We start from the raw sequence: 72,089 nt of genomic DNA on the forward strand, positions 1-72,089 counted from the left end.
GGTCATAGGCATACTAACTACAAATGGGTGCAGTTCTGCCAGTAGGTAGGAGCCTGCTGAGGTGTCATTTCCCTCTGGTCTCCTTGCATTCTCTCGGCATCAGGGACAGGGAGTCCTCAGCCCACCCCTTTAGCTCCTTGCTAGCTTCCTTTATGCCAACTCTCCAGAGGGAAATGCTAGTCTCAATTTTCTGTGCTTAATTTTATGCAGAGCTCAAGGTCTCACCCATACCTAGGTGCCCATGGACCCAGCAGTAGTTTGGCTGAAGAGATATAAGCAGATTGGAGTTGGGAGTGCAGAGGTGAGTTGAGGTTGCCATTTTTCTAATACATTTTCCAAGACTGTCATTGATTTTCAGAGTGACAGAGTCTCCCTCAGTTTGACATATATGGGGCTTAATTAACTTTGCCACACAATAGGATTGCATTTTGAGAAAATGCTTGATAATCTCCACTCTTCTATATGCTTTGGCACATATCTGCAAAAAACATATAATTGTAAGCAGTCTATTAGGAATCACGAGCATTACTCAAATGAGGAAGAGCAAATTATTTGTTTTTATGCTCAAACTGCTTGGCATTAGCTTTTAGAAAACATTCTCCAAGTACTTTATGCCTTCATAGTCTTTATACCAGTCAGAAGCTAAGGGGCAGTGACAAAATGTTCTACTTTGACTTGGCAATTTTTTCTCTTCTATGTTTTGTAGGAGTCCCTAGTTCTTCTACCACAAGCTTATCCATTCAGGGACTATGGCAGTTTAAAAAAAATTTAGGTATAGTTGACTTACTATATTGTAATAGTTTCAGGTATACAACATAGTCATTAAGTATTTTTATAGATTATATTCCATACAAATTTATTATAAAATATTGACTATATAGTGCTGTGCTGTATATTACATTCTTGTAACTTACTTATTTTATACCTGTTGTTCTTAAAATCATGCATCATGGAATTTTAAAGATACAGACGTCATGTTGCATTGATTCTAACTCACCATCGCTGTCCTTTTTTTCCCTCTTTTTTATCCCCCGACTCTCTAAACACACCAAATCATTGACTTCCATTATCAGCACATTTCAAACCTTAAAACATCTGAAAAAGTTCAGACCTGCCTGATCTCTGAACATACATTGATTCCCCCCACTGCTACTGTGCTTCACATTATAAATTTGTTCTCTAAGGTGTGGTCTCAACTGTGGAGACAGACTGGCATTCACTACCTTGTATTCATTGTTGAAAATGAGAGCAATTGTGAAAACTGAATGTTTTGGGTAATAAATATCCCTTTAACTCTGTGTCAGATAGTTTCTGTCCATGGCTCTCTATCCCTTCTCTTTTTTCTTTCCTTGTTCTCTGTCCCAGGAGGCTGACCTAAGTAGACTCCCTTGCTTGACTGGGTTGGGCCAGTGGGAGCCTTGATGAGAGAGTAAGTTTGCTGAATTCAACCCCCTGGATTCCACTTTGTGAGGACTTTGAGCAGACTGACTGTGACCACCACTGTAGGTCTCTGCTCCTTTCAACATGGCTTCCCTTACATGGTATTTGCCTTCTGGGTTCCACTATCCTCTCCTTCCTTTCTTTTCTCTGGCCTAGGTGTAGTAATGGCTAGATGTCAACCTTGTTATTCCCTTGTACCTGACCTATATCTTTGCAAATAGCTCCATTGTAATTAAGCACTCTTTATACTGCCCTATCTTGAGTGTGTCATCTGTTTCCTGTTGGGGTCCTGACTGATCCTCCCTATTCCCCATGGTGACAATGAGTCTCATCTCTTTAGAGCTTGATAGATCAAGGCAAAATTATGAAACAGAATGGTAGTTTGTCTTTATAGTAGATGCTTGATGTGTTACCCAGATCTCCTCTTTCAAGACATATACACTTTCCTCCAGCTGCCAAGAGTGTTGGTGGCTGAGTTCCCTTCTGGTGATCATTCTCTGCTAGAGAGAGCTGCCTCCATCAAGATCATACCCCTTTCCTAGGGTCCGCCTAGATCCGGTAATTAGTCAAATACAATGAGTGGTAAAAAGACATGACTCTTTTATCCCAATTTAGAATGTCTTTTTCTGGCCATTCCAGCTCCAGAGCTCTGTATAGACTGGTAGAAGCCTTTGTCGTAACTGTATCACTGTCCAGCTTCTCCTTCTGAGCAATCTGCTTCCCTCTCTCCTCAACAGGTGTTCATCCTGAGCATTCGGACCAGTTAGCTTCTTGCACACAAAACTCTGAGTAAGAGTCTGATTTCCAGGAAGTCCAATTTGTGACAGTGTTTTATCCGCCTTCTTTCTCCCCACAATTGTCCTTTTAATGTCTTCATTTTCCCTCATTTCTTACATATACAAACAGACCTGGGGGTCCTTAGAACTTTGAAAGCAGTTCTAACACAAATGAAGGAGTGATACAAGCATGAGCAATAATTAATGTTGTTGATTCTAGTTATGAAATACATGGAGGGTTGAGTGAGGTGGGTCTCTTAGGATCTCTCAGATCAAGAGATATAATTCTATTCCTATGATTGGTGTGGGGAGAAGAAAGGGGAATAGGGATGACAAAGATAAAGGAAAACAGAAAGAGATGGCAGTTAAATGAGCCATGTGGAGATATTTTTGAAGGACAGACTATCCCAAGGTGGATTCAAGATAGTAAACTAAATAAAGTTGATTGCATACTGTCCCATAACCTAAGCCCTGTTAGATCCAAATCTGTAGACCTGCTCTCTGCTGTGAATGAGACGTAGGAGCAGCAAGGGTAAATTCCATTTTCAAATTGAAAATGCGGTCTCTTTCTTTCTTCCATAAACAGCTTATGGAAACTTCTTTGAGGAAATCATGTGTTTTTGCCTTTTTAAAGTATTGAACAGAAAAACAAAAAGAGTAGAATTTAAAAATTTAAAAGCACCCAGAAGAGATCAAAAGAGGAGCCTCCAATCCAACTCTACGTTGGTTTGGTTGGATTTTCACGTTTATGAGCAAACCACCAATTTGTCACCAAAAGCGATTGGTAGCATTGGACTTTTTTAGACAGCTGGCTATTCTTGGAAGGCAGACAGAGTCCTTAGTCACTGCCTTCTTGACAAAGCTTTGAAATCCTTGCCCAGTGATAAAACCCTCCTAGAGAACGTTCTGATGAGTTTGCCTCCCACACAGGAGAATACATTTTGACCTAAAAGAGACTTAAACTGCAGTGTGGGCTTGATTAAGAAAAGCATCTAGTTTATTTTCAGTCAGATTTAATAAAAAACAGTGTGCTCTGGCTCTGATTAAAACTTGCAAAGCACAAATTGTTGTTGAAAGCTACAAGTGCATGGTGAGGACTTCCTGCAGGTGCTGGGAAGGAACATTGAATATATTTCTCCTCTTCAGTTGCCCTTTTCAGCTGTATCTGAATGCTATATCCTACACACTCTAAATACTACAAAACTTACTCAACTTGCTTGACAGTTACTTAGAAGGGCTTGAGATTTTTTTCCTTAACTGATTTTTTAATAGAAGGAATGCAGTCATCTCAAGTGTAGCTAATGGGTTGGTGGGGCTTTATCTTTAAACTTTTCATGGCCTCAGTACTTGGCATTCATTTTATTTATGTATTTTCAGTCATGTATTTTTACTATATTGCTTCCTATTTCAAAACTTTAAACCTTTGCTGAAATATTTTTGTAATGACAACATGTATTTATACTCAGAATTAAGTAATTATTTATTTAATGGTTTTCTCCCATACAAGATTGTAGGCTCCAATGACTGATTTGATCTCGGCTCCTAAAATAGTTAACAGCACATAATATATTATAAATTTTTTTTGAATGAAGGAATGAATTTACATCATACTTTTTAGTTTATAAAATGTTTGCACATACATTTTCTTATTTTGATTTCCATAACCTACTCTTTTAGATAGTTTGGATAGATATTATTGCCATCTGAATTTTACAAATGAAGCCACTGAAACTTAGAGAGGTCAGTGGTGTCCTAATGACTACAAAGCTACTAAGTAGGAAAGTAATAGTTCTCAAAGTATGTATGGTTCCTGGACCAGCAGCACCAGTGTCTCCTGGGAACTTGTTAGCAATATGAATTCTCAGGCTCCACCTTAGACATACTGAATCAGAATTGCTCCAGGTGATTTTGACACATGCTAAAGTTGGAGAAGCACTGCTGTAATGGAAGAACTTCCGCTGTATCCTCTTAATCCAAATTCTGTATTATTTCTGCTTTACTATTTTGGCTGCCTAATACTGCTTAAATGTAAAGAGGAAGCTCTTTGCTGCTTTTATAACGCCAACTTGAATCTCTTAGGGAAGCGTCCTGGTATTGGTTTAACTTCCATAGCAAATAGTTATTTAGTGAGGAACTAGTTGATTTGTAAATGTCTGTCTGCCTGCCTGCCTGCCTGCCTGCCTTCCTTCCTCTTCCCTCCCTCCTCTCTCTCTCTTTATATTGCCCTGTCTAGTATTGGTATTGAGATGACACCAGCTTCATAAAAAATGTGGGGAGTGGGGAGGGTATAGCTCAAGTGGTAGAGAGTATGCTTAGCATGCTTGAGGTACTGGGTTCAATCCCCAGTACCTCCTCTAAAAATAAAATAAAAAAATCCTAATTACCTCCCCCTGCCAAGGTAAAATAAGATGAAATAAAATGATATGATAGTAAATAAATAAATTTTTAAAAATTGGGGGAAGTGATTCCCTCTCTTTTGTAAGCAATTGTATAGAATTGGTGTTAATTCTTCTCTAAATGTTCGGTAGAATTCTCCAAACTGGGCCTGGAAATTTCATTTTTGGGAGATTTTAAATTAACAAATTAAATTTCCTTATTAGTTTGAGAGCTATTCATATTATCTATATCATATGTGGTGAGTTTGATAGTTTGCATTTTTTAAGGAATTGGTCAATTTTGTCAAATTTATACGTATAGAATTGTTCATGGTGTTCCTTTATTATTCTTTGGTTTTTTACGAGGTCCCTAGAGATAAACTCTGCTTCATTCCTGAGCTTGGTAATTTGTGTCCTCTCTTTCTTTTTCAGTCTTGCTAGAAGTTTGTCAATTTTTTTGATCTTTTCAATGAACTAGCTCTTTATTTCACCATTTTTCTCTGTTGTTTTTCTATTTTCAACTTAATTTCTACTTCAGTTTTTATTACTTCCTTTCTTCTGCTTGCTTTGGAATGATTTTTCCTCTTCTTTTACCAGCTTTTTGAGATGGGAACTAAGATTATTGATTTGAGATGTTCCCTCTTCTTAAACATGTGCATTTAGTGCTCTAAATTTCCACAGCACTGCTTTAGCTCTGTCCCATACATTTTGATATGCTCTACTTTCCTATCTCATTTGGATAATTGCATATATTTTAAATTTGCCTTGAGACTTTTGCTTTGACCCTTGGATAATTTGTAAGTGTGTTGTTTAGTTTTGAGTTGTTTGGTTATTTTCCTACTTTTCTGTCATTGATTTCTAGGTTGATTCTGTTGTGGTCAGAGGACACACTGTATGATTTCAATTCTTTTACATTTCTTGAGGTTTGTTTTATGACCCAGGATGTGGTCTATTTTGGTTTCATGGGTACTTGAAAAGGATTTATATTTTGATGTTGTTGGATAGTCTATTAATGTCAGATCCTGTTGGTTGATGGTATATTAATCCGCTAGGGCTGCTGTAACAAAATACTACAAACTAGGGGTGTTAAACAATGGAAATTTATTTTCTCTCAGTTCTGGAGCCTGGAAATCCGAGATCAAGGTGTTGGCAGGTTTGGTTTCTCCTGACACCTCTCTCCTTGGCTTGCAAATGGCTGTGTCCCGACAAAGTCTTTTCTACATGAGCACGTTTCCCTGGTGTCTCTTTCTCTGTATGTCCAAATTTCCTTTTTTTATAAGGATGCTAATTAGATTGGATTTGAGCCCACCCTTTTCCATTATGATTTATTCCAGGATATTGAAAATAGTTCCCTGTGCAATGCAGTAGGGCCTTGTTATTTATCTATTGTCTATATAGTAGTTTGTATCTCCTCGTTCCAAACTCCTAATTTACCCCTCCCCCACCCCCTTTCCCCTTTGGTAACCATAAGTTTTCCATGATGAGTCTAGATCTTAATTAAACCTTTAGTTTTAACTGGCTTTATCTGTCACTGTGCTGGTGTGACTGGTAAGGGGTGTTGCGTATTTACTTCTAGATGGAGGCAGAAGTTTCCACTTGGCCTTTGCTGACATTTGAGGTAGGGAAGTTCCTTGTTACTGGTGGGCTGAGTGGGAATCCCAACTCCCCGTGTGATATCCACTGACATCATGGAGAGGGTGCCTTGTCACTAGCTGGTGGGCATGTAAATTCTCACTACATGCTTGGCTTTTTTGTGTCCTGACCTTCAGCAGGAGTCAGAGCTTCATGAGGGCGAAAATCTAGGCTGCCCACTCAGCCTTTGCTGGCATGGGTAGGGGTAGGGCCACAGCTTTTTGTGTGGTATTCTGCTGAAGTAGAATTATGGGTGGATAGTTCTTTCAACAGTTTAAAAATTTGTGCCATTTTCTTCTGTGCTGTGTGGCAGAGAATGTAAATTTTTGTTTGTTTATTTAAACCTCACTATAGCAAAATTATTTAAATTTGTCAAAAATCTACTTATTATCTGAATAAACTCATTGCTTAAACACATTTTTAACTGTCTGGAAGTTTTGGTCTTTTTAGACTTTCTTTTTCTTAATCTTTTGGCTAGAAGGTGAGGGCTTTTGGTGGAGGTTTGTTTTGCTTTGTTTTGTTTTATCTGCACCCATTTATACTTCTGGGTTGCTGGCTTTTCAGCTCCAAGTCTGGGATATAGGAGCAAAAAGAAAGTTCAGGTAACTATCACTGTGTCATTCCTCACGTCCCTAGATTTCTAGACAGTCTGCCTCTTTTGTTCTACCTTTCTTCTTATGTTTATCTTACATGTAATATCCAGGGTTTTCAGCTGTATTTCACAGAAGGACTAGAGAAATTACATCTCCTCCAACTCCCTGGGAATGAGAATCTAGTTTCCTGATATATTTCTTTTCCCAAAATGATAAAGTAGTATTTTTTCAGCCATAATTTATTTTTTAAAGAAAATATACTTGGATGGAAATGTATTCCACACAATTTTTTCCAGCACCTGGACTGTGATGTTTATGCAGCCTAATACATCAGTATTTAAAAAGATGTTTCATTGATTTTCCCAATCTGCCTTGGTTCTCAGACTTCCTTTCTATGCCTACAAGTGAGCCATGTCATTTCAGCCATTTAGCCAGGAGTGCCTATTGGCAGCAGGCCTCCAATATCAAATAATTCTGGTTGGGAAGTGGCTAGGAAAATATTAAGATTTGTTCACGGGAAGTGCAGAAAACTTTTAATCAACTAACAGATGATTAAAAAAACCCACAAAACAGAGCACCTGGGATTTCAGTTGAACCTTGACTAATTCGTAACATTTGATTAGGAGTGGAGGAAAGGGATAGAGTTTTAGATTTTAGAGCACCGCTTAAGTAAGTTTAAGTGAGTATTAGATGAGGGTCCTATCTGGAGTGAAAGGAACATTCTGGAGTGTCCTGGGCAGTACTCAATGAATGAATTAGAAGGTCAAGAGGCATTATAGTAGTTCACCTAATCTAGCTCTCTGGCTTCCATAAGGACCACTTCAGTGTGGAATCCTGAAGCACTGGAATCCTAATCTGCTCAGCTGATAGGAGCAAGAAGCATCACCAGAGGGAAGGACTGGTTTCCTGAATCACCAAGGATTCTGTGAGCTCTTATGTTTCGAATTATTCCGTAAACAGCTCTTCACTTTCTTCTCCAATGATGTTCAGTGGTGAGCAAGAAGTATTTAATGCCCGGAAGCCTTTGTGAACCAATCTGAAGAATTTGGTTTATATATCTCTTTTTATTTCAATCTAAAATTTCCATGTGTAGAGGAGAATTCTCTCTTTACTCATAGCAGGGAAGCAAGATCTCAGGTTGTGCATTTTGGTATGCTAACTTTATCCTTGGATCCCCTTTTCATGCTGCCATGATTATCCCTTCACCTTGGTTTTATTGTTATTATTTTTATCTGATTGCATTATATTAATTTCTATTGAGGTGGGAAGCCTCATGAAAAAGACTAGCAGGACCCCCAGGCAGGGCCACTACTCTCTTGCCAGCACCATCTGGTTCCCTGGCCCAGCAGCTCTATCTCACTTTTTGCCTCTGAAACGGCTTACTTCTAGGAAAGTGGAACTTACCCCTAAAAGTCTATTGGTTCCCTGAGCTAACTCCTGATTGGTCCATTTGTAGTACTTCATTTGCATGGAGCTCACTCCTGATAGGTTATTTCTCTCCCTCCTGATTGGTCCATTTCTACAAAGCTTGTTCCTAATTAGTCAACTTTTGTTATACCTTATTTACACATGATGTTACAAAATGCAAACTGGCAGCCTATAAAAGCCTGTGTAAATCCTCACACGGGGTCCAGAGCTTGGAGTGTTAACTCCTTTGGGCCGGCTGACATAATAAGCTGAGTTCTCCAACCCTCTGAGTGCTGCTTGGTCTCTCGCCGGGATCCAGGTTGCTGTCACAACTGAGCTATAACACAGAGCTGTAGCACTGAGCTATAATGCTGAGGTGTAACACGCTTTTCTGCAACACTATAAGCTGTTTAAATAATTCTTGAATATGGCGGGATCTAAGTAAACAAAAATCTACTTGCCCTGCCACACAGCACGTTTTTGAACCTCCCTCTTCTACCTTATCTTCTGACTTTTCCTCCTTCTCATGAAACCAATTCAAACTGACACAGAATGAAAATGAAAATCCCCCTTCATCTTTCCTAAATCCTCAATCTCACTTCCCAGGACTAACCATTAAGAGTATTTTATGTATGCTGGGCAATTGATGTTAACTCGGACACTGCTTGATTAGACAGAATTTTTTTCTAAAATCTTATGAATCATAAATAAGTAATGAAACTTATTAACCCCTGAGACCATGTATACCAAATATATGAGCAGAGTTAGGCAAGTTTTAGTTAAATTCATAGATAAAAGATCTGTCTAATAAATTCAAACAGAATGTATGAATGTTTAGGGACCATACCATTCAAAGATAATAAATGAGGATCACCCCCCATGGTGTCCATAACCATCCTTGTATCTAATGTTTAATGATGTGCTGGTAAACGTTTAACATGGCAAAAAAAAGGATGTGTGGTTATATTTGTGTGTGTGTGTTAGATACATATATATATATATATATCTTACACACACACACAGACACTTTGGTATAAATATTACTGATATACAGATGTGAAGTACGCAATTTACAAGTAGTAATATCATATATAATACTTCTTTTGTAAATGCCTTATCATAAATACTTCTGTTGATTTTTTGCTGAATTCTTGTGTCAATAGACAACCTATGGTTGCAGTTCAACCATGACCTAAAAAATGGAGTTGCAATCTAACCTGCCCCTTTCCCAGTAAAATTTATTGTCATCACATCTATTATATGATCTATGATTAAAGCATTTCTCATTCTTGTACAAATCATATTTATTAAGGAGAAATATCTTTCAGCTTCAGGGCTATGTATGTCAGAATTTATCAGTGACATGAGTGACTTCTTTGCTAATCAGACACTTTTAAAATGCTGGAAGAATATTTCCTCACTACTTTGTGTGGCTTAGAATGTATGGCTACAGAAATGAAACACTCTTTAAAGAAATGTTTCATCTGCAACATTAATATTTTTGTTCATCTCTTTCTTAAGCTTAGATAAAATCCATAAAACAATAAATTAAACCAAGTTTTTAGCTTTTGCTGATTTCTTTGATTCTTTTTACTCTAAATAGGAACACAATTTAGAGCTGGGGCAAAAACAGACCTACTAAGAGAATCCATAAATTCTATTTATTTCTCTTTCATTCAAAAGAACCCTGGGATGATGTTTAACTAACTAAAGTCTCAGAGATGTTACTGTTAATGATTTATTGAGAAATATGTTAGTCCTTATTTTGGCCCCCTTTTCAATCAACACATAGTTATTACGTATCTATCATTTGTAAGACACTATTAAACCCTGGGGTGGCTACAAAGGAATAGAAATTCTTGTTTCCTTCCAGCTTGGCCCATATTCTCTTTCCTTCAGTGAACCTCTTGATATCTCCAGCCCCCAGTGATATCACCTTCCTTTGAACTCTTGTTGGGTTTCACACGCTCTTCTAAGATCTAGTTTTAGCAAAATCATGGCTCAGAGAGGCTTGGACTCTGCTGTTCTTCTGAGACAGTACTTGGCAGGTTAATTGTAAATTAATCAGAGCCAGATGGATTTAATCAGACTTGCAGAAAGATTTTAGAAGGATCTGGACTCACCAAAATGTTCACCAGCCTGGAAGCATTCCGATAAAGATAACAAAGCTTTATGACACTCGAGAGGATTCTACATATTTATAAACTAGGACCCAAAGCTTTCTGATATAATTGAATAAAAATATTGACCTTCCCAGTGGAATAGAGCATTCTTACACCTACGTGTGGGGTCATATCTCTTCCGTGTTGAATAATCCCGTTCTTGCAATGGGATCCGAACTCAGTTTTCACAGGCTGCATACGTTCATCCATCTTGTATGGGCTTGGCTCGCACAGAGTTGCAGAGGAGAAGTTTGCTTTGGGGGCCCCTTCTCCCTGCCTTTATGGTCTCTGTCTTCCCTGGGTGCTAATGCCTTCCTGTGCATTCCCCGGTAGCCATTCTTGGTGCACATATCCCCAGGGCTTTACCCTCTGTTTTCTACAGAGGATATAGAGTGGTTTGTCCTTATGTCATAGCTCATATTAGTTTTTAACAGCTGAGAATGTTTTAATGTTACCCTTGCCTGGGACACATAACCTGCAAGAGTGAAACAGATAAGCAGCATTTCAGAAACTTGATGGGGAGATACTGTGGGATATAATTCTAGGCTTATTCCTCATGGCCTATGTCTTCTGGACGATGAATACATTTTAAGATGTTTTCTTTTCACGGATTCAGAGTGTCAAAGACTAGTGAATGGCTTTTGAAGTAAATTTGGTGATCCGAGATTCCAAGTGTTGGATTAATACCTACTTAACTTTGGGGACAATCTGTCTCACTTGTTAGAATTTTGTTCTTGTTCATTGCTTGAGTTGCTAGTCATGGCCCCAGCAGGTCAAGGCATCACCATAGGTTTTGTGTGGTTTTACAACTGCTTTAATATTCATCAATTGCACTTATACATTAATTTTTATTTAATCACACTGATTAAATCTGGTTTAATGAAAGACTGTCTAGACTTGACTTCCTATCCCTTCTAAGCATGAGCACCTAATTATATAGCTAAGAACAGCACATGTTTTTTCTCGTACACCCCATTCTCTTCTGTGATTTCCTTTCTTTCTTTGCTAGGTCTATCCCTTCCTCCTCTTTCAAGGGTGCTCTAACTGCAGGCTGTGGGTGGTGTAGCTGGCATGTTGTATCAGGAATCCCAGCAGGACTGGACCATATTAGGGAGTGAGTAGTCAGAGCTCAGAGAAGCTTCCTTTCAGCAGCATGGCTGGGGTGGAGCACACTGGAGTCACACCCCGAGCTCTCCTGCAGGGCAGCCTTGCTGACCCTTCTCCCCACCCTCCCTGTCTGCTTTTATCCCAGGCGAAACACTCACCAAGTTATCTCCCTGTGGTTTCTTGTAATCTGTTCACTTCATCATGTTAGTCATCCTTCTCTTAGTCTGTTCTTGGATGCTGTTCATCGATTACCTCAGCTAGTCCCACAGACCACATTTCATGGATACATACATATACCCTCTATTTACTATACTATGTATAGATGTTTATCACTTATTCTAAAATAGGTACTTAGCTACGTGTTTTGCATGCATTTTCTCACTTACTCTTGCCATAACTCTACCATCTGTTTTATGGGTAAGGAAATTGAGGCTGAGGGAGAAGTAACTTAACTGGTATAATGTCCCAGTACTTCAAAAATGTTTGTGTTCCTGAACACTGTCATCTGTTACCTGCTCTCTCATAACAAAGGTGTCTAAATCTCTTTATTTGGAGTTCTACAGTCACCTCATACCTTACATAGCCTGCAAGAGCCTTTTTTCTTTCTTTTTGAGTTTGTTTGATATTTAATTCTTATTTTTTATTGAAGTGTAGTTGATTTACAATGTTAGTTTCATGTGTACATCAAAGCAATTCAGTTGTACATATACATACGTTTCTTTCTTTCTAATGGCACATAATATATAGGTTGTGTATACAACTGAAGTAAAAAATTCAGCTTACCATCTAAGCTTTTTATTTAAGCAGCAGCAGACATCTGGATATTTGGAAATGTTAAATGTTTAGTATAGTGTAGATCTTGCTTCTTGATAGACATATTCAAACCATTTGGATGGGCTTAATACCTAAAAGTATTAAAACAAATTGTTTGATGCGCCATTGAACCGTGTACACTATTTTTTAATGTCTAGATTCCACAAATTAGATTGTTTTTCTTCACAGATACAGACCTTTCCTCTCTGAAGAGGAGTATTTCTTAGTAAGTTTTGGGAATGAACACCCTGTGATACCCTCTCTGAGGCTCATCACGCCCACTAGCATATTTAAGGGTTTGAGAAATCCCATAGTTAAGAAACATGTTTACTTTTATTTAATCCAGTATTTCTCAATTTATTTGATCATGGAATCCTTTTTTTTTAAATACATAATCACTATTTCAAACAGAACTTGTTGGGAAATACTATTCCAGGGTATGCTAAAAATTTTGATGATTGCTGCGAAGCATTTCGCTTCCTAAGTTTGCAGCTTTCTCCATGTACAAAAGTCATGCCATTTTATTTTACAAGCTTCTGGGACATTAACAGAAATAAACTATGCATTGCTATATATTCCTACATCTCTATTTTGTTAAAAGATTATTTATTTACTATTATTATTGCTTATTATTTGTTGCCTGCCAGATAGCTCATTGATATGGTCTAATCAACCTCTAGTCATGGCTAGGGATTTCCACATCTGTGTGATTACTGTATTTTCTTTAAAAACTTTGTACTCCAACTATTTTCTCTTATCTTAATCCAATTCCACAAATGTGGAAAGAGTTTTTTCATAAACTTAGAGATGAAGTGTTGACCAAGAAAGGAGAATATGACCCAGCTATAAGACCATCCTGACAAAAGATGTCTTTTTTTTTTTCTTCCCTCTAGGGCTTTTCTGAATTTGAGGTTTTCCATTAATCAAGAAATTTTCAGTATTTATTAATACATTTGAAACACAATTTATATTTGTTGCCGGAGAATATGAACAATGAGACATTATCTCATTGGAGCTTATAGTCTTAGTAGAGAGAAATCATGAATACTCACTAAACAATTGGAATAAAAATCAACCTATAAACATTAGGGCTTGGAATTCATAGCAAAGCAAAATCACTAAGTTTAATAAGCAAAAACAGTCACATATTTCAAACCTATTGGTGAGATGATCTTGTTACTGATCTCTCAATTACTCGCTTGTCTACTGTAATCAATTTGAATACACAAGGAATTCTCTGGTGTTATGATATGTGAATCTGTTAAGGCAAAATAAGGGCATTTTGTTCAGTTATAAACATTGGTTTGGTCAATTTTTGGTCCATTTTTCATAGTTAATATATAAAGTGAATTCTCATTTTTTAAGATTTCCCCATATATTAATAGATTTGGATATTTTTTGATTCTTGGGTCAATAAATATAGCAATAATTTCCCCTCTGAATTTAACTTCTGTTAGACTGTATACACCTATAAATGTGGCTTCAAAAATTAATTTAAAATAAAAAATTTTAAACTTGTCTTCACACACAAACTAGTTGTCTCATGGAGGGTTGGAATGAGGCTGAACATAGATTCTCATAAAGTTGGGAAGCTTGACAAAGATGGTGGTATAAGTTGATAAGAGTCTGGGCCAACAGATAACCTGAGGTCCTCACATGGTTGGCAAAGATCCATCAGTTTCCTTTGGACCCAAAATATAAAGAAGGCATGCTAGCTGTGAACATGATCCTAGAAGTTCCCTGGCAAATTGAGAACACTCCATGGATGAAGTCTATGGATAAGAATGCTCACGGGGCGTAAGGGCTTCCCCCAAGGGATAATTCAGGCCAGGAAGCTGCATCCAGTAGGTTGGCTATAGACATCTAAAATGCTATGAGACTGAGTCTGCATCAGATGCTTACCCTTCTTATAGAGCCAAATGTCCATATATCAGAGATGATGAGAACAAAACCATGCCAAGAATGGGAACACACTACCCCTCTCCCTGTCTTTCCCACCAGACCCTTACTGGTACCTGACTGCCTGAATTCTCCATGCTTTCAGTAGAGGGTGATGTGAGTGAGAGTATAAAAGCAGTTGAAAAACTCCTTTAAGAAAATTATTAATTGAGTTTAAATTGAATTTTGAGTTAGGTCATATTGGATTAGGTTAGATGTTCTTTTGCTGAGCCGAAATGGAGGATCTAGATTTGAGATCAGTAACAGAAAATAGAGCTTTATTTTTGTAATGCTGCAGAAAAGAAACTTTATATCAACTACATATACAATGAGCTCATATATTCCCTTCCAAGTGTCACCAAAGTGAAATTGGAGAGACTGGCCTGCCCTATTCACACAGATTCCTGTGTTAGGAGATATGCTGCTCTTTGTGACTTTTTCCCCCCAAAGATGAACCTTGATATTCATTTGTATTAAAAGAGGGGCACAGAGATGCAGAAGTGGAGGGAAGAAAGAGAAGAAGTCCTATAGCTTTATTTATTTCAGGGTACACACCTTCTAGGCATGTTCATAAGCAAATTTCCAGGGTTACCACATACATCATTTATTTATTCATGGAGTTTTCCCCCCGTAATATTAACTTTTGCAGCCTTAAACTTAAGGATGATTTTCCTATAAGAGCACAAAGTGTTAGAAATGAATTCTGGTTTCCACAGATACCCTAATAAATCCCAAGGGAAAGCTATCATTTTAAATCCCTTTGAGCATTTTAAAGGGTAATGTCAACAGTGAAAGAATAAAGAAGAAAAAATATCCACATGCAATATAAGTATGACGTGGCTCACTGAGTTTTCTCATCTCTTTGACCTTTTCTGTGGTAGAGTTGGCACTATTTCTATTAAGAAAACAATACATGGCATTTTAATACTACAAATTAGAGAGTTAAATGGATTTGGGAAGATTTCTTCTGGGAAGTTAGATCAAAGTGTTCTTTAAAAACACTTCTCTGAATTTCTTTGAGTGCAATGTATTGGGCAAATGTTATTAAAATATGAAACGCATTTAAGGGCAAAATAGAGGAGGGAGATATAAGGATCCAAGAAAAATATTTCTTGATTATGTGATAAGCCTATTATGTAACATCTTTCTTCCATTCTTCCAAGACTGAACAACTGGGAGGTGGTTGATGTGCACATGTGGTAGTGGACAGGATCCAACTACACCTGGAAAGCAGAAGTTTGGCTCTGTAGTATGTGGTTATGGGTACTGAGTTTTGGGGTGTGTGTGTTTTGCTCATCCTCAGGTTTAGGAAGAGGTAATGCATACTCAAGCTGGAGGAATGTCAGCTGGAGAACCCAAGCTGTTTTTACCTTAGTGTTTAGAACTTTCTGGGCATTTCTTAGAATATGAAGTAGGCTAACCCAGCCCTTTATTTGCAGAAGGGATTGTGAGAGAGTGATTACAGAAATAGTCCCTATTTTCAATCCCTCCCTTCAGCTATACACTCTGCAATGTGAGTTTGCAGCTCACCAAAGCACAGAATCTAGTTCCCCACTCCTGGCATCTGGGCTCTCCTATGTCTCGCCTTGGGCAGCAGAATGTAAGGGAAATGAAGTTCTGCCAGTTCTAAATCTAGGCATCAAGAGACTGAGTGCTTCTGCTCTCTCTCTCTTGGATATTTGTCACTGCTATGTGAACCAGTCTAGGCTAGCCTACTGGATGAGGAGCAATACATGGCTCAGTTATCCTTGTCACCACCCTTGACAATCAACCACCAGACATGTGAGACAGTCCTAGACCAGCCAACCTCCAGCCAGTTAACCCAAGCTGCATGATTAAGCACAGCTAAAGATTAGCCCAAATCAGCAGAATCATCTAGTTGAATGATAGACTCATCAACAATAATTAATTTTTATTATTTTAAGGTACTAAATTTAAGAATGGTTTGATACAGAGACCAATATGTCTCTGGGGAAATTATTAGAGAATTGCAAATCAAAACTGTAATAAGGTATCACCTCAAACCAGTCAGAATGGCCTTCATCAAAAAGTCTACAAATAATTCATGCTGGAGAGGTTGTGGAGAAAGGGAACCCTTCTCTACTGTTGGTGGAAATGTAAATTGGTGCAGCCACTATGGAAAAGAATGTGGAAATTCCTTAAAAAACTAAAAACAGAGTTGCCATATGATCCAGCAATCCCACTCCTGGGCATGTATCTGGAGAAAATTCTAATTTGAAAAGAGACATGCACCCCAATATTCATAGCAGCACTATTTGCGATAGCCAAGGCATGGAAGCAACCTAAATGACAGATGAGTGGGTAAAGAAGACATGGTATATACATACAGTGGAATACTACTCAGCCAGAAAAATAAAATAATGACATTTGCAGCAACATGCATGGACCTAGAGCTTATCATATCACGTGAGGTAAGTCAGACAGAGAAAGACAAACATCATAATATCACTAGTACATGGAATCTAAAAAATGATACAAATATACTTATTTATAAAACAGAAGTAGACTCACGGACATAGAAAACAAACTTATGGTTACCACAGGAGAAAGGATGGGGAGGGATAAATTAGGAGTTTGGGATTAACAGATACACACTACTATATATAAAACAGAAAAACAACAAGGTCTTACTGGATAGCACAGGGAACTTACTCAGCATCTTGTAATAACCTATAATGGAAAAGAATCTGAAAAAGAATATATATACACACATATATCTATAACTGAATCTCTTTGCTGTACACCTGAAACTAGCACAACATTGTAAATCAACTATACTTGAATTTAAAAATAACATAAAAAATAAAAATAAATAAAAAGAGAGATGTAAGTTCTTGGGACACCTTAGATTTACTGAATTAGAAACTTTGCAGGTAGGGCCCAACAATCTCTCTTTTAACAAGCCCTCCAAATGATTCTGGTGTTCATGAAAATTTAAAAAACACTCAGATAGATTAAAAAGGAGCAGGATAAGAATAAAATTTATAATGTCTATCTTCTGGAAATTCTGCAAGTGATACTCACTGATTTGTAATTTTGGAAACACTCACTTAAACCACCCAAATAAGTATGATTATTTACAAAGTATGGAAATTTCAGATAGTAGTTTGAAAAGCAAAGAGTTTTTACTCAACTTGATGCTGCCTATTTTGTAGAGCTGGTCCCCACACTTACAATAACCATTTAAAAAGGATCTCAGTTCCCAAAGTAATTCTTAAAAAGCCGAACTGTGTTGAGATGGTTATACTTCTGATGCCACAATGCCTGTTACTAGCACGTCACCCTGGTGCCATCACCAACGTCGCCACAGCCAGCTGCTTCCTATGTGCAGGCACTGCGCTTGACACTTCACATGAATTATCCCAATGAATGCTCGCAACAACCCTATGAAGCAGGAATGATCATTTTCGTTTCAAAATGAGGAAGCAGAGAGACAGAAGGATTCAGTAATTTGTCAAAAGTCACAAAGCTAGAATTTCTGCTGGGCATTAAGTTGATGTTTCTCTTTCTAAACCCAATGGGAAATAGAGATGAACTGGTAAATATTTAACAACTGGATTTCTGAAAACTACAGAAACAAACAAATCCCTGATTTGTAGTATTCACTAATTTCCATGTTGTGAATTTTTACACCATGGCTGATTTCAAACTACCACTGTGAGGTCACTGAATGTGGGGTTTGGAAAAGAGGTGCACCATCGGCAGCGATGACCTCCGTGAGCTGGCTGCAACACACCACCGAGGGGAACCGTGAATGAATGTTGCTTTCTGTGACAAGATGAGCGTATTGATATTTTAAATTTTATTTTCAAGGTAGTGAGTTTCAGAGAAGGACCACTTCATCATTCTCAAGTATAATGAAAATAGGCATTGGAATCACTTTGTTTTAGGCTTAAATTTCAGCCCTGAATTTACAGAGAAAATAAAAAAATCAGCTCCTTTCACAAACCTTTGGGAGATACTCATTTTATGGAGTCAGAGCTGGGTGGAACCTCAGGAAAACAGTTCATTTCTCCCCTGACGTTCGCAAGGGCTGCTTGTCTGGGGCAGATATTTGATCTTCTTGAAGATGTCTAAGCATGGAGGCTTTAGCACATTTCTCAGTATTCTAAACAAGTGCTTCATCTTTCCCGAGAAGGCCCTTTCCTCGGTTGATATGAAAGCTTTCCAACTGTAATTTAAACCTATTTCCTTTGTTTTATCTCTATAGACATGAAAAGAAATTGATTGGCATTCACCTCTTAGAAACCCTTCTGCTTTGACAAAAGATGTTAAAAGATTCCTTCAGTATCTAATTCCAGCTTCTTTAAAAATAACCTTTCATCATCACATAAAGAGGAAAAATTTCAGTTAGGCAGACCACAATTATTGTCCCCTAAAATGCAATCTTAAGACCTCTCAAATTTCCAGGCAAGAGCATCCTGACCAGCTCTTGACAACTTCCCTTCTTGACGTCATTCAATGTTAGATTTTTTAAAAATGGTGTTAAGAACATTTAACAAGACATCAACCCTCCTAACAAAATTTTAAGTATATAATACAGTATTGTCAACTATAGACCAAGATATAGAGCAGATCTCTAGAACTTATTCATTTTGAATAATTGAAGCTTTATGTTAGAGTTTTCAAGAGCAAGGTACATGCATTTCCAGTGATATAAATGGCTCCTCATTTACCTTTCACTGGGTATAGGCTGTAAGGGATGGATCCATCTGGAGTATCTTGGCATTGTGTAATGCTTTTAGTGAAATAGAAAAGGTATTACTGCCTTTAAGTCACATGGTTAAATTGTGTCTTCTACAGTGAAGAGGGAGATGATTCTTCTTACACAACAAATTTGATTGTATATGGAAAAGCATAAGATACATCATCAGGTACTGAGTTGTTCTTCATCATTGCTCTTCTCTCTCCTCAAGTAAGAGTCAATCTTTGACTTTAACTGCATGATGAGCAGACAGGAGTCATGACATAAGCTGCTCCATCTTACACAATTCCAAGAACTGGCCTCAAAGAAATGGGAACAAACCGACCCTGGAACTAAAGATTAACTGTGCTTAAAACAATCAAGATGACACTGATCAGACCACTGCATGACCAATTTCAAGACGATTGTCAGAGCTGACTGTGTGTGCTGTTCTGCACGTCACCCTAGTCTCCTGTGCACTCCTGTCACTCCCCTTTAAAAGCTCTCACCCCCTGATTGGCAATGGTGAGTTGTTTCTTTGGGACATGAGTCCACATTCTTCCCAGGATTCCAGGCTTCCTCAATAAAGCTATCTTTGCTTTTACTCAACTCTTATCTCTCAGTAGTGTTAGATTTTTGAGCGACCAGCAGCTGAGCCTGAGTTCAATAACACTCTGAAACTTTGAAATGTAATTCATATTTAAAGAGACAAGGTCAGCTCACAAAGGTTGATTTCATATCATAATTGCTTTCTCAGACAGCAAAAATGTGGTCTTCTGTAATTCTGGAAAGACAAAACCATTTCTGTACTGCCTAAAATGTAAATGCTGGCTAGATGATACATGTGAATACATGTTAAGCCACTTCAGTGATTTACATTACAATGGGAATAAATTTGTAAACCTTAAATATCTTTTCCTAAGAACTAGCTTTGATGGAGAGAAAAGGCATGATGATATCTGGGGAAAAGGGAAAGTAAGCAGGCAGGATGCACAGAACTCTGTTTTTGGATTATCCTAAAGGCAAAGGCAGATATGGTCAATGGCTCACCATTTGGGGAACAAGACAAAGACACAATAGTTGTTTGCTGACAACATGAAAAAGAAAAAAAAAATTACTTGTCACAACTTTACTTGTAACTGTACTTACCACAGCATAAAAATATTCATAAACAAACTGTGATAACTGTGTCAAAATGTCTTTTTATTCCTTCTAGACCCACAACTAGAACTACATTTCCCAGACCTCTTGCAGTTAGGAGTGACCACATAGAATTTTGGCCAATAGAATTTGGGTAGAAATGATGTGTACCATATCTAGGTCTTATCCATTAAAAACCTTCTTCCACAGAATCTTCTCTCTCTTCCATCATTGGCTAGTTGGCTGTTGAAGCCCAGAGAAACTTGTGAAGGCACTGAGGTTTAGAAGTTTACCTGTCATAGAAGCTGCTGTTACCTTATCTAATATAGAAATTGGTACCAAAAGTGATGTGATATTCTTAAAGTCAAAATAATGTGACACAGACTTAGCATTTGGTTTCCTGGCAATGGGCAGTAGGGAAAATGATACTGGAATCTGAAAAGATAAAGACCCATTCTATTCAGTGGCAAAACATTTGGTAAAGCCATTACCCTATGAAAATTTGGAAAGCAGACAAAATGAAGACAAAGTGTATAGCTCTGGGTTGGAAAATAGAATGTCACTAGGGTATGTTGATTGTTATTGGATTCATATAGCTGACTTTTCAAAGAAAGAGATGAGCTTAAGCAAGAATTGGCTGGTTTACAAGAAGAAGTACAGAGAACAGAAAGTGTGGGGCCCTGAAACATTGTAAAAGCCAACTGTTTCCAGACTCTGCCCACCATAGGAAGATTGAAATAACTGGAGTGAGAAAGGCCTGTTAAAAACTCAGCTCTGTGGCAAAGATCTAGATAAGGTGGAGACTTTCCACCCAGATCTGATGACCTCAATGGAATTGCCATTTAGTTGAGAGAAATAGGCATAGTGGTGACAGGGAGGGTGGCCACAGTTCAAAGAGACAAACTTGAGAATTACATCTAGCAAAACAACAACAACGAAAAAAAATGGGTGTGTTTATTGGCACATGACGTTGACTGGAAGCAAACAGATATGAAACCTACCAAGTTTCGAGGGAATACTACTGCCAAAGAAACCAACAGACCGGACCAAAAAGCCTTGTTGATTTAAGTCTTAGAACTCTTGGGTCACCAAGGAGAATGGGCAGGAAGTGAACTGTGAAAACTCTACTGTTCCTAAAGAGACCGTCCTCTCCCACTTTTTGTGATTCTTTGGAGGATAATATTTAGGGAAGTCTTTTTCTGAGAGGAGAGCCAGGGGCAACAAGAACAATGGACCAGGGAGTGCTCTCCAGGGAGATCTGCAGTTACAGATGACTGGGTTCTGGCAAACAGAAAGTGGGTGGGTCTGATGTGCACCCATTTCCAGATGTGGCTCATGGAAACCACCCATGTGTAATTCTCTTTTTCTTTCTTAATCTGCTGATTGGTGGCATGGTCCAAGATAACCTTGGAAGCCAAGGAAATTGCAGAATTTTTTCTGTTTCAGCAGTTTATTAATACCTTAACTGATACACAAGCTGAACACATCAAATTAGCCGCATCCAAACACCTCTCCTTTAAATACCAGCATCTAGACTGATCCTTGGAGCCAACTTCTTTGCCAGTTAGCCTCTTACTGACTGTAAGGTGTTATAAAGTGAAAATCAATTGCAAAAGTTAGTGTAAAATCATGAAAAATATGGAAAACTTAAAAGTAGGGGAAATGATATTGAACAGCTGCTTGAATCACCTGCAAAGTCATTGATAAAAGAGGATCTGATTGAGTTCAAACAATTAACAAGTAAGGGAGAGAAAGTCAAAAAGGCACATGGCAACATGTGTACTTCCAAAGAAAATGTTTTGACTATCAAATGATTAGGCGCTGTCCTTAGGTGACTTAACGAAGCTCTTGAATATTCTTACAGAAAGAACCGATCCCCATTATAACTGCACAGTGAAAGTCAAATGCAGAGCTAAGTTGTCCTATCACGTTGTCATACCACATGGAAGGAATGATTATGTTCTAAAAGTCAATGCTTGCTTGGTTCTTTGTTTTAAGTACTAGCACATAAGTGAATTTATAGCCTAATATATGTTAGGTTGATGAACTTATATCCTTAATTTTTAATTAAATTTTCCAAAATCAAGTCCTGTTTTGGCCACTGTTTACTGTCAAGTTTTGGTGCTGTTTTTAATGGAGGAGTACAAGTGTATCTTCAGATAGTGCTCCATTAGAACTAGAGAGAGTTAAAAAATGGAGAAAATAAGCCAAAGGTGCTTGGCAAGGAGTGAGGGTCAAGGGAAGAAGCTAATGAGAAAGGCGGGTGACAAGAGTATGACATATGGCTTACCGGGTACATTGTGCTTCAGTGGATTATTTTTATTGAGTGCTTTCAATTCCTTAGATGAAGTAGCCATTTAACATAAATATGAGCCCTATAAAAACCTCTTTGTAGGTTTGCTTCATTCATGTTGAGTGGTCCAACAGTTTCTGTGAAATATCATTTTTCATACTACTTTACAGGTTTGATTTGATATTTATTTGCTTACTTCCCAAGACATATTTTCTGAACATAGCTTTCAAACATTTTGCTTTAATAGGATAATGAAACACATCATTTGGCCTTTGTTAGAATTCTAAAATATAGCAGGCATTTGCAATAAGACTATCTTATCAAAGATTCCCACTAAACACAATAGACTACCTTTCCACTAGAGAGCTTCTTACCTTCTCTCTTTCCTTAGTTTGTCAAAAATGTTCAATTATTTTTAATAATAAGCTTTCATTTGAGGGTAAGCCAATGAGAAAGATCCACTAAACTGTCTACGTAAAGCTCAGATGTAGGGAATTAGAAATCTTTCCTTAATGGGGCAATCAATGGCTGCAAATGAAGACTTATAGATTCTTGTGTAATTGAGTATATGAAATCAGGGTCACAGGTAGAGGCTTCTTTTTTTAAGATTTTTGTTTCATATCTTCTGTTTGAGAAAGCAACTATGTACAGAAGTGAACAGTTTCCTGTTTTTTTTATTCTTTATTATTTGTTATTCATAATTACATATTAGTGAATATCCTGGATGTTACCTTAAAGGAGGTAGGTACGGTTAACACACGTTGATAATTTCTCACTTAATAAAACTTCTTATCTACTGAAGACAGAAAGAAGAAAACTGCCTATGAAGCAAGTTCTAAATAGATAAATATTATTTAGGGTTTTGCAAGCAGAAATTACTCCAGATACCTTAAGCAAAAAGGGAGACTTGTAAGAAGAGTAATGAGATATCTCAAGAAGCCGATGAAAACTGAATAGCTGGAATTAAGAAGGAAAGGAACCTGGCCACCCCTGGTCTTAGCAGAAGGGTGTGTGAACATTCTTTTTGAAGAGCTGCTTTTAACACTGAGCTCCAGGGACTGAAAGTCTGTGTTTCCTTGCATTACCTTTCATAGTCCTGGGAGAGATAAACTCATTTCTAAGGAAAAATCCAGTTTAGAATTAGGCTGATCCTTTCTTGCGTACTTGTGTAGACTACACTTCAGAGCTACTGCCTATTTCTTATTTTCGGGTTAAATTTACTGAATTCCTTTAACCATCTTTTTTTGTGGAGACGTTTCCCAGGCCTTTCTCATAATCCAGGTTGCTTTCTTCTGACTGCAGTCCATTTTGATAGTGTTCTTAAAACATGATGCTAATGATGTGGTTGAACAGTGCAGAGAATATGGGAATTCTTCCTTCCTTTGATCTGCTAATGGGATCTTATATTCCATTAAGTGCCTTAACAACCATGTCAATCGGGTAAGCTCATTTTGAAATTGTAGTCAACTAATTTTAAAAGGTTTCTTTTATGCTTACTTCTTTATCTACCCCTCCTTAACTCCCCGCTCTCTCTCTCTCTCTTTAACCCAAACTTGTTCAGTCAGGCATCATTTGCCTATTTTGCCATGGATTTTTCAGAGCCATAACACAGAACTTCATACTTGTCAGATTTCACTCTTGTTTCCCACGCAGTATTCCAAATTATACAGACAATTTTTATTTACTTATTTTAAATCCGAGGATCATTTCTTTATATAAAAGTTTGTATTATAAAAGCAATTCACCATGCATTTGCAGATACTTTAGATAAACTGAAAAGTATAAGGAGAAATTGAAAATCAACTGCAATCCCTTTTCTTAGGGACAGAGTGATACTTCAGTGTAGTAATTATTTTATATGATCTCATTTCAGATAACAGAATTCTATGCAGGTGTCATATTTCGACTTACACAGCCTGCCGACTCCTTTTTATTTTCACAAATAGACATGGCCCTGTGAATAGCTCTGCTGGATTTTATGTAGTTTAACCAGTCTCTTCTGTGATGACCAATGCACTCAACCCCTCAGAGTCTGTATTGATTCATTATTTTCAAGTACCAAAAGGACTAATGGACACACGAAAGCATCTAACAACCAGTTGGCTGTTCTGGCTAAATGATGCAAAACAACCAGCTCCAGAGTCTTTTCCTTCTTTAACTGGACCATTTGAGACTTAGGCCCAAGGTCAAGAAATTCACACCAAAACTTTCATGATGGGAATCTTTTATTCTTGTTTATACAAACCTGTTCACGTGTAGTAGAGGGATATCGGCTGAATGTAAACCCTAGGTCAGTAAGGACTCAAATCATTTTCAAATCAGGTTAAATTTGCCATTTCTGCTGCTTTCAACAGAGAGCAGGGGGTCTCCGGAGCTTGCAACTTGACTGGTCTGCAACTTTGGTTGTTCTCCACCAGCAGACAGGATGTGGTCCTTGTGGCATTACCTTCTGTAAAGCGTGAGACCACTGTGTCCTTTAGTCATCTGTGGGGCACAACAGTGTGTTGCTTAAGAGAGTGTTCCTCTTCAGCTTGAACTCTGAAAAATGATCTTGGAGTGACTTTTCTTAATGGCAAACTGTGGTGTTTATTTGCACAAAAATTCAGAGTGTGGTTACTTCTCTGCATGAGCTAATTTTGGCTTTTATCCAGAATAAAATCGAAGCAGTGGCAAAGTGCAGCACCAGATGTTAGAAATCTATTTTTTTTCCTTGACAAAAACAATCTATAATGTAACCATGAAAAAATTCACCTCAGTTTCCCCACTGGTAAATTGATTATAAGGAAAATGGATTCTAGTGGATTGCACATGAAGCACTGGGAAACTCAGTTGTATATGATTCCCAGATTCCCAATCATCATGGTCATTACTCTTGTGCTGACATTTCTGTTCCTCGGTGATCTTTGTTTTCTATACCTAAGACAATTCCAACAAATCCATGTTTAATGGCAACGAATAAAGTTACTTTTGTTCCTTGGGCATCCATTTCCTTATTTTGTAAAGTAAGAATGTCATACTCAAATTACTGTTTTTGAAGGGTTTTTTTTTAAGCTGTGAAACACTTTCTTCAGTGAAACTTTTTATTTGACCTTCTTCATATCTCTGCAACTTTGTTTATTTCCTGTCAATATCACCACTACCTTAGTTAAGGCCATCATCTCCCACTATCATTATTGTAGCAGCCTTTCAAATGTTTTCTTGTGTCTTCTTCTAATTTATTTTCCACACTGTATTAAGACGAAGCTAAAATGCAAATCTACTAATGTTCTATCACTTGTTTAAAATTCTTCTCTATTTCTCCTCAAATTTGATCTAAAGACTCAACACAACCCTAGTAATAATTCTGCCATATTTTTGGGAAAAATCAACAATCCAATTCTAAATTTATATGGAAATTCAAAGGATCTAGAATAACCAAAAAATTGTGAAAAAGAAGAACGAAGTTGGCATACTTAATTACAAGGCGAATCTACAAGAGGGATGATGTCAGCAAGATGGCAGAGTAGGAAGCCCTGAACTCTCCTTCCTCTCCCAAACATACTGATTCAGTAACAGTTCACAAATTCCCTTTGTGAGAAAATAATAAAAAGGCTCCTGCACTGTACCACAGGTAAACACAAAACCAGACTCACCTAAGGCAGTAGGGAGATTTGGGACACTCTCTGACTGGAGTCCCTGCCTCTGGCACAGTGCCATGTGATTCAAGGAGAAATCCCAAGTTTTCATCTCCTAGGGGAGAGACAGGGTTGGTTTGTGTGTCAAGTGGCCTAAATTTTCTGAGGGGAATCCCCAGAGGACTGGCTTCCGTCTTGCCAGTTCTGGAGATCTAATGGGTCTGGCACAGTCTAACCACCTGGGAGAGAATGGAGATGGCAGTTTTTGCTGGTTAGATGCTGTACATCATTCCCTGCTCAGCACAGAGTAAGTGAGTAAAAAATAGCTCTCAGCTACGTCTTGGGGAAGAAAAGACTTGAGCTGTGTATCCAACACCCTAATTTCTCTAGGCTTGTCCAACAAACTGGCATATGGCTTGCAAGTGTTGGAGCTCAGATGAGTCTAGCACAGGCTGTCTATCCTCAGAGGGGAGAATGGAGACAGCATTTTGGACTGGTAGGTGCCAAAGCTTTACCCACTGGGTCAGCACAGTACAATACGAACATACAAAACCCACAGCTGCCTGCATCTCTCTGGGAAGGGAGAGAGTTGGCACAAGTCCCCAGAATCTCTGGCTGGACTGATTGGTAGGAGTTTTCTCTTATATGAGGTCAGTTTATAAAGACTGAAAAGGTGTCTGCTTTGTCTCATGAGCAGACAGCTACACAGAGAGTCAAGGAAAATAAAGAATCAAGCAAAAATGTTCCAATGAAAGAGATAAATGTCCAGAAACCAACCCTAATGCAATGAATTCATATGAATTACCAGAGAAAGTATTCAAAATAACTGTCATAAAGATGCTCACCAAGGTAAAGAAAAAAATACATAAACAAATGAAGAATTTAACAAACAGATAAAAAAATTAAAAACTATGAAACAGAGATCATGGAGCTAAAGAACACAACCATTGAACTGAAATTTTACTAGAGAAGTTCAACAACTGACTAGATCAAGCAGAAGAAAGAATTAATGAACACAAGGCAGGTAATGGAAATAATTTGGTCGGACGAGTAAAAGAAAAATGAATGGAAAAGAATGAAGAAAGCTTGAGGGAATTGTGGGACACTATCAAATGAAGCAATATTTGCATTCATTACCGGGGTCTCAGAAGGAGAAGAGAGGAAGAACCAGAAAAATTATTCAAAGAAATAATGGCTCAAAATTCCCAAATCTGGGGAGGGAAATGGACTTCTTGATCCAAGAATCTTAAAATACATCTAATAAGATGATCCAAAGAAATGCACACTGAGACACATAATCAAATTCTCAAAGTCAAGTGTCAAAGAAAAAGAGATTTTTGAAATGAATAAGAGAAAGGTCAATTTCCACATACAAAGAAACCCCCAAAAGATTATGAGAAGTTTTTGTTTGTTTGTTTGTTTTTTAGCAGAATGTTGCAGACCAGAAGACTGATTTAAAGGGCCGAAAGATAAAAACCCACAAACCAAGGACACTATACCTGGCAAAACTGTTCTTCAAAAATCAGGGAGAAACAGATTTTTCCAGACAAACAAAAGCTGAGGTAGTTCACCATCACTAGAGGTGCCTTACAAGAAATACTAAAGGGGGTTCTTTAGGATGAAATAAAAGGAGACTGAACAGCAGCATGGTAGTGTAAGAAAGCATAAATTGATTTGGTAAATGTAAATATATAGACAAACAACTGAATATTATATTACTCTAAGGGTAGTGAATAAATCAATTTTAATTCTAGTATAAAAATTAAAAATATTGAAGACAAAGGCATTGAAAATTACTGTAGCTAAAATACATTAAAAGGTATAGAATAGAAATAGAAGTAAAATGTGACAATAATAATATATACTGGGATGGAGCAGTGAGCTAAAATATATAATTTTTTAACCTTATTTTTTATTTAAGTACAGTTGATTTACAATATTTCAGATGTTCAGCAAAATGATTCAGTTTTTTTGTATCTTACACCTGTCAGGATGGCTATTATCAATAAAACAAAAGATAACATGTGTTGGCAAAGATGTGGGAAAATGACAACTCCTGCATACTTTTGATGGGAATGCAGAATGGTGAAGCCTCTGTGAAAAACACTATGGTAATACCTAAAAAAATAAATGTAACTATCATATGCTCCATCAATCCCACCTTTTTGATATTTATCCAAAAGAATTTAAATTAAGATCTTGAAGAGATATTAGCACGCTTGCGTTCACTGCAGTACTAGTCACAATAGCCAAGATCCGAAAACAGTCTAAATGTCCACTGACAGATGAATGAATGAAGAAAATGTGGTGTATACATACAGTGGAGTACTATTTAGCCTGAAGATAGAGGAACCTTGTAACATGTGACAGCATGGATGCACTGTGAGGACATTATGCTACATGAAATAACTCAGTCACAGAAAGGAAAATATTACATGATTCTACTTAACATACGAGGTATCTAAAATAGTTAAATTCATAGAATCAAAGAGTGGTATGATGGCTGCAGTGGCTGAGGAAAGGAGAAATAAGAAGTCACTAATCAAGAGGCATAAAGTTCCAGTTAAGTCAGATGCAGAAACTCTAGAGGTTGGCTATGTAGCTTTATATTCTTACTATAGTCAACAATAATTTATTATACACTTAAAATTTTGTTAAGAGAGTACATCTCATATTAAGTGCTCTTAGTCTACATAAAATTTTTAAAATAGTATTTTAAAAGGGTCTGTTGTAGAAGCCAATAACCACAGTGCTTTCGGTCCCCATATTTCTGTTGAAGATGTCTTCTAGAACTTGTATCCAAGTCCTGATGACTTCTTATAAAGCTTAAATATAAAATGACACTAAAAATTCAAGGAACTTAGAATGACCTGGCTGTATAAAATTTTAAATTTAAAAATAAAACACAAAGCTACTCTAGTTGACACTGTGGTACTGGCAAGAGGATAATAAATTGGTTAATTGAACAGAATAGACCAAGATGTGGACTAGGTATAATTCCATTTTTATGTGGTCATTTGATTTTCAATAAAGGCAGCAGAGCAATTCAATGGGGGAAAATATCTTTTCAACAAAGTGGTTCCTAAACCGCTGGAAATCCATATGGAAAATAATGAACCTTGACTTGCTTCATACCATATGCAAAAATTAATTCAAGATGCATCCTGGACCTAAATGTAAAAGTTAAAACTATAAAGCTTTCAGAAAGAAACATAGGGGAATATTTCTGCAATCTGAGATAGGCACAGTTTAGGATAGGCAAAGCTTCCAAAGATAGGACACAGGAAAAAATAACTATATACAAAGTGATAATTAGATTTCACAAAAATTAAAACTTCCACTTATCAAAAGACATCTTTAAGAAAATGAATGGTCGTGCTGCACACTGGAAGGAAATATTTGTAAAACATCTATCTAACAAACAACGGGTATCCAAAATGCAGAAAAAAACTCAATAAAAAGACAAGTTATCCGGTTAAAAATGGCCAATATATTTGAACAGACACTTCATGATAGACGGAATACAAATGGAAAAAGAACATATGAAAAACAATTTAACATTATTAAATTGCCAGAGAAATCAAGTTAAAATAACAAGTTACCACTACATATTGCCCAGAATGGCTTCATTTAAAGACTCATAGTACCAAGTGTTAGCATGGATGTAGGGCAGTTAGAGGTCTCATTCACTTTTGGTGGGTTTGTAAAATCTCAGTTTTTGAAAAAGTTATGAAAGTTTATTATGAGACTATACATACACCTGTCCTATCACCCAGCAATCCCACTGCGAGGTATGTACCCAAGACAAGTGAAAGCATATGTCCACAAAAAAGTTATAAAGTAATGTTCATTGATTTGCCAGAAGTTCATAATTGCCAGAAGTAGAAATGTCACAGGATTCCATTAATAGGAGAATGAAAAGGTTGTAGTATATCCACACGATGTAAAACTATTCAGCAATAAAAGGGAATGAACTACTGACCCATGCAGCAGCATGCATGAATCTGGAAAATTTTAAGCTGAAGGAAAGTTCTAGAATGGGCAAAACCAGCCTGTTGTGGAAAAATAACAACAGGGTTTCATCTGGGATGGAGGCAGAGATTTACTGATAAGGGAGATGAAATATCTTTCTGGGACTAATGTAACACCTTATATCTTGATAGGGACTTGACTAGGGTAAATTTCATCTCAAAGAAACAAATATTGAGTTATAATGATATACATCCTAAAGCTTCTGAGAGGAGGTGTACTGATATCTACAACTAACTTTGAAGTGCATGATTAGAATGGACTGATGAATAGAGGAATGGATAGATAATAGAAAAGTGATAAAGTACAGTAAATTATTAGTCCTAGAATCTTCACTGTAAAATTCTTTCAACCACTCTGTATGTCTGAAAACTGTCATAACAGAATGTCTTTGTTTTCCTAAACTTTGCCATGAGTTTCTATTGCCATCAAAAGAATGTAAAAGAACTTAGCAGCTCCTACAAGACTGTTGTTTGCTTTCTTTCCAGCTTCAAACTCTGGGCTTACCTTTTTGTCTTTTCTATCTTTTATCATGTTACTTCTCACATCGTATTGTGATTGCCTCTTTGCTTCCAGGACTCTCCTACTAGACAGCAGAATCTCCAAAACCACCGATGTTGCAAGATTCCTGTTTATTCTTACAACATCACTGCCTGCACAGTTCCTGGTAGCTGGTAAGTGTTAGCAAATACAAAGGACATAGCTACAGGCGCTGATTTTCATGAATGTGGATGGATGTAAAACCTAGAAAATTTTGTTTCTAGATTGACTTTTCCTTTCCAATTATGTAGAGTAAATGACTGACATTAAGCTTTTGGTTTCCAAGGCATCCATTTCAAAAGACATCCGTCTTGAATAAACCTATTGCCAGTTGTATGACACAGCTACTAGCAAAACAACCAAGTAGGAAACTAGGCCGCCCACACGCATGGAGCTCTTCTTTCAGAAAACCCTGGGCACCTTAGATAGCTGACCGCTTGAGAGACCCTGCCTTCACTCCCTTATGCTCTAATTCCTGCTCTGATGCCTCAAATTAGTCAATCATAAATGACCCTGGAAAACCCTAGACACTCACCCCTTACACCCTAATAAATACAGAAGCCCAGGTCAATGGTCTTTCTCTCTCTGCCTCACTGTGTGACGCTGGGGCATACCCTTCAAGGACCTGTGAGTAATAACTCTTGTTCCTCAAAGTTCCCTAATGGTTTTGGCTGAAGTGTATCCTACAATCATAAGAACCACGAGGACCAGCCTGGCCACAGAATTGGCCCCAGAGGGAGAAATGTCTATGGGACTTGCTAGGAGTAACACAGCTCAGGCGAGTGCCCCAGGCGCTCCCACCCGAGACCGTCACCATCACTAGGCTGGAACCAGCACAGCAGATTATCTCAGTGATACTTGTTGGGAATGAGTTGTGAATCAGGAAAGATGGCAATCTGCCTCCCTTGCTATAAGAATGGCCAAGACTCATCTTTAACTTTCAGTGTCTGGGCAATAACACCAACACAACCCAAAATATTCAGAATTATCCAAGGCAGAAGGAACAATGGAGGGAAAGCGCAAATTTTGGTTAAATTAGCTAAAATGAATAACTTTGAGATAAAACTCTACATTAAAAAATAAGAACTTTTTAAAGGGCTGCTGCCCAAACCATTGCCTTTCCTATAATAAAAGGAAAATCTTTGCATTTTAGTGTAAATAAACTATACCTCAAAAAAGCTGAAAAATTGAGCTGATATTATGGGATGTCCAGTGAAGTTGGATTTGCTTAACAGCTAAGTTAAATAAATGCATACATTCGTTACATGTATTGAAAAATACCTGCAAAGAACCTAATGTATTGCTAGTATGAGTACCAGTTATTGCCTGGTAAAGAGTTAATAAAAATTTAGATGATTTAAAGGACAATTGTTCCATCAGTCTAGCATCTTTTCTTAGTTCATTGCGCTGGCTTTTGCCTTACCCTTATTCTTCTATACCCTACACCAATGTGCATGTGGAAGAATTAAATGTAAAAATATAGTTATCTGGAAAACAATTTGCCAAGTAAAAAGTATCTTGCATAGTGCTTTTTTAACATTGAAAATATTCAATATATATGCTTATTCATACATACATATATTTTTGAGTGATAATAATCACCAGAAGTTTGATAATGTGTTAATTTTGTTACTTTCTGGAATAGATGAATAAATCTAAAATCTACATTAAGATAGTTATTTAGATCTAAAACTAATATTATGTTACTATTGATTTCATGGAAAGCAAGAACAGATATGGACAAGATGTTGTGTGAGACTTTTTTTGTTGCTCTGAATTTGATGCCAATGTCTTGCAACTGAAAACAGTAGCAATTAAGCCCCTCACATTCTGGATTAACAGTCTTTATATTTGGACCCGGTTGCTGACCTGACCATAGAACCATGAAAGGAGAGGCTGAACCAACCTGGCTTTCGCCACCTACCATGCCTACTTTTCTCCCTCCTCCTTATATACAAGAAGTGTGAAGGGAAAAAGAGAGACAGGAGTTGGGAGTGTACTGTTTATGATGAGCTATTGTTTTCTTCCTTTTCCCATTGGTGGACAAGCACTCATTGAGACTGGGATCATAGGAGGGACAGACTGATTTGTTTGTTTGTTTGTTTGTTTGTTTGTTTGCTTGCTGGATGCTTGCTCTGATGTAGAGCCCACATTGTCGGTCCACTCTGGAACAGCCTTGGGAGTGAGTGCATAGGGCTGAGCTTGGGGCTGAGGTCTGTCTGACTTGGGTCATGAACTTCGAGTCAGGTACCCACATTTCACCTGAAGATTACTAAAGTTGGGGGCTTTGTTAAAGTAATCTAAGCCAGTGGGGTGGGAAGGGATTATGAAGTTGTGTTTGGGAAGAAAAGATGTCTCTTCATCCTCTCCCAAAGATTTTGGAGGATTTCAACGATTCCAAAAGATTCACACAGAAGGGGCATGAAGTTTAAGGGAGGAGGTCGATGGCCATGCAAGAATATGTGACAACAAAAAAAAAGGACTGGGCGTATGGTTTGTTGGATCCAGAAGAGCTATGGCTGCAGAGCAACAGAGGGCCAACACTCCAAGAAGACCATGCATGTCAGCTCTAAGGAGGCTTCCGTACTAGTGGGGACCAGCAGAATCAGAAGGTGCTTTCTTGAGTTAATGTGCACTTATTCAGTCCTGCAGAAACAGACACAATGAAAGAAGATGTAAAAGAGATCTCAGAGCCAGAATTCCCCTCCTCGCTTACCCCACTCCATACCCAAGCTGGTGCGGGAAAGTCTGTGATAGAGAAGATCGCATCTCTTCCCTAGGCAAGACTTTGTATTTGTCAGGCTTATGCTGTGGTAACAAATTAACCTTAAAACTAGTGAATTTGCAGAAGGGGCATGTTTGGGTCAGGGGAATCCAATTTGTGCAATTTTCCATTTGCTGATCTTGGTTTATAAAATATTCACTTCTAGTGTTACCTGTGTCCTGTTATTCAGAAGTACAGGGAAATATCTGTTTAAACTTATGTTAATAACAGATTGACAACTAAGTTAGAGAGTTGCCCATTGGTAACCACAATACCTCTTCTTCTCATCGCCAGTGTGTCCAGAGAGAAATGGTGTCCTTTTGCACAACTGTCTAGGATGTATCAAGTATGAATCCCCTGAGGTAGGATATTTTGGCTAAATATTTTCTCTTCTCTATTAACTCTGCAAGGCCCATAATTAGAAATAAGAGCCCATACTTTTGCTTTTTAACTAGTGTTTATTTAGCCTTACAATGAGGAGTACATTAAAATTTTCTTTGTTTCAAAGAAAACGTAAGTTATAATTTAGACCAACTTATCGTCATATAGAGTTACCCTTTTTGTTTCTTTTCAAAGACAGTGATCCTTTCAGTGCTTGGGTATCCTCTTTTGTGTTTTCTGTGTGCGGTGGCATGGGACTTGCTCCATGATAAATTCTGAAAGATAATAGATGTCATGAGATATTCTTCTCTAAGGTTTCATTTCTTTGGATAGTATTTCAATAATCTGCAGTACTGGTTTATCCCTCCTAATCATGCTTGGAACACCCTAGTGAGTTCTGATAAGGGTGTATAGGAAAGCAAAGGAAAAGGCTTTGCCCTTAGAGTTCTTAGACTAAAGGAGAATATATGAGAGAGAAAAAGCTTTCCATCCTGCCCATTCCTTTCTCACCCTTCCTCCAAGAACAGATACAATAAAAACTCAGTAACATAACTCTAAGACATCATGGTCTGGGCTATCTAAAATGGTATGCACGGCAAGATGGCCGACCAAGATGTCCCTTGCTCAAATCTATCTCTCAAAAACAATAATTTGGCATCCATCCATGGACAAAAGTGTTTTTGTAGAAGATCTGAGAGTCAGGTAGGAGACCCCAGTGCACTCTAAGACTGAAGGGAGCCATTTTAAGAAGGCAGGTTGGAAAACTGTTCAGAATAGAATAGCTGGAAAAACTTTTCAAATCTTGGGAGGGATATGGTCATCCAGGTATAGGAAGAACCCTTGGACAGCCCAGCCAAAGACAATTACTCTGAGATACATTATAATCAAAATGTTAAAAGTTGAAGATAGAGAATTATGAGAGACTTATTTCATACAAGATTTCTTTGCAGAAACCTTGTAGGCCAGGAGGCTGTGGTAGGATATATTCAAAGTGCAGAGAAGGAAATCCATCAATAATATATCTGTAAAACTTCCTTTGGAAATGAAGGAGAGATAATGACATTCACAGACAAACAAAAGCTTAATAACCAGCTTAATAGTGAACAAACAAACAAAAAACCCAAATCTGATTAAAATGGTCAGAGGACCTGAACAGACATTTCTCCAAAGAAGATATAAAAATAGCCAACAGGTACATGAAAAGATGCTCAGTATCACTAATCATCAGGGAAATGCAAATCAAAACCACAATGGGATATTGCCTCACATTTGTTAAAATGGCTGTTGTCAAACAGACAAGAGATAAGTGTTGATGAGGATGTGAAGAAAAAGAAACTCTTTTGTACCATTAGTGGGAATGCAAATTGATGCAGCCACTATGGAAAACAGTATGGAGGTTCTTCAAAAAATAAAAAATTGAGCTATCATATGATCCTGCATTCTCACATTTAGGTATATATCCAAAGGAAATGAAATCACTGTCTTGAAATGATACCTGCATTCCTATGTTTACTGTAGCATTATACCCAATAGTCAAGACATGGAAACAACCTAAGTGTCCATCAATGGGCAAATGGGTAAGGAAGTTATGATACACACACACACACACACACACAATGGATTATTATTCAGGTATAAAAAAGAAGGAAATCTTGCCATTTGCAATAACATGGATCAAATCTGAGGGCTAATTGGAATAAGTCAGACAGAGAAAGACAAATAGTATATAATCCCACTTGTGTGTGAAATCTTAAAAAAAGATGAACTTACAGAAGTAGAGAGTAGAAGTGTGGTTGCCAGGCACTGGGGCATGGAGAAAACAGGATGATTTTGGTCAAAGGGTATAAAGTTGTAGTTATAAGATGAATAAGTTTTGGGGATCTAATGTACAGCATGGTGACTATAGCTAATAATATTGTATTATACACTTAAAAGTTGCTAAGAGAGTAGGTCTTAAATGTTCTCACCGAATACCAAAAAATACTGTAATACTGTGAGATGATGAATGTTAACTAAACTTATTGTGGTAATTATTTTGCAATATATATGAGTATCAAATCATCATGTTCTACATCTTAAACTTACATAATGATATATATCAATTATATCTCAATAAAACTGGAAAAAATAAAGTAGTCATGAATCTTTCAGCATCATATTAATTCTCTTAGTTAGAAATGAGTGGGACCAAGGATGCTAAGGGCTCTTATGCAAACACAGAGAAGGGTCAGGAATTGAGTTTCTGAATGATTGAGTTTGGATATGGATTCTTTGTCTCTGACTATATCCCCAAATAAATTAGAAAATTATACTTTCATTATTTGCTGGTGTTATTTGAGTCTGTACATTTTAATATTACTACGCTTCTTAAATAAAGAGGTAATTGTATGCATAACCACTTAGAACCGCCAAAAATATTGCAAGGTAAATAAGGTGACACCCAAAGTTATAAAACACAAAGGTCAAATTTTAGGTACTCTATTGGTCTATTTCCCTCAGAACGTGCTGTCTAGTCTTGAATGTATAATGACATGCACTCATTGAAATCTGTAGTTTAAAAAATAGGCACGTTAGTTTGTCACCCTATAAGCTTGTTCTCTTGAGAATAGATCCCAAAGGCACTGTTTCCAAAACAATTTTATATGGATGAAGAGTGTTGGCCAATTACACAAATGAGGCTTTATAAAACTGCAGGATTGCTTAATGTTATGTCTGTTGACATTTCTTTAACTTCTTTTGGAGAGTTTGATTTTTTAAATCAAATAATTAATTAATCTTTAAGGAAATTCCATTGAATGTCTCTTAGGTATCAAGCATTGTATTAGGTACAGGGAAGCTAAAAATACAATAGAATTCAGTCCTTAACCCAAGGACCCCAGTGGTACAGAGAGGAGGATGTGATGAGCTTTGCTGGGTAGGTGCTCTGGAAGGCTCCACGGAGATGATGTTTAATCTGAATAAGCAGAATTTAGAAGGAAAAGTATGATCCTTTTAGGTGAATAAAGGGTAGAAAAGCATTCATAGCAGAGGAGTCAGCATGGACAAAGGCTTGAAAGAATGAAATTCCATGTTGCATTTGGGTAATGAGAAGTAGTTTGATGTTACTGGAGCACAGAATATAAGGAGGCATTAAAGGAGATCAAATGGTACAGCCTGCAAAGGACCTGGCTAGCCATATGTACGCATTTCCTAGGGCTGCCATAGCAGATTACCAGGAACTGAGTGGCTTACACCAACAGTAATTTATTTTCTCACTGTTCTGGAGGCCAGCATTTTGAAATCAAGAGGTTAGTAGGGCCACACTCTTTCTGAAGGCTCTAGGGAAGAATCCTTCTTTGCAGCCTCCTACCTTCTGGTGGTTGCTTGCAATCCACAGCGTTCTTTGCCTTGTAGCTGCATCATTCCAATTCTCCCTCATACAGCCTTCATACAGCCTTCTTGCCTCTGTGTCCAAGTTTCCCCCTTCTTATGAGGACATCAGTCACTGAATTTAAGGCCCATCCTACTCCTGTATGACCTCATCTTAAGCTCGATTATATCTGCAAAGACGGTATTTCCAAATAAGGCTACGTTCACAGGTTCTGGGTGGACATGCATTTTGTGGGGACACAACCTAACCCAGTATATCATGTAAAAATGCACAGCAGATGGTAGCTATTAATAAATCTCCACACTGTGGTAGAGTGTGGAGGAAACATCTGAGAAGTAACCAGGTGTGAGGAGACCACTAGGGTATCTGAGGCAAGAGACCATGTGGGTTCATCGAAGGTTGGCCCACCTCCTTCCTTCTGACCATTTCTCATTTATTTGTTCATTATAAACCCTATTCTGTCTTCTCCTGACTTCTCTGTGCTGGTTGATTTTGGCTGAAACAGATTCTGAATGCTCTTGATAGAAATTCTTAGATGTCATTGAACAGTGATATTTCAGGAAAAATAGTGTTTTGCTAAAAGATGGTGAAGAGATTTTTCTGGCTAGTTCTTATGTTCTGTGTACTCTCAATGCTTCCAACAGGTAATACTTAGTGACCAAAAGCTTCTTCAACAAGGTGACAACAACTTGAGAACTGTTAAATTTTTTTTTCATAAATGCCTAAGTTGTGGGGATTCCATTTCCAAGTAGAGCTGGAAAACTGATATGAGGAAAGATTAGAATTCTAAAAATTAATTCTTAGCAATTGTATTGAACTTTAAGTTTTCTAAGGCATTTTTTAAAAAAAATTGTGGTACACATAACATAAAAGTTATCATTTTAGCCATTTTCAAGTATACAATTCTGTGGCATTAAGTACATTTCACAATGTTGTGCAACCATCACCACTATCTTCTAGAACTTGTTATCATCCCACAAACTCTACCAAAACAGTAATTCCCCTTTCCCCTTCCCCAACCCTGGTAGTCTATTCTACTTTCTATCTGTGTGAATTTACCTCTTCTAGGAACTTTATATAAGTGGAATCATACAGTATTTGTTCTTTCATGTCTGGCTTATTTCATTTAGCATAATGTTTTCAAGGTTCATCCATATCACAATATATGTCAGAATTCCCTTCCTTTTTTAGGGCTGAATAATATTCTATCATGTCCATAATACCTCATTTTGTGTATCCAGTTTTCTGTTGATGAACATATGGGTCATTTTCACCTTTTGGCTCTTGTGTAAAAGGTTGGTACGAACATTGGTATGTGCGTATCTGTTTGAGTTCCTGTTTTCAGTTCTTTTGGGCATCTACCTGTGACCAAAGCATTTTTGCATACATCACCTTCTTTTAATTCTCTGTGGTAGACTCATCAGAGGCTATTATTCTCATTTTGCAGATGTGGAAATTGAAACGGAGATATAAAGTGATTTGCCCAAGGTCATCTAGCAAGCTGGAATAGAATTGGGAGGAGAATTCAGACCTCCTGATCCATCTAGTGCTGTTCCCATTCTACCTTGCTACCATCCCATTAGGCTGATTTGTTGCTGAGGTGGAATCAAGCTATATGTTATAGCATATTGATTAGCATAGTAACTTTTTTGGAATTTCTGAGGAACCACATCCCACATCCAAGTGATGAACCATCTATCTAGACACACACTTGTCTGTATTTTGTGCATCAAGGCCATGCAAGGAGCTTCTGTTTTGGTTTGTTTTTTTAGATGTTTCTTAACATGTTTCAAGATGCAACTTATACCACCATAATGGTTGCAAAGACACTCCTCTTAACCCACATGCATCACTGTGAGATGCCAAATGCACACCTTTTCTTTCCATGATCTAAGGACGACCAGTCAGTTCACTCAGTCCAGTGCATGAGCCACTCAAATCTACCATTCTGGAAGTTCATAGATCCAATAAATGTTAATGAGCTACTCTTGTGTTCACACAATACCCAAAACTTATGGTTACAGCTCTTGGAAATATGGTGGAGAAAAGATACTTGGTGATTTCCAGAATTATATGAATGAATTGGTTTTGTGTAGGTACCGCTTTTGTTCTACAATTGTTTTAGCTGCATGAAGTAAAGTTCTTAAGAGTTTGGCCAAGCTTTCCATTCATGTAACCGGGAGCCCAGTGTTCCATCCTGTGGACCTGGGGGAGCATTTCCAGGCTTCCTCAATGTCTTTAGAGGGGTTGTGCTCTCTGGGCTTCAGGTCTTGAGCAAGGACCCTGTTTATTCAAAGAGAATTCCTTCCCCTTCTCCCACAGGAGTTTGGTTTTCATCTATGACTGGATCATGTTAGGAGTTATCTTTCAATTTTTGGCTACTGCAGCCAGCACACTCTGTTAGCTAATTGCATTTTTTTTTTTTGGTCAAACTACAGACCCAGAGGCACTGTAAAAAGTTCAGATCTGACACACTAAGGGGAAAAAGAAGAAGAATAAACAAGCATGCTGGGAGTTTTCTACTGTGTGAGGGTACAGACACACTAGAGTTCTCAGCATCTTTTGCATACCATGACCATAGTTTGAGAGGTAGCCAAGTCCAACGAGGAGTTAGACTTCAGAAATTTCATGCCTCCCTCAAGAGCATTGTTACTGATCTAAGACATGGACTGAATTTGAACCAAGTTCTCTTTGTTATGTTTCTAAGTCCAAAACAGGGAGGGAGATAATCACTTTCCTTCTCCTCCCAACAAGCCTTCCCCATGTAATGACGGGCTTTGTTCTAGGGAGTACATTTCTCAAGTGTACTCTCATGCCTGGATAGTTTGGCAGGCATTCTGATGCTCTGGGGCAATCTGAATCACACCTGAGGCTGATGGGTTGCTGACATATGGAGCTTTAATTAAACCAAGCTGAGAAAGGAGAGCATCTGGAAACCAGGGCTGGGCCTTGGAAGGGCCTGGGTTGTGCTTTTTTTGATTGTGTTTTTTTTTTCAGAGACCATGTTTATCTTTTCTACCAAAAAAAAAAAATTGGAATAACATGAATAACCAGATTGACCTTGGTCAAAATGTTGTGTCAGGAGAGATTTGTTTTCTTTTGTGAGTGTTATAAGGCAATACTTGAAAGAGTTGAAGGGGGATTTGGTCATGAGAACAGCTGTTTGAAGGACACATGACTTCTCTCTCTCAACAGAACATGTCCCAAGATTAATCGTCATTGACCTTGACCATTAAGTCCAAGGTGAGCCAAAAGCACATACTAGGTGATGATGTTCCAATTAAGGACTTGCAGCTGATGACCATTGTAAAGGTTTGGTAATACAGAATATAATTCCCTGCTCTTAAAAGGGAACTATTGATAAAATTTAGTCTATCATTGCTTTTGACTATACGAAAAATTAACTGTAGCTGCCGTATGGGTCAAAATTGAATTGTTACTAACTTATAAGAAAAAGTCAGTGTATTTCCATTTATTAAGCATTTATTCTGATCTAGGCATGCATTTGATACTAAGGGTTCAAGTATTCATTCTTTATTAACTCATTCATCAAATACTGTATGTCTATTTTGTGCAAGGCACAGTTTTAGATAAAATGTGGGCTCACTGGGGATAAAATGGTGAACATGGCAAAGTATTCGTTCTCATGGAGTTTGCTGATAACAATAAAAAAGTAAGCCAAGAAACCAATGGTATAACTTTAGAGAGTGATAAGAGATTTGAAGAAAAGCAAAATGAAGATAATATGCCACATATATCTTTGTGTATTTGCCAACATGCCCAACAAAGTTTTACTGGGGGCCGTCCACATAACCAGTATTGTGCCAGCACCGAGGAGCTGGTGGAGACTGCACTTGTGATGAGTACTGTGAGAAACAAAAACAAAGGACTGAGATTAAGAAGAAGCAGGGACTTGGATGGAGGCATGTGTGGGCCCAGCCATATTTCAGACAGTGGGTCTGGAAAAGCTTCTCCAAGGACCTAAATTTTGAGGAGGTGGCAGAAGGAATAGTGCTCTGTGTGTGTATGTGTGTGTGCATGCATGTGTGTGCTGGTGGAGTGGGAGTATGAGAGGGTGTCACAAAGATCCCTTTAGATAGAAAGAGCACAATAATCAAAGGTTCTGAGGCAAGATTTGATGAGAGTCGGTCAGGAAAACCAAATTAGGTCCTGGTTTGGAAGACCTGGGTAACCAGTGTGGCCTAAGACAAGCCTGGGGCCAACCATATGGTGCCTTGAAGGCCACCTTAAAAATTCTGAGCTTATATTCTAAGGGCAGTGTGAAGACACCAACAAATTTTGAGCAAGTGTGTGACATAGTCTGATGCCTATGAATAGTGCTTTGACCACTCTGCAGGGGACAGATTAGAAGTGGGCAAGCAGGAGTGGGGAGGCCAGCACAGAGGATTTTTAATAATCTGGGCAAGAGAGGCAGGGAAGGAATCCATTGATGGCCTTACATGCAGTCAACATCTCGTCCATGGTCTTTCTCACATCCTTCCTAATTGGATCAACAAAAATCAGCCTTCCAAATATTCCAGATTTCTGCCTACAAGTCACCGAACGCCTAGACTAATTTGAAACCTGTGAAGTTTGAGGTTATCTGGAAAGACAGCTCTTATTTTAAACTTAATTATGTTCAGAATGTTTCCCAAGAAGCTTAATTCCTTTAGACCAGAGTCTGACATTAAAAAGCCACCATCACCAGCACCAGCACCACCACCACCACCGACATCCAAATCCACAACTCCTTTGTATGTCAATCAGAGTCTGAGTTTGAAAGTCAGGATCGAGCAACACTCATTGGAAATAATATTACAGCTTAAGTGTTTCTTTACCAGTGTTGTTTAGCAGGATAGCCCACCCAGAACAAAACAAACCGTGTGAATAAATTTTAGATCAAATTTGCCTCCTTGGTTCTGGGTGAATGTTTTAGGGTAGTGACATAGAAAGAAAGTGAATTTGAGAGACAAATAGACTTGAGGTTGAATTTCAATTCCCACTGCTTAGCCGACAGTGTGACATGGGACAGGTCACTGAAGTTACTGAGTGTGTGCTTCTTTGGAAAGTGAGATGATATGTGTACAATCCTTGGTACCTTGTCAACATACAAGGAGTGCAGTGTCGCTTGCTTTCTTCTTGGCTTCCCTCTTCTAAAGAGCACCTCACTTTTCCTGGCTGTGACATCCTCTGAAGAATCTTCAGCTAAATTTTCTTCTATCATCACAGAAGTATAAAGAGGATAAACTAAACTTCTGCTCCCCTCCTGTCTCCTCTCCTCTCCTCTTCCCTCCCCTTCTCTCCCCTCCCCTCTCCTCTCCTCTCCTCTCCATCTGTCCTTCCCTTCCTCTTCTTCTCCCTCTCCCTATCTCTCCCTACTTTTTCTCCCTCTGTCTCCCCTCCTCCTTCTTCCTCCCCCTCCTCTTTTTCGTAGTCGTCATCTTCTTCGTCTACATCTTTGTCTTCATCTTCTTCTTTTGTAGGAATAGTGCAGGTTAACAAGTATGTCCTAACTACATGTATGATATCAGATACCATACTAGTTACATTTTAAAAATTTTTATTTATTTATTCATTTAGTTGAAGTATAGTTGATGCACAATATTATATAGTTACAGATGTACAATATAGTGAGTCACAATTTTTAAAGGATATCTTCCATTTATAGCCATTATAAAACCATACTAGTTACTTTTCCAGCATTAACTCAACCTTCACAACAATTCCTAGATGGAGGTACTGTATTATTCCCATTTTATAGGTGAATAAGCTGTGCCTTGTAGAGGTTTAACTGCTTATCCGATATCATGAAACCCATAAATGGTGGCATTGGAATTTGAATCCCAGCAGTCTGACTCCAGAGCCCTTTGGGGACACTTTTTGCATTTGTTAGATTTCTCTCTCCCTTTAGACAATTTTCCTAGTTTGTGGCATGGGGACATAGGTATTGCTGATGGCCCTGGTGGAGAGGTGGGGAGTCCTGCCAGGAAGTAAGTAGGATTTGCTGTTTATGCAAGTGCATGGATGCGTATGCCTTGTTCATGAAAAATTGTTTTTCCCTCTTTTATTGTCCACCATCTGTGTCACACCTGGAGGCGCTCAGTATTTTCCAGAAATATAGATGATTCATACAATTATTTTCTTATAACATCTCACCTCCCAGAGGAGGGACCTGAGGGGAAAGTTCGTTTACAAAAGATCAGTTATGCTTTTTAAAAGCACCTTAATTTGGCGAGTTGGAGAAAGCCAGGCTGCTAATTGATTAGTTTGTTTCTTGACCTGCTAATTGAAACTTGGTCTTTATTCACGTGGCTCCTCTGCAGATTTGGCTTCAGTTGTGTGTCCTGATCTAAGCTTGCCAAAATCAGATGCTTTGGGGTGTAGAGTTAACAATCTGGCAGTGCATCTGGACATGTAATGTAGATGCCGTTATGGAAAAATGAGGAACTTCCCTCCCAATTAGAGAAGACTGTTCTGTTACTTCTCTTTGTTATAAGCTTGTTCTCTTAAATACTTCCACCATTGCAACCCCAAAGTATAAGACATTTTTTTTTTTTGGAAAAGGGAAACCTGTGTATGTTTACACGTTATTTAGATCACAAAGGAAGGCTCTCCATAAGCATTGGGCAGTGACAAGTTGACTTAGTTAAAATGCTCCATCTAAGAGTAGCTTGAGTGAGAGGAAGTTTCATGTAGGTTTTAACTATCCTTAGCTTCAGTTCTGTGTGCAGAGGGGGTGGGTAGGGTGAGGATAGGGGCTCTGCCAGACTGGCAACATCTGTTGGACTCTCTGAGTCTCTTGTGTGATCCCATCCCCACTCTGCATTTTCCTTAGGATCCTCTGAGTCCTCAGTCTCCGGTGGTCAGCTGTCCTGTTCATTGCTTTTACATCCATAGGCCAGCCATAAGCAGTGAATGTTTGTTTTTAACTCCCAAAGCAATCTTTCCACGTTACAGAAAGAGAAGAGAAAAAAACGTGACTGGAACCTTCCGAGGTAATTAAAGAACTGTCAAGTGTTTTGGTTTTGTGTAAAATGGGAAAACTAACCCGCCATTTTTTGAGGACCAATATGAGGTATTTAAAGTGTAGAGTACAGGGCCTTGCCTTCAATAAATGGTTGTGCTGTTTAATTCAGATTTTAGTGTATTTCTGCACATTTTCCTGTTTGCCTCCATCTCTCTTCTCCTCCCCTTCCCACCTTCCTTCCTTCCTTCAGTTCCTCCTTCTTTCCAACATACAAACTGTAGGCTACATACAAATAGATAACCCACTCATCACAGATAGTCTAGAGGATTTAGAGTAATTTTTGTTATGAAAGTTGGGCCCTGTGCCCTAATTTTTTGGACAATGCCTGTTTGTACTTCTCTATTGTGGAGTCAGAAATGGAGCTGGATTTGAAAACTTGCTGGCCCTACATCCTTCTGTCCCATCCACATTCCCTCTTCACTTTCCAAATGGCTAATAACTGAAAGGAGCCAAGTTCAGGAAACATGGTGATTTCAAAAGATGTGTTTGACCAGGGAACACAAAGGCAGAATATTCTCAGAATCACATACAAGGAAGCTAAGCTGTTCAGTGCTTAGAAAATAAGAAGTCGCCCACACTGGGCCTCCTCTCTCGCTCCCTGCTCTCCATTTCCACTCCAGATTTCTTCTTACTTGGTTATGCGGTTGAGTCAGAACTTGAACTTGGGGATCATTTTGCTCAGAATCATATTGCTTCTGACCCGAATGTGTTAGAAATCGGGTTGGGGCGTGATGACCTCTTATTTCTCTCCCAACCTTGCGATTCTATGATTTTTATGAACAGGAGGAGGAACACGATGCCAACAAATGGCATTCACTCTTGTGAAAATTTCCCAAGAGCCACACGACCTGAAGTGTATTTATTCAATTCCTCTGAAAGTCGGGTAGTCTTTAAACACGTGTCAGGACAGCCTGGCTTAACGCCTGTATATTTTACTAAGAGGTTGGTGGGCTTATTTGATTTAGCTCATGTTAGAAGTTTAATTGTTTTTTTTCTTCTCCACTTTTTTTCTTTTTGCTGGCAGTGACTATATCTAATAGAATAAAGCTTTGTCCAATCACCCGCTCTCATTCCTTACACACATGAGATGGGAACTGTGGATGGCTGGTGGGTTTTCTTTCTTTTTTTTTTTTTTTTTTGAGGTTCCCAATGGACCATGTGTTTCACATCAAGTGAGCAAATACCTTTTCAGCTGAAAACGTTTCAACGGCCTCAAGTTTCCAGACCAGACTTTACCTCTGGGTTCCAAACAGATCCAGCCTTACTTCATGTTGGTTCACCCTTAATTTTGGCAAAATAGATGCTGATTCATGAGAGCCGGTTCCAAAGACTTGCCTGGGTTTGTACCTCAAGTCTTATACTCATTATTTCCCCCCAATCCAAGTTATGGGAAGCTCTGTACATATTGCTGGCGTCATGATAATTATGCCCCTGGTTCTTCCTAAGAACACGATGAAGTTGGTATTGCTATTATCTATACTTTACAGATGAGAAAAGAGAGAAGGAGGTTCAGGGAGATAAAGTCACCTGCTCAAGGAAGAAGAGTTAGCATATAGAGTCATGACTACAGTCTAGGTTTTAACACCACAGTTCAGGCTCCTAACCCACATCCCAAACTCTGTCTATGACAGGAAAGGTAAGCACTAAGTCTGGAGAGAGTAAGACCATTTTCCCCCTCCTGTTTGATCAGATTAATTTAGAGCAAAAAGAATCTTTGAGATCATGTGATACCACCTCCTTTGTAGACGGGACTTGCTCAAGGTCACACCACCAGCAGTGCCAGCACCAGGACTGAGAACCAAGTGCTGGGCAGGGGCAAGAGTCTGGAATTACCGAGGCGTGGGGAGGTGCTGGCCAAGAGTGAAGAGAGCTAAGATTCTGTCCTAAATTAAAAATGAATCTACATTTCCTTGAAATAAAAATATATATTAAAGAATCCAATACATGTAAGGGATCTGGAAAGCTTTTCTGGTCAAGTCCTTCGGTAAAATCCAAGCTCCTTCCAGGATCTACAGGGTGATGTGTGCTCTTTGCCTGGCTCTCCATCTCAAGCTTTTGAGTCCTAGAATCCAAGCCATTTTTTGCTTTGGGAGTTTTGCTGCCATTTCACCTGCCCCCCAATCTGTCCTTTGTAGGGCTGGTTCCTTCTTTAATTTTTTTTTAATTGAGGTATAGTTGGCATGTAACATTATATTAGTTTCAGGTGCACTGCATAGGGATTTGTTATTTGTCTATATTGCAAAATAACCTGGTTGGCTCCTTCTTTAAGCCTCAATTTAAATATCTAGCCATAGATTTCATTTAAATAAAGAGAAATCTTTCCTGACATCACTCTGTGTATACATGCCCTCTGCCTCCTCCTTTAACATTCTATTACCAAGTCCTGCTCGCTGCATGATGGCAATAAATTGAGGAGGAGTTGCTGGGGCAAGGAAGAATGACTTTATTCAAAAGGCCACCGAACTGAGAAGATGGGGGACTACTGTCCTAGAGAACCACCTTACCCAAGTCAGAATTCAGGCTCCTTTTATACTTAAAAGGGGAAGGCGTTTGGTTGGTAGGTACAAACTTCTTGGTGTCTGAATCCTTTGTTCTTGCAGCTATCCATGCAGCTCAGGTCATGATGTTCCTGTAAACCTCCAATAAGACATCTTATACTCTGTTCTGAAACTTTTTATCTCTATACGAATGGAAAACTGTTAAGCCCTTAAAGGTCAGAGCCTTGAGAATGGACTATCCTGCATATTTCAGGCTATAGGCAACATCCTTTTACAAAAAGTGCAGAACCAGCATGACCTAAGTCCAGGAAACAGAGCCCAGGGTTAGAACCTGAAACTAACACAACATTGTAAATCAACTACACTTCAATTTAAAAAAAAAAAAGAATGAGTTCTGTTGATCTGGTTACAGCACAGTGACTACAACAAACAGTACTGTATTATATACTTGAGTGTCATTAAGAGAGTAGATCTTCAATGCTATCACCCCACCCTCCACTGAAGGAAAAGGTAATTATGTGAGGGGATGTGATCTGTCAACCTTATTGTGGTAATGGTTTCCCAATATATATATATATATATATGTATCAAATCCTCATGTACAATTTAGATTTACATATGTTCTATATCAACACACTATCTCAACAAAATTGGGGAAAAAAAGAAAAAAAATTAGTCTGTAAGTATTTTATAAATATAAAATTAATAACAATATTAATAGTGATTATTGAGTGCTTACATATGCCAGGCAATATGTGGCTTTGCTTTCAGTATAATTTAATTCTTATAATGACCTTTTAAAGCAGGCCCTTTAGTTATTTCTGTTTCACGGGTGAGAACACTGAAGCTAAAGTAATTAAAAAACAAAACAAAGTGAAAATAACCCCAAAAGATGAAATTTTCCAAAATCATACAGCGAAGATGTGCAGAGGTAGCATTCCAAGCTGGTCTGTTTGATTCTGGAGCCAATGTACTAAACACTAAAAGATCTCTACGAGTCTTTTCTCACCTCCCCATTTTCCTGATGAGGAGAGCCAGACACATGAGACCAAGAATGATCTACCTGATGGCAGATTCTGAAGCAGTGGTAGCAAGGAGGTCCGGCTGACTTTGGATAAGGAGGTGAATGCAGCGACGTTGCCCTCCTGTAAGCCCCTGGGGGTATGATGCCTGAGGAACTCTGTAGCACTCCCGGGGACATGGGGCTCTCCCAAGGACTGGTTCCTCGTTAATGTTCACAGTTGAGGGGTAGTGGAAAGACAGTAGGTCTAAGTGTGGCTCTGAACTTACCAGCTTTGTGATTTGGGTCCAGAGTTTACCTCCTCTGTTGCTCTGATGCAGTTTTCTCATCCGTCAATAAGGACAGGAGCTGTGGCTACCTGGTGAAGCTGTTGTCAGGACTGGAAGAGCGTGACAGGGCTTTGCATGCTGCACCCTTCTCAATGCAAAGGTTATTTTCAGTGGTGGCTCTTTCAAGTGAAAAATTTGGTGCTGTTGGGGCCAGGCATAAGTGATCAATAAGTATCTGCTGATGGACTGGCTTAGTCTGCAGGAGCCCAAAGTTCTGAGTTCCATTGGCTGTTGTCCAGACTGTAGTGGGTGGTGGATCCCAGGCTTTCAAACTGATAGACCTTGCAGCTGACGATCTTGGTAGCCAAATACTTTGTCCTTGTCTGACAGTCAGCCAGGCCTTGCATGGCCATCACATTGGTAAATCACTACTGGGGGAGGAAAGGAAGTGCTTTGAATCATTTCTGAGTCAGCTTTCTGACTTACTGGTTTTGTTCCTTCCCGCGTGGAGCATTTATAGAAATGTGCTTGGCTCAGAGAAACTCGCTTCTCTGGGTGGGGAGACGCATGCCTCAGTTAGGGGTGTTGAGTGGCTCAGGCAAGGTTCTAAAGTGAGAGATGAATGGTTTCATGTTTTGCGGTTCTGAAAGTCGGGGAGAAGGCTTCCTTCAATGGAGGGTTGAGTGAACTGATCACACTGAACACAGAAGGCTTCCCCTTAGCAAGTCCAAACCAAACCACTTCTGGCTTCAATTGGGAAGTCCAGCTATGGCTTTATGTCACTGTTTATAAAGCTGTTGCATTCCTTGGCAGAAGAATATGTAGGCAAATCACAGAAGGAAGCAGAAATCGTATAAAATCTTCCTGTTGGTGGTGAGACCTCTACTTTTTGTTGCTGGTCCTGGAGGAGTTGACAATGGCTACGACCGTCGTCATCATTTTCGTAACTAGTCTCGGAAATGAAAGGGAGCTCAGTGCTCCACCAGGAAAAGTTAACAGGCAAGCTGATGCTTCTGCTTCGTGCAGGGCCACTTCCCACCCTGTTGGAAATTTGATCTTAGTCCCACAGGACCACAATGCCAGAGCATCTTGGGGTTGGAAGCATATAAAGCAAGCTGTCTGTAATAGAGTGAGTCCGTGCACCAGGCAGCTGCACTCGTGTCTGGTAACAACCTTTCCTTAAATATTACATTGGCTCTGACTGTTTGCTCTGAACTTTGAAGTCACCACCAGCAAACTATCCTTTTCACTGGAACAGTTTAGATGACACATGTTCTTGCAGAGTATTGTATATACATTTTGTTTTTAAAGAGGGAAATATTTCCTCAGCAAGCCTGGAAGCAAAAAGGGAGTTTATTTCTGAGGCCCAGGAGTTTCTTTTGACAGGGTTTTCAGATTGACTCAGGTGTCAGACCCACTTGGAATCATCTGCAATCATATCAGGTTCAGCGCTGTGTGTGGGGCTTGTGGACCTGTAGGTATAGGTACCTGTGATCCTGGCCGATAGCCAAACTTGAAAGATGTGAGAGGTTGAGCAGCAGACTAGAAATGCAGAAACTTACGGCTATTTGTGTATATCTGTATGTGCACCTGGCAGCAAAACATCTGGATAAAAGATGAAAAGCCATCTTGGTTGTGATCTGTGTATATGATGCTATATAGTGTGAACTATCTGGCTGACAGGTTTATTACTTTTTCAGTTTTCATTGGATTTTCAGGCTAAGTAGAGACCCAGCATGTAAGTTCTGATATCACTTGTGTAGAAACATGCCAGCTTTTTAAATTATCTTTTAATTTAAAGTAGAGTTATTTCACACTACAGTATTAAATTCATTTTTTAATTGAAGTATAGTTGATTTACAATACTATATATGTGTGTGTGTGTGTGTGTGTGTGTGTGCATGTGTGTGTGTATATAACTGAGTCACTTTGCTGTACACCAGGAAGTACAGCTACACTAAAAGTGTATATATACACACACACACACACATATATATATATATTTATTTCATATTCTTTTCCTTTATAGTTCATTACAAGATATTGAAATTGGTTACCTGTGCCATACAATAGGACCTTGTTGTTTATTTATTTATTTTTTCATTTTTAAAAATTTTGTTTTTTATTAAAATGTAGTTGATTTACAATGTTAATTTCAGGTGTACAGCAAAATGATTCAGTCATATATATATATATGTATATATATATACATATATATTTTTTCAGATTCTTTTCCATTATATGTTATTACCAGAAATTGAATATAGTTCCCTGTGCTATACAGAGGTCTTTATTGTTTATCTCTTTTATATATAGTAGTATGTATCTGTTAATCCCAAGCTCCTAATTTATCCCTAGCCCCCAGCCCCTTTCCTCTTTGGTAACCCAAAGTCTGTTTTCTATGTTTTTAATAGTTCAGAGTCCAGGCCTTTTTTTTTTTTTTCTTTCCTTCTGAGGAAGTAGCTGATAACACCCCTAGCTTTTCTGGTGCACTTGGGCCTACATGACAATACCCCCGTCAGGGAAAGGCAGGAAAGCAGAGGATGTGCCTTTCAGGGAGCACAGCCAAACTTGAAAGGTGCTACCACCCTGATGGAGCTGGATCTTTCTTGAAAGATTTTGAAAAATTTACTTATTCAAGCTGTTCGGCTGAAGTTTCTCAGTGTTTGATAAGGAAGAGTGCAATTTGATGCCTTTCCTCCAAATGAAGCAGCCTCAAAAACTTACATATTTTTTCATTGTTTGACATTATGTTACTGAACCCCAGACTGGCTATACTGTGCATGGACAAGTGGACCCAAGCTTGGTTTGGTAATAGTTACACTAAGATGAAGAGACCTGAAAATATGATTCGAGGAGTTGCTAGTAACTCCCTGGGGATCACTTCATTGATTCCAGGTCTGTTTTCTGCAGTATTGAAGATTTTTGTTTGTTTGTTTTTGTTCTTTTTTTGAAGTGTAGTCAGTTACAATGTGTCAATTTCTGGTACACACCATAATGTCCCAATCATGTGTGTGTTGTATATATATATATATATTTCATATTCTTTTTCATTAAAGGTTATTACAAGATATTCAATATAGTTCCCTGAGCTATACAGAAGAAACATTTTTTAGATCTCTTTTTATATATAGCAGCTAACATTTGCAAATCTCAAACTCCCAAACTTATCCCTTCCCACGCCCTTTCCCCAGTATCCATAGGATTATTTACTATGTCTGCGAGTCTGTTTCTGTTTTGTAGATGAGTTCACAGTGTCTTGTTTTTTTTTTTTTTTAGATTTCACATATAAGTGATATTATATGGTATTTTTCTTTCTCTTTCTGGCTTACTTCACATAGAATAATGATCTCTAGGTCCATCCATGTTGCTGCAAATGGTATTATTTTATTCTTCTTTATTGCTGAGTAATATTCCATTGCATAAATATACCACAGCTTCTTTATCCAGTCATCCACTGATGGACACTTAGATTGTTTCCATGTCTTGGTTATCATATATAGTGCTGCTGTGAACATTGGGGTGCATGTATCTTTTCAAATTAGAGTTCCCTCCATATATATTCCCAGCAATGGGATTGCTGGATCATATGGTAAGTCTTTTAGTATTTTGAGGAATCTCCATACTGTTTTTCATAACGGCTGCATCTTACAGGGTGACACTGGGGAGGATTTGGTTCCTGGTGTGAATTAATTTATTTGTATTTCTTATACTACTTATGATTTTTTAATGAAAACCAGACATAATCTCATTGGTGTTTCACCAAGGCACTGGCACATTTACTTAGTTGTTTGTTGTGGTTCATGATGGTTTTCCCACCTCACTGATATTATCATCCATAGACAAAAACCTAGTATCTTGGTTTATTCTGCATTTTAAACAATTCAATAAATGTATTGGTTATATAATGCACTAGATAGATCTGTTACCAAGATAAAAAGATATAATTTCTGCTCTGGGAGTATTCACAGCCTAGTAGAGGAGACAGAAGACAATTCTTTTCAGACTGTAAACCCCAATGATTTAGTAACATGCCCTGGATGAGGAGTATACGATTTTGAATCTTTCTATGTGCTCTTGGGAAAGTTTCCTAATTTTCCTTTATCTCAGAGAAGTTAATCAACACAGAAATGGAGATAAAGACTGTACCTTTTTATAAAGATAACGTGATACTCAAATGAGTTAATATTGTGATAATGAAATAGTTAACACATGTATGAAGCTCTTAGAATGGTGGCTGGCACAACACGGGAGCTTAATAAATGTTAGCTGCTACTCAGAATACTGTGAGCAATAAAATCAATGTTTGTGTTTGCAGCAGAATCACTGGGGAGACGGTGGGGAGCTTAGTAAATGCAGATTCTGGAGCCTCCACCTCAGAGTTTCTGATTTAGCAGAACTGGATGGAGCTTGGGATTCTGTAATTTTTAGTAAGCACTCTGGGTAATTCTTATGCAGGATGTTCATGCTTGGAGGAGCGCTGGTATGCTGGATGCAGAAACAACGCTGTGGAGGTAGGATGAACCTTTGTTCAGGGGTGAAGTCAAGAAAGCCCTCACAATAGCTTCAGATGGTGTGAATTTTAGGTTTTGAAGGATGCATAGGAGTTCAACAGGCAGAAAAAACAACAGCATGTGTAAAGACACAGAGTTAAGGATCATTGTGGTATGCTTGGAGCATTAGTTTTCCCATGTCATTGGAGGTGGTTAAAAGGTTGGGTGGTTGAAGGAAAGCTGTGGGTGATAAAGTTAGAGAAAGAAGAGTAATTCTGGAGAACACCTGGCCAAAATTAGAGAATTTTGGTGAATAAGTGGGTCAGAATGTTTTCTGGTATCATTTGGATGAAAATGCGGGATTGATTAGAAGTTGAATTTTGCAAATAGTCCTGGTAGTGATAAATAGAAACAGTCATCACTGGGTTAGTTACTCATGATGTCAAATTCTGTTCCAACAACCAGTGCCGAGCTGATTAGGAGGAATTCTTAGGAAGAATTCAGCTTAGACTTTGGTAGTAGGGCATGTTGGACTTAGTAACGAGTTAAAATAAGGACGTGAGGTCTCTCCCTTTTCCTCTTGTAGATAGATAACAAATAAAGTAGGCTGTCACCTGTTTGAGGTTTTTAGATGTTTTGGATATTTTAGATATTCTAGATTTGGATATTTGGGTGTTTGAGGTGTAATTAGGTAATGCCACAAAACTCTTTGTGCTTCATAGGATGAGAAGGGGTCATGGGGAACACAGAAATGCTCTTGTGGTCCCTTTTTGTCAGCTCCAATACAATTAGGAATATAGTAGAGGAGGCAATGGTCCTATATTACAGATAAATGAATTTCAGGCAGAATCAGTGATTTTCTTGTTGCATTGTGTTAGAGCGAGAGAGTTTTGTGAGTGACATTGAGAAGGAAGAAAGTTCCACGTGAAATGTGGCTCCACATTGCTTTATGGTGGAATGAAGTTTTATGGTAACTGGTGAATTCCATGAGTCACCTGATCCAATGGGGGAAAGGAAGGGAATTCTTTGGGAAATGTTGCTGGTGACAGGTATCTTTTGGTGAGGCGAGGGGAAGGAACAAATGATGTAACTGGAAACTGGCTAATTGGCATAGAAATTCAGGGGTCATCTTTCTTTTTACTTTTCTTTTTTTTAAAATTCTCATACTTCTAAAGTTCTATGGATATTGTTTATTTATTACAGTATTAGAAGAAATTTTATTTCTGTTGATCAGAAATTGCTCTAAAACAGAGTTACATAGTCAAGCCAAATCTTTGTCAGATTTCACTTCAAAGGAAAGCCTTTCCTGCTGTGGGCTGCTCCATTATCACTGTATCAGCTTTTAGCAATAATCTATATCTGCCTGATACAAAAATGGATACTTGACAAGGGAAAAGAAAGACTGTTTTTTTGGGGGGGGAGGAGGGGTTGTGAATGGCAAAGAGCTGGGAACTTGTTTAAAAACCCTTTGGGAGACACTCTGGAATATCTCTCAGCAGCATTTTCCCTCTTAGTTACAGTAACCAGAAGGTGGTATCAAAAAATGCAAAAGGTTGTTGGGCATCTGGATCTGAGAGAGCCTGTGTTTAGATTCATGGATGACAGACTGAATAGTGGGTCACGATGGGTGGCCAAATCCTTTGAAACACAGTAGTCCTATTGTATATCTAGGAGCTACTAAATTCAAAGCAATCCATGGCTTGGATGCTTTTTTAAATATACATTAGCCTTTAAGCAAACAAGAAATTATGCCAGCTTTTTTTTTTTCTTTAAGGGAAGAAAGTGAGAGAGAAAACAGATGAAACAAAAAAGCACCCGGAGAACCTTCTTCTGCAACTCTAACTTCTTTTCCTTTTGACATTGTTTTTTTTTTACAGCTGCAGTGGTCCTGTGCGAATGAATATGGGTTTTTATCCCTGAAAACAGAGGCCTGCTGTCTGATGCGGGCTTCTCTTTCCTGTTTGATTGGCAGGGCCTTCTGTCTCACTCCCATTAGAGAAGAAATACTGTTCAGATTTCGACACAAGATATTACCAGTGGAATAAACAGTGCCATTTTCATGATAAAGTGGATGTTTTAAGGGTTTATTTAAGCCCACTGGTGAGCGACATTCCACTTGAATTAGGAGGTACTCCTGCAGGAAACAATTTTTATCAACTTAATTTTGCTGTTTTCTAAGCCTTTCCTACTGAGTATACAGAAGCACAGTGTCTGCAGAGATATTGGTGTAACTTTCTGTCATTAGCAGAACTCAACGCACAGAGCAGTGACCTATTTCAGGAGCTGGGGTTTAAGACCTAGAAGGGTTGTGTAAGACGAAGAGCCACGATGGGAACGGCAGGGGGCGCTCGAAGACAGGCTGCAGCGCAGCAAGCTGGCTGCGCCGTGTGAAGGCAGTGGCTGTTGGAACCTGGCTTCCATGCACCCCCTTCCTTTCCCTTTTTAAATGCAGGAAAGGAGAAAGAAAAGAATTATCACCCAGAAAACAAAGGACGCCAGAAAAACAAATATGTGAGCTGGAAAACTTAAAAAAGTTTTTTCCAGGGGACTCAAAAGAGAGGAACTTTGATGTCACATCGTCCCATGCTGGATGTCAGTCATTTTGCAGCAGTCCTGATGTAGGGTCTCTTCTTCTTCCGCCACATCCCTACCTCCCCCACGCCCACCTGGTTTGGACAGCACCATCGGCTTCCTTTAGGAAGCCCCCTGGTCCGCACCGACGTCATCAAGATTCTCGGGAACAGTACCCCAGCGCCTTGGGTGGGTAGTGCTGACTTCAGCACCGCTCCTTCCCCCTGTGCAGCAGGGGTGACCCTCTCCCCTCACCTCTCTTTTTGTAAGTGAGCTGAAGGAGCTGAAGTCCTGGGAGCCGCTGAAGTTAGGACGCCTAGTTCTCAGCCCAGCTCTGCCCCCTGGGGCGCCTCCCTTAAATTCCCTGGGGTTCCTGTTCTTTTGTAAAGCGAGGGAATTGGGCTAAATGGTCTCTAAGCGCTAAAGTTATGTCTGTTCAGACAATAAGTGAGAGGTCAAGGCAATAAACCAAAGCATCAACCCCAAAGCAAGATTTTTGGTGCAAAGTTTGGAGGTAATTGAGACAGGAGTGGTTTTTCTTTTTCTTCGGGAGTCTGAATGATCTGATTATAGGCCCCCAATGCTTTCCTTCTATCTTTATGGTGGATCAATCAACAGATTTATTGACCTTTTCATTCTGTGGTCAAAAAAGAGATGAGAAGATTAGGAGATTATATCTTAATTGGTAGCTTTCCTCATCTTCTTCTTCTTCTTCTTTTTTTTTTTTTTTTTGCTAATGGTTCATTTATGAGTTAGCGGCAATTTCTTCATTAAGCAAACTCAACAGAAAGATTGCATGGTAAACTGATGGATTACACTGCCTTTGCACTTTTGTTCTCAGAGCAACGTTTAAATATACTTTTTGGGGAATGTTCTAATTTAATTGGTGCTGATGAGAACAGGTTGCTCACCAGGGTGAAAAGGAAACCGTCACTCTGTGTCACACTAATCGGCCTCAGTGATGGGCAGGATTGTACTCTGAGTGGGATAAGTGGACAGATGTAGAGACTAAGAGGGGCCCTAATAAGGCGGAGATATGGAATGTAGGTATTATTATTATTATTATTAATTTATTTTTTATTGAAGTATCATCAGTTATGTCAATTTCTCATGTACAGCACAATGTCCCAGTCATGCATATACCTGCATATAATGTAGGTATTAAGTTAATCTGAAAATTACACATGTGCTTACATTGTGTTCAAGCAAAGGGTGCAGAGACATCAGGAAACAGCGTCTAAGGAGAGATTTAGCAGTAATTCTCTCAGCCAGTGACTGATGGAAACCTCTCAGCTCTTGTAGGCACTCTGTGCAGCAGGCCATCGATTTTGTGAAATAAAAAAAAAAGTATATGGTGCAAGAGAAGATCAAGACGTTATGTCAATACAGAGAAGTTTTCTCTTTCCCTCAGGAAGTGGAATGCTCCACAGTCTTATTCTGAAAGGTCTTTGCGGCCCATTTTCCTTTAAATATTTGTGCCAACAATTAGATAAGTTCCTTGAGGGCACATGTTGAAATCTCTTTGTCCCTCAGTGCCTAGTGTGCATGGAAGCTTTTGCAATAAGAGGTGCTCAAGGACAGTTGTTGAACTGAAAGTTCACATAAATTTTTCTCCTCTTTAATGCTTCATTACAGCTAGAGGAACAAACAAAACCAAAAAAAAAAAAAAGTCCTTGCATGAGGTCAGCATTTGGCTCACACAGGGTGCTGAGTCCGTTTCCAGCTCTGACGACTGGATGCTCACCACCAACGCCATCCAAGCTGCTGGGAATGGGCTGCACTGACGGGGAGCAGAGACCAAACTACTTAGATTGTTAAGCATGAATGTGTGAAGCACCAAAACTCAGACTGAGTGCAAGCCTTTGACTACTCATCTCTGGCTTTCTAAGTTTTCAAAAGATACTTGTTTATATTAATATTAATGCCGCTTTCAATTTAGGGGGCTTCTGACAACAAGTTCTGTCCTCAGGCAGGGCAGTACATAGTTCCACGGCACTACTAAATCAGGACCAGCAGCAACAAGGTGAAGTGCGTAGCTGAATGAGAACCACACAGAATCATATTCACAGTCACGTGAGCAGTGCTACATTTGGGGATTTGCTCTGCGGTGGTGGCGATGAAGCTGGTGGCGTTGGTGTTAGGTGGTCCAGTATAGGATGTGGTTGGAATCTCTGTTTTTCCAATTACTGTTTAATCTCTCTGAACCTTTGACTCTTTATCTATAAAATGGGAGCTCTTGATTTGTTTGAGAATTAAGTGAGAATAGTGAGAATGTATATGTAGACCCTGTAGAACATGATAGGCATTCAATAATAGGCTATTTTGGTTTTTTAAGATGTGCTCCAGAAAGCAGTCTTCTTCCCAAGTATGTTTCCAAAGAGCTGTTAAAAAGTGTGCTTTGTTTTGATGAAGGCTGAGATTCTTTGGAATTACTGGGACAGAAATACTGCTCATTAAAAACGTGGATGAGTTTCCTTTGGGCCCTCAGACTTTGGATTCTCTGCCTCTTCCTCTCTTTTCATTGCATTACTCCCCTCAGAAATCCAGTGTCCAAATCATGTGTCTACTCTCTCTGCTTTCTTTAAGATTACTTACTTATACTTTTATAAACAATAATAGTTTCAGGTGATAATCTCCCTGAGATTATTTAATTATTAACAGATAACAAATCTCAAAATAAAGTATGAAATGGGAATTTTGAGCCTTGGCCAAGACATGGAAATGTGTTTTTTTGGCATACTAGAATCTTTTCAATTTTCTTGAAATTAAATTCACTGGTGGCAGCTAAAGTATGAACTATACCGCCTATGACAGCATCAGAATTTTAAGATTAATTTATCACATAGTTACTTATCTAGAAAGTCCATAAGGGAAGGAATATATATTGTCACCATTTGTTCTTGTTTTTCAAGATTTTTTTCTTTCTTTTTTAGGGGGAAGGTAGTGGGTTTATTTATTTATTTATTTATTTTTAATGGAGGTACTGGGGATTGAACCCAAGGCCTTGTGCATATTAAGCATGTACTCTACCATTGAACTATACCCTCCCCCCATTTTTCAATATTTTTAAGTGAGAGATGGCTCTAGGCCAAGAACCTTTGTTTGGAAAGTCAAAAAGGCTTGAGGTCCTTATGTGGGGAGCTCACAGTCTAAGGTTAGATGGAATAGCAAGAAATCACAAATGCACTGGTACCCTGGAGGCCAAGTGGGCATGGCCAAGAGGAAGGTTATGAAGGAGCCAGAACTGACTGCCAAGGCCTTCAGAAAGCTCACTGCCTCCCCCATGGGAATAGAAGGCTACACAGGCCGCGCCAAGTATCTCCTGCACAGCTAAGAATTCCCTCCAGGGCCATGTATTTGTCAGGGGACAATGGAATGGGTGTATCGTTTTAAGATGCGATCTGACCAGAATAATTTTTAAGCAGGAAATTCTCTCAAAATACAAGCACAATTATAGCGTCAGGAGGATAATCTATGTGACCTCCGTTTAACCTTGGGACTATTTATGATTTTAAACTCTTTCATTGCCTGGATGAACAGGGGAAAAGTCTTCTATTTCCATTCTTATGTCCTCCATTATACTAATTGCAGGAAGAAGGTTTCTAAAGTCCACCATTAAAAGCAGTCGAGAAACTCTATCCATGACATGAAACACTACACCAAGCCTATGTGAAATTGAGTTACAGGCTCACAGGGTTGTGGCCGTTATTTGAAGTTGTCAGCTGTGCTATTGTGGGTTAACTGTTCTGAAAGCATACTTTTTCCCCCGCTAAGCAGTAAAGCTGTTTCTGTAGTCTTATTTTATTTGGTAACTATGCTGTGCTTAAATATAGTTTGTGGGTGAAATTCTTATAAGTTGGCCTTTGTACTTTATATGGTTTTGTGCTAGGAAACCTCAGTTAAAGAAAAACACTCACAAGGAACTCCAGCAAATGTCCTTTCCTCAAGGCATAAACTGTAGGCTCTCATTGTGTGACTTTCTGACACCATAAAGAAGCAATGCAGATAGGAAGGAACACAAGAACTCAAAGCACCATGGAATCCAACTGGCTCCAGTTCTTTGATAAACGTGAATTTTAAAGTCATGAACCTCCTCGTAAAGTACTGTGAAAAACATGTATTTGTTTTGACCAGCCAGATGCTGAGCTGAACTGATGAAAGGAGGTTATCACTCAAGTAACCCTTACATATGTGGGAACCTCTCAGAACTTACATTGCAGTCATTGCCAAGTGTTTCTTGCTTTATGTATTTCAGTTAATAAATGTTAAACATTAAACTTTAACTTTGTATTTAAGTACATGGTTATGAGATATACAGTCCAGACTGGAGATGCTACAGTTGCCCAAGTCTATGACAGCCGTTGAATTGAAGAGAGCTACCATGGTAGGAAACACATACACGTTTGATTACAACCTTACAGAGCGTTTTCTTTGTGGTTGCATGGTCTTGTTGAGTCATCAGCTTTGTGTTCAGATCACCACATAAGAAGACAAAGGCAACAACATTTGTAACTTTTTCTACTGCCTTCAAGTAAAGCTGGGGACAAGGAGACATTAAGAATTTCACATTCTAAAAAGAAAACCAACAGTTGGGACCATAAACCTCCTTTAGGACTTCTAGATGCTGCTGATTCCATCTTGTGGCTCTACCATCTTGTGTTTCCATGCTCATCCTGGTAATACAGGTCACTTCCACTTCTGTTGGTCAGAATTAGTCACATGGTTAGCTTAACTGCAAGGAGTTCTGAGAAATGCAGAAGAGTACATGGAAAATTTTGAGAATCAATAGTTATTGCAATAGAGTCATTGACATATTTGGAGGCACACTGGCTTCCCTTACCTTTTCAAAATCAAGTGAGCAAGGGCTTTAAGGATTCACTGGTGGAGACTGAGGGCAACTGAAAAAAAGAAGGCTATCCCTGGTAGGTCGCCTAGTTAGGCAGTGCTTATTGAAGTACCCTTGTGTGTGAGCATAGAGAAGACAATTATTGCAGAGTGATGGCAGGACAAAGAGAGGAGATGGCTTTGGGGGTAGTTTACACTCACACTGGTTGGAATGTCAAAGATGCAGAGAGAGAGAAAAAAAAGATGGAATGTGAAAGATGCAGAGATGTGGGATCATCCCATGGGCCAAATGAGCTCTGAAAGAAGTTACTGTACTGAAGCCTGTTACCAGTGTCGCCTTCAAGAGGGTGGGCCACTAGGTGACGGGAGCTGGCATCAAGAGGCTGTGGGACACTCTGCCAGGGCTAAGAGCTGAGAGGAATTGGAGGATATCGAGCCAGAGCCAGAAACCCCACTTCAAAGAAATGTCCAGCGTGAATGACATTGTGAATGTTCCAAAGAACTTTTCCCTTGTCCTGTGAAAGAGCAATATCGAATGCTTGACCACTCAGAGGGCATTGATGCTGATCAGCGACAGGCATGCAGGTGGCAGAACCCAACAGAGAGAAAATTGCGATGGAGAGAAGATTGCAGTTAAGTAAGAGGTGGGTGTTTCTTCCTTATCCATTTACCTTTCCAACCCTCACCATTAGTGGAGTAAAACCTTAGGAAGGGAGAAGGAGGAGAGATGCCAAATCCAGAATACACTTCCGCCCACTCTGAGGAGACAGGGTGGGGGAGAAATGAAAGAACAGATTATACCTTCTTCACCCCAAGCTATAATGGAAGAGAAATTTCAAGTTTGAGATTCAGCTGAATCCTGAAAATGAAAGCAAAGGAAAATAATGGAATCTTCTGAAGACATTGGGGACTAGAAAGAGAGCTTTAACAGAGCAGGGTTGAACACAGTAATAGGAGAATGAAGAAAAACAATCACAAATGGAAACTCTCACTGAGATGAGCCTGTTCAACGAAATATTTCACAAGAGCTTACCATCTGACTTATTAACATTGCTGATGTTAATTGCTGATGGTGAGACCAAGGATTTTAATCTGACCTAAAAATCTGAGAGACTGATGTCTTGGAGTTGAAGATGGGGTTGGAACAGAGATTGGTAATTTGACAATCTTAGAGTTATCATTAAAATAATTCAATTCTTAAAAATTCTTTAAAATACTTTCAATTATTGTTTTAAATTTGGATGACTTTATTGTTTAATTTCAAAATAACAAGACTTCAGGGAGAAAAGATCATCCTTTTTATGTTGGTCCTCTGCCACTCTGAGGCTACCTGTGGAGTAGTGACTTCAATATTTTTCAGATCACTTACAACCCAGAGTGTACAATGCTCAGAACTCTCTGTGATCAGCATCCCCTGTAAAAAGAAGAGCTTTATTGTATGTTTCAAACATGATTCTACCTCCAGGATTAACTTATATCATTGCCCCTTTCTCTCCCTTTTAAGACTTCTCGTTTTGTCAAATCTCCAAAAGTCAGTCCAGTTCTGTGGCACATGAGAGAATAACGTTAACATTACTGAAGATGTCACAGGCAAGAGAAAAGATGGTAACACCATCCCATAAAACTTAATAAAAATCTCAAATAACTTGCTCCCTCCAGTGCCTCTTCAGTCATCAGGGGCTTCGTTTTGCTCTTAGATGCCCCAAACCTGCAGTTTCTGCAGCTTCTACAGCCTCACTGAGTCCACCTTTTCTTGCCTCCCAGAACTTCCACGCCCCTCCCCCATGTAAAGCAACTGCATTTCCTCTTAGCTTCTCCCATCTTCTCCTTCAACCATCATCTCTTACTAGGAAGACCTCATCTTAGGGGCAGTCTCCTTAGAAATCAGAGAGAGGGTCCAAATAATAAATCACTTCTTTTTTTTTCTGAGAAATAAGTATTTTCCTGTCATATCTGTAGCATTTTTCAGGCAATAGAGTCTCTCCATCTACGTCAGGAACAATTGCTCATCAGGAATGGTTGGTATTTATAGCCCCTCTTACTTTCAGAAGCTCCATTCCTGTCCTCAAGAAAAGCCACTCCTTTCAGTGCTGGATGTGACTTGCAGAGAACTGAGCCTTTAAAATTGGTGTGTGTTACCCATCTGTGAGTCTCTCTTCAGGCTGACCTGATGTTTGTGCTAGAGTCTGTCTTACCCACCCTCCTCTTCTCCGCTCTAACATCAGATTTGTACGGGGGCTGCTATGCTGACCTGATCGCAGACTCTAGCCCTGGCCCACCCACCTTCTTGCTGATTTCTCATTCCATGAACTGATTTTTTCATCCTTTCTTTCTCCAGCCCCCCAGCATTCAGAATGTGTCCTTCCCCATTTTCAGATAGATGACTTCCGTGCCAGCTCTGACAGCTGACCTCTCTTAGCCACGTGGTTGGAGGTACAACTCCCAGCTCAAAGAGAGGCAAGTTGGCGAGATTAAGACCATCATTACTGGTCTTGGATAATATAATGAAGAGAAACCTTCATGTACTGACTAACATAGCCTTCTGTTCCCTGTCAGGTGGGAGATGTGGCATATCCTGTAAGGACTGTTATTTTTTTAGCAACAGTTTGTATTACCATCTTGAGTACCGTACACATTCATGCAAATCCACCTTGACTTTGTTTGTTTATAGCATCTTTATTTATAATTGTCAAAACCTAGATGCAACCAAGTGCCCTTGAGTAGGTAATTAGATAAACTGTGGCACATCCAGATAATGAAATATTATGCAGGGCTAGAAAACTATCAAGCCATAAAATGATATGGAAGAAGCCTAAATGCATATATTACTACATGAAAAAAGCCAATATGAGAAGGCTACATATTGTGATTCCATCCGTATGAAATAAAACATTCTGGAAAAGGCAAATCTATAGAGAAAGTAAACAGTGGTTTCCAGGGGTTAGGAGAGAGGAAGGGATAAATAGGTGGAATACAGAGAGTTTTTAGGGCAGTGAAAGTATTTTGTATGATAGTACAATAGTAGTTGTATATCATTATGCATTGGTCCAGCCCCGTAGAATGTGCAACACTGAGATTGTACCCTAAGGTAAACTATGAACTTTTGGTGTTAATGATGAGTCAGTGTAAGTTTATCAAGTGTGACAAATGTACCATTCTCTTGGGGATGTTGATGGTGGGGGATGCTATTCATGTGAGGGTGGAAAGTATATGGAAAATGTCTGTACTTTCTTTTCAGTTTTGCTGTGAACCTAAAACGACTCTAAAAATTCTTTAAAAAACACATAAAATAACATGATGCATAATTATGATGATGAAAAATGCTCATAGAACAGTTAACCAAATCAAGAAACGATACATAGTCAGAATTCCAGAAATTCCTGATATTTTTCCAAGTGATCTTTCCACGATCACTACCCTGAAATATATGGCAGTCATTTTTTTTTTTTTCTTTAGCATGTTTCTTAAATTCACAGTTTGAATCTGTCCAGGTGTGGATTTCTTTATATTTATTCTCTTTGGGATTTGCTAGTACTTTTGAATCTATGGATCAGTAGCTTTTACCAAGGCTGGCAATTTCTCAGCCACTATCCCCTCAAATTTGGCCTCTGTTGCATCCCGCCTTGATTTTTGGTTGAATTTTTCCAAGAGTATAAATAGGTATGAGCCCATGAAATTGTCAGTGCCTTTTAAAGAAGTTCACTCAGAGTTAGCTCATAAGTCAAGCAGGCATTTTGACTTCACAGTCAGAAATCATGAGCTCTAGGAGACCCGTGGCATGGGGTTTTGGTGGAGCAGGAATGCTAGTCTCTCTGCTGTGAGCCACATAGCTAGTGAGGGGGTCCAGCTCACTGCCCAGTATCAGTCAATGGACTTGCCTGTTCTTTGCTCATTGCCATTGGGATTTTTTTTTCTTGAAGTAAATTATATACTAGTCTAAAGTTTGGGGATTCTTGAAGATCTTGGGTATTTGTCTAGATTCTCAAGGTCTGACTGTTTTCTTAGTCACTCCCAGCTCAGGCTGCTGTTTGTCATATGTCACAAAGCAGACATCTCTCCCTGTCTGGATTATACCTACCTGCCTATTCAGCCCCTCCCCAAGTATCTGATTAGTCAGTTCTGGAGAGCTGGGAAAACAGAACCTGGGATGAGGAAACTGGATGTGAGTCTTGGCTCCACAACTTACTCATTTTATGAGCTTGTGAGACACTTTACTTCTCTGAATCTAAATTTCCTCATCAGTAAAATCAGCATAATAATAAATACCTTCCTCATAGAGTCGTAAAAATGCCTAAATGAGATAACATATAGAAAAGTGCTTTCTAAACTGTGAAATTATTACAAATCAACATGGTATTATTATCTGGCAATCAATTTATAAGGTCGAGGATACAGAATTTGCATACCTTATATCCTCTTTGTAGATAAACTTGTTGTTTTATTCTAAAGGTTTTAAACAACTTTCTAACAGCTTTCGTATCATCCTGAATAGCAATTGGCTTCTATTTTTTTTTTTTTAGAATTATTTTCAACCTTTCAAAATATCATCTTGAATAGTAGAAGTTTTCTTCATTATAATAACTCAAACTATTGTGTTTTAGGACATTCATATACATTACATTAACTATCACTTGCTCACTTATTCACCCATTCCACAACAAACTACTGGAATCCTGGTAGGTGTTGTGGAGGATACAGAAGTGAGGCGATATTCTTCAGATCTCACTGCTTGCTAATTGGGAGGTCAAGACACGTGAAACAATTAGGAGCAAGAGGTGATTCCCAAGTGTTCAAAAATTGCTTCATTAACATGGTTATATAAAGAGAACATTAGAGAGCATCTTTTTAAAAAATTGGCTTATAGTATTATATAAGTTTTGTGAATAGAATTATATTTTGACTTCTGTCTACACTACAGGGTACTCACTACCAAAGGTTTAGTTTCCATCCATCCCCATACAGTTGACCTCCTTTATCCATTTACCCTCCCACTACCCTCTTCCCCTCAGTAACCACTACTTTGTTCTCTGTATCCATGTTTTTGTTTTTGCTTGGGTTGGTTTGTTCATTTATTTATTTTTATTGTTATTATTTTTATATATTTAACGTAAAACTGAAATCATAAGGTATTTGATATTTGCCATCTGACTTATTTCACTTAGGTCCATCCATGTTGTCACAAATGGCAAGATTTCACCATTTTTATGGCTGAGTAGTATTCCATTGTATATATATACTACATTTTCTTTACCCATTCATTTGTTGATGGGCCCTTAGATTGTTTCCATGTCTCGACTATTGTAAATACTGCTGCGATGAATATAGGGGTGCATATATCTTTTTGAATGAATGTTTTTGCATTTTTCAGGTAAATATCCAGCAGTGGAATAGCTGGATAATATGGTAGTTCTATTCTTAATTTTTTTTTTGACTGGAACAGATATTTAATTTTTATATAAATCTATGTCTGGCAGATAACATTTGAGTATTAAAATAGACACATAAAATTGTGTTGTACCACTTTACAGCATTAAGCAGACCCTATTGTACTTTTTTTATTTATTTATTCTTAATTTTTTGAGGACTCTCCATACTGTTTTCTCTAGTGGCTACACCAATTTACATTTCCACCAGCAATGTATGAGGGTTCCCCTTTTCCCACATTCTAGAGGACGTTTTTATTTTCAAGCTCTCTTACATTTAAAAAATATTATCACCTTAATTTTGCATCTCAACTCAGAGGCCTAAACAACTAGTTGGCAGCCTTCACGATTTCTTTTATGTCTTGAGTTTCTGTTTCTGTTTCTCCACAGAGCTTTAATCTGTGAATAAGCAGCAAATTTTTGTCCCCATTACTTAAATTCCATTTTTAAAATCTCTCCTCAATTCCCCCTCTTTATTTTTTAATTTGGGATTTCAGCTTGAATTCTAAATTTTGTATGCAAAAGTCACACAGCAGTCAAAGAGTAAGGCGTACAGTTCTAAATGTATAGTCTTCTTGAGCTGAAAAGCATCTCTTCTTCACGGCCACCGCAAGAATGGGAAGGGTTAATGAATTGCCCAGTTTCTTGCTCTTTGCTGGGTGTCTGGTGGTAACCTAAACCTAGTGGAGCCACACAGACCTGCACTCAGGTTTTCCATCATTTATATTTCTGGTGCGTGAAACAATGTCCTTAAAATGAAAGGAGCATTCTTGGCAAAAACAGAAACCTGCTGTTTGGGTGAACTTGAGGATCCGTTGGTTTGCTTTAACAAAATAAATATTTTGGGGAAAGAGCAAATTCCAGGTCTGAAGATGACTGAGGTAGGGCTGGCTCCATGCAGAATTAGCCAAAGCATTCAGGATAATGGAAATAGATGGACTCTGTAGGAGGGAGGGAGGAGAGAAGGAAGAGGGAAGCTCTGAGTGAGATCATTGCTTAAAGAAGGTATGGTCTGGCTCAAGGAACAAGAGCTCTGCTCCCTAGATAGATCTAAGAATTGAACACGTGGGTAGCTGTGGTTCACATCTCAGATGATAATCCTGACTGGAGTCATCTTTCAAGTTTTACTTCCAGCAAATACCAATTACACATGTTTAGAAAGCTAGGAGGCTGTCTGTGTATAGAGAATATAGATGGAAAGTATTATGATAAATATTATTGCCAAAAAGGGAGAATAAAATTTGTGATATCCCTTCTATATGCCAAGTATTGTGCTAACATCATTTTCATTTGTTCCCCTCAACTAACCTATGAGTTATCTTATTATTTTTTTTCTTACAGAGGAAGAACTTGAGGTTCAGTGAGGTTAAGTAAGTTACTAAAGTTGACAGAATGAAGAAATTAAAAAAAAAATTTGAACCCGTTTGTCTGACTCAAAAGCTAGGTTTTCCCTAATATAGGATTTGGCCTTCCAAAGCCTGTCTTATATGGGATCATGCTCCTCATGCTTTGTTATAAGAGTTGCCGTCCTTTACTGGGCACTACACTATGCATTTTGCATGCCATTTATCATCTTCACAAAAATTGTGAACATAAGTTTTATTATTCTTATTTTATAAAGTGGGAGGCTAGATAGGTTAAGTAGCACTCAAAAGCACATAGTAGGTGGAACTGATATCCTAGCCATATCCTGATTTGTCTCCATCCAAAGTCCATGAATACAGTGATGTTAACAAATGATTCTAGACACAATAAATTTTCTGCATTAAATGACCTTGTACAATAATACTTTGGGGAACTCTATCAACTGTTAAGTCACTATGTTGGTATGGTTATCAGGAAGGCAAGAAATGAGAGGATATGTGTTTCTATCTATCTATCTATCTATCTATGTATCTATCTATCTATCTATCATCTATCATCTATCTATCTGTTTAATCTGCCATCTATTAGCAATATAGCAATTAATCCCCAACAGTTCATCACTAAACTGAAAGTATAGTTGATTAAAAAAAATCAACTATGTATATAATAAGCCCAAAACCAAAACAATAACCCACCAATAAATGGACTCAGGAGTAAAATGAAGGATGGGACCAGAGGCAGAACGGGCACAAGATTTTTCTTCATTTCCAGGTGAGTTTAGTCTTTTCCTCTCAGTTGCTAATGTGTTATTGAGAATCAGGGCTTCAGCTCTTTTAATACTGGATCCTACAATCTTGCAATGGAATTTAATTCAATATTTCTATTTCTTTAAGAAGTATTTATTGGGAGCTTACAATGTGCCTGGCACTATGCTAGATGCTGTAGATTCAGAGCTTTGGAAGATTCAGTCTCTGAGTGGAAGAAATAGGTATATAAACTTAAAGCATGAGGGAGTTTTCCTTCATATTTCAAAACTCCAAAATCAAGGAGCCTCAATACCCACCCACTCAGAGGTATCCTGGAATCTTCTCTTGTCTCTGGCTCTCAGCTGAACTGAAGCTGAGCTCTAGAGTTTTATTTGTCAAAAAAGAGCCATTATCTAAATCACCAAGTTGTTCCTGTGGCAGAGAATATATTCTACTCTGAAGCTCATGTACAATCAAGGATAATTGCTTTCCTTCCAGTACAAAGTAGACTTTAGAGTAACTAAAATGCTGTTGAGGGGAAATTTCTCTTTACAGATGTATTCCAGCTAAGAAATGCAGTAAGAATTATAGAATTATGCAGTGACCTTATTTGGATTTTGCTTCAAATGACTATACTATAAAGACAAACAATAACAGTGACAAAATTAACAGCCCCAAATTGAAAACAGCTCAAATGGTGAATGGATCAACAAATAGTGGTATAGCCGTAATAGTGGAATGGTGTTTAACAATATAAAGGAATAAACTATAAATTCATACACAAAACAATAATACTCTTAAAATAATTATGCTCAATGAAATAGATCAGTCTTTCCTCCCCTCTCCTCCAAAAAAGTATATATTGTATTCTTTTATTTATGTAAAATTTTAGAAAATACAAACAAATCTATACTAACAGAAAGCAGGTGAGTGGTTTCATGGAGATGGAGGAGGGGTGGTTGGGAAGGGTCAAGGAATGGATTACAAAGTGGCACAAGCAAACATTTGGGGGTGATAGTTATATTCGTTGTCTTGATTGTAGTGATGGTTTCATGGATGTGCAGATTTGTCAAAACTTACCAAATTTTATACTAAAAAAACCCTATAGTTAGTTTTATGCCAATTGTGCCTCAAAAGCTGTTTTTTTAAAAAAGGTAACAAAACCCTTTCCTATTATGCATGTATATTTGACCTTCAGTTAACTTTCAGATAACTTTCTAACTTGGTTCCTCTAGCAACTTCGTAAAGTAACATGTTTCCTATGTTTCCAGTCAATGTTGTTGTGGCAAAAATGACATGTATTTGGTAAATTGCATTTGGACTTGGAGGAACTAGAAATCACTATAAACATCTGATAGGGTTACCAACGCCCCCCTTCCCCCAAACAAAAAACAAAATCAAGACTGTCCCATAAAATTGACCAAAAAGATGGCAGCCCTATCTAGTTCCTAATCATTGTAGCACTGCCTTTTGTTAATGGCGGAAATATAGAGTGCTAACTTTGAAGTTAAACAACTCTTGAAGAATTAAAAAAAAATGATGATGTGCATTATTTCAATTGAGTGCATTAATAAAACTTTATTAATATTATAAGAATCTTTTCATGTACCTGTTGACCATTTGTATGTCTTCTTTGGAGAAATTTCTATTTAGGTCTTCTGCTTATTTTTTGATTGGGTTATTTGTTTTTTGTTTTTTGTTTTTGATATTAAGTTGTATGAGCTCTTTGTATATTTTGGATATTAACACTTTGTTGGTTGGATCATTGCAAATTTTTTCTCCCAGTCCTTAGATTGTCTTTTCATTTTGCTGATCAGAGAAGAGATTTTTGAAGCTATAGTTTCAACAGTAAGAAGATGTTAGGAGGATAGTGGAAGGTGGTGTCAGTGATAAGTCAACAGTGAGAAAAAAAGTAGTTGAGAAAGCCCACAATAGGTGAGGAATGAGGAGATTGAGAAGACAAGGGATAGGGATGAGCTGGAGGGAAAGTTGTTTTTCATTGATGGAAGGAATGAAAGGCTGGTTAAAATTGATTGATCTTAAGTATCTGACTTTGGCACATAACGTTTTGGTGCCAAGACTGACTAAGGATCCCAGGCAGCAGCATTTGGCCTAGACTCAGGCAGGGACCCCCCCAGGATGGGGACTGTCTGGGGTCTGTAAAGCAGCCAAGAGAGCTCAAATGAGTTTAGGTTTTATAAATGTGTCAGAAAATTGAAGCAAATATTTATATTTTAATATTAATTTATAGTAGTAAAATATGAACATGATGAAAATAATTTAGGTATCTGATAGCAACAAATGGCAACGAACCACCATTGGTTTGGTATCATTTCTTCAAAATGAATCTTGTCTTTTAGTAATGTGAAAAGAAACAATTACCTTGAGCGGCAATGAGGGGATGGGGAATGAGGTTAAACTGGTATTTGGTAAACCAAAGCTACTCATTAGTTGGAAGAATATTTTTCAACCAGTTATTGTGGCCTAATGCAGTTATGGTTTGATTCTGAATTTCTTGCCAATTCAATACCACAAATATAATGTAATATTAATAGAATATAAAACAAATGCAATCAATGGGATGGGATGCAAATTTACTATGAGTCTTTTATAAACTGGTATGTATATGGTCCCAGTGAACTTTGCCTCCAGTATTTATGACGTCTAAAACCTCTTCCTACAATGATTCTGGGCTTAGTTATGTGAATCACTTTGTCCTGTGGGATGTTAGTAAACATAATGAAAATATTGATGTGGAAATTACTTGTGCAGGCTGAACTGCTGAATGAGAGACCATGTGGAGTGAGGCTGTGCAATGTGAGAAGCCAGTTGGGCATTCCAGACCTGGCTGATGGCTCAGAGGAATAAAGCCACAAGAGTGACCTCACATATACCAGGTAGAAAAAAACTGCCCACCACCCACCAACCCATAGAAACATATATATATATATATATATATATATATATATATATATATATATATATATATATACATACACACACACACACACACACATATACACATTAAAAAAATTAAATCCACTGAGTTTTGGGCAGTTTGTTATGCAGCAATTGATAACTGATACAGCATCTCTTCAGAGATAATCTATGTCTTGTGCAGCCAGTCTTTGGAGAACAGATGCCTCATTGTGCTGTATCACCTAATAAATTATTTTTTCAGAATCTTTGTCGTGAGAACAAATAATTTCTCCCCTTTTCTCTGAAGGAAGAAGGTCCCAAAGTATTCCTCAGAATAATGTCCCTATTTCTATTGTAATCAGTTCTAAGTAATCTTTATAGTCAAGGTTTTACTATATTTTACATTCATGTGCCTGGATCTCATTATTTCCATGCCTGTGTCATGGGATAGTTCTTGGTCAAATGACTCTTGTTCAGAAGTGCCAAAAAGATGTTTCTAGTATTATCCTAGGGGTTCCATCAGTTCTCATTTCATGGAAGTACAAAAAAACCCAACCAAATATAAATCCAATACCCATGACCCACCCTCCTGCCTACCTTTAACTCCCATTGCTCTTACAATAAGGGCAAAGAACAAACAGGTCAGCCAACATGTGGACTTTATAAATCTCTGCTGTTTTAACATTTTTAAAGACCCTGTGTAATGTTGGCAAGCAAGTTAGAGCTCTGCAACTATCCCTTTGATTGCAAAACACACAGGAGCTTGCCCTTGACTGGATTATTGTTTTTCCACACACAAATGGCTTTTCTTTGCAAAATGTGCTTAGGGCAAATGTCCAAGACCAACCAGATTCCCATGGTTTTGTACCCACTGTTCTTCCCTATGAAGGAGAACCATTTAATATACAAAACAAGACAAAATAAGGAGATTTCTCAGGCTGTCATTGCCAACCTGGTTGCAACATGTTTATTAGTAAAGTGGCATTTGTTTGAGGATAAGTTGCAACAGCTTCACTATATCACAGAAACACTACACTTCCTGTGCTACAAATACGTTTTATCTTTTCTCTTCCCTCAGACTCAAGCTCTTCATTCTAATAGATGCAAACTGTAATCTTTTATATAAGCCAATAATTTCTAAGATCTCCAATACTGGAACAGTTGTCTATTTTAGGTTTGGAATAATCCATTATAATTTCTACCCTGCACAAGCTGAAGAGGATCTTTGGAATTGTCATTTGATATTGTTAAGTCCTAGTGTTTAACTCCAATCCTTAGCAGGTTGTGGTAGGGATGGTGATGATATTTATACATTTCTGGCTATTTTCAGTTTTTCTGTGGTTACAGTTCTGGTATATTTCAGAAAGATAGCTGAAGACTTTCTTGCTGATAATCATCAAGGGTTATGTCTGCTGGGAGGTAGTTCTTTTCAGTATGATCCTGTGTTGTCATCTATCATTCTTTTTCCAAGAATAGAAGTGAGTTTACACAGAGTAGTCACTTGGAAGAGGATCTTCAATTTAAAAGCATCTGTGAATAAGGACAACTTAACCTGGCATTCTTCCAAAAAGTGTTCATCTTCTCTGGTTTTCTACCCCGGAAAATGTCTGTCCTTGGAATCAGTGTTCCTGGAAGAACAAAAATTCAAGTTCTGAGTAAATGATTTCATTTGAAATCAAGATGTCATGATTTTTGAGTAATTCTTAAAATATTTGATTTGATTTGAGTAATTCTTAAAATATTCTTAAAATATTTGATTTTGAGTAATTCTTAAAAATATTTGAGTAATTCTTAAAATAAAATGCATCCAGTCCTCACACAATCGTATTAATT

This window comes from Vicugna pacos, chromosome 23, assembly GCF_048564905.1.
Source record: "Vicugna pacos chromosome 23, VicPac4, whole genome shotgun sequence".
In the NCBI taxonomy this organism is placed as follows: domain Eukaryota; kingdom Metazoa; phylum Chordata; class Mammalia; order Artiodactyla; family Camelidae; genus Vicugna; species Vicugna pacos.